Source organism: Anomaloglossus baeobatrachus, chromosome 2 (genome assembly GCF_048569485.1).
Source record: "Anomaloglossus baeobatrachus isolate aAnoBae1 chromosome 2, aAnoBae1.hap1, whole genome shotgun sequence".
Lineage (NCBI taxonomy): Eukaryota > Metazoa > Chordata > Amphibia > Anura > Aromobatidae > Anomaloglossus > Anomaloglossus baeobatrachus.
The window spans coordinates 620,421,651-620,493,739 of NC_134354.1; positions in this window are offsets into that span (position 1 = coordinate 620,421,651).

The window sequence follows — 72,089 nt, forward strand, 5'->3', positions numbered from 1 at the left end:
AGCTGTGTTCGTCGTTCCCGGGGTGTCACATGGAGCGATGTGTGCTGCCTCGGGAACGACGAACAACCGGCACACAGAATGAGGACCGACTTTTTGAAAATGAACGACGTGTCAACGAGCAGCGATAAGGTGAGTATTTTTGCTCGTTCACAGTCGTTCGTAGCTGTCACACGCTACGATATCTCTAACGATGTTGGATGTGCATCACGGAATCCATAACCCCGACGACATATCTCCCGATATATCGTAGCGTGTGACGCCGCCCTTATAACTGTGTAGTATGTGGAGGCTACTTTTTTAAGGTAATTTGACAATTATCTCAAAAGCTCTTTAATGGGCTGCAATGGGCTATTCCCTCATTAATTCCTAATCAATTAAGCAGATAAATAGGTCTGGAGCTGATTCCAGGTGTGGCATTAGAAACTGGAAGCTGTTCTTGTGAACCCACAACATGTGATCAAAGGAGGTCTCAATAGAAGAGAAACAGACCATTGTGAGGCTGAAAAAAATAAAAGAAATCAGTCAGAGAGATAGTATAAATGTTAGGAGTGGCCAAATCTACAGTTTGGTACATTCTGCAAAAAGACACTGGTGAGCTTGGGAACTCAAAAATGTAGTTTTTCCATGGTGAAGAAATATCCCTTCACTACATCCACTAAAGTGAGGAACACTCTCCATGAAGTAGATGTTTCAGTGTCTAAGTCTACCATAAAGTGAAGACTTCATGAGAGCAAATTCAGAGTGTTCACCACAAGATGCAAATCATTATTCACCCTAAAAATAGAAAGGCCAGGCTAGACTTTGCCCAAAAACATATAAAGTAGCCAGCCCAATTCTCAGAAAGCATTCTCTGTACAATTGAAACTAAGATCAACCTGTAACAGAATGATGGCAAGAAAAAAAAGTATGGAGGAGGCTTGAATCGACTCATAATCCAAAGCACACAACATCCTCTGTAAAAAATGGTGGTAGCATTGTAATGGCATGTGCATGCATTGTTTCCAAAGGCACCGGGTCACTAGTGTTTATTGATGATGTGACTGAAGACAGAAGCAGCTGGATGAATTCAGACTCAACCAAATGCAGCAAGGTTGATTAGACGTCACTTCACAGTACAGATGGACAATGATGGAAAACATACTGCAAAAGTAACTTGGGAATTTTTTTTGGCGGAGAAGTGGAATATTCTGCATTGGCCGAGTCAATCATCATATCTCAACCCAAATGAGCTGCATTTCACAAGCTGTAAACAAACTTAACAGGAACCTGTCAGCTCCCATATGCGGTCTAACCTACAAGCAGGGTGATGTGTGGCCTAGAAACCCCTTCCTACCCATCCCTGTGTTGTATTGTGTAATATGAATTTATAAAGAAAACAAAAAAACGTTGTATAACTTACGTGTTCCCTATGTAAATGAGCAGAGGCTCTAGTCTCCTGGATCTAGTGATGATCTCCTGCTGATAAAAAGTAATTTTATCAAAACTACAGCCAGCAGCCCTGTAAGTGACACATCACTGGAATCAGGGTCTCTGTCTTTAGATTATGCTGCTCTCAGTTTGGTGACAATAACCTGGTGATAGATTCCCTTTACAGGATATATATGGTATACTACAAAGATATAACAGGAAGAATTTACCCAATAATAATGTATCTAATGGGATATGTCATGATTTTTTCTGATTACTGAGATCACCAAGGTTATATGTGGCTGTAATATGTTGAGTTCATGAGCCCAAAACCAGTTTATGTGGACCAGAATGGTAAAGCTCATTAAAGAGTGTTTTAGATATCTGTCACTGTCGCAAGTGTGTCGTGTCCGCGTGTTACCTCTGGGATCTGGGATCAGGAGTTCTCAACGCTTTATTGAGGTGCTCTGTAAAGTCTACATAGTATTGAAGTGGATTTACTTTCATTTGATGCTGAAGGGGTTCAGGACCTTTCCCTTGCTGGCTGAGATTACTCAGCCTTAAGGCCCCGTCACACTAAGCAACATCGCTAGCAACATCGCTGCTAACGAACAACTTTTGTGACGTTGCTAGCGATGTTGCTGTGTGTGACATCCAGCAACAACCTGGCCCCTGCTGTGAGGTCGTTGGTTGTTGCTGAATGTCCTGGGCCATTTTTTAGTTGTTGCTGTCCTGCTGTGAAGCACAGATCGCTTTGTGTGACAGCGAGACAGCAACAACTAAATGTGCAGGCAGCAGGAGCCGGCTTCTGCGGAGGCTGGTAACCACAGTAAACATCGGGTAACCAAGAAGCCCTGTCCCTGGTTACCCGATATTTACCTTTGTTACCAGCCTCCGCCGCTCTCACTGTCAGTGCCGGCTCCTGCTCTGTGCACATGTAGCTGCAGGACACATCGGGTTAATTAACCCGATGTGTGCTGTAGCTAGGAGAGCAGGGAGCCAGCGCTAAGCATTGTGCGCTGCTCCCTGCTCTGTGCACATTTAGCTGCAGCACATGTGAAGCCCCACCAGCATTGTGTCGGTGCATTACCTTCAGGGACTCCACGCAGCTGGGTCTTGTCACAGGTAGGAAACCTTCTTTTAGGATTGTCGTGACGCCACTCTCAGAATTGCGGTCAGTGGGGACCGCCACTGCAGATTAAGGGATGCCTGGGGCTGATGGTGGGTGCAGTCAGTTGTAATAGCCTCCTGAGAGTGAGGCATGCCCCAGGGTCCCGTGTGGGTGTGTGGAACTACAAGTCGCAGAATAACTCAACACAAGCAGCATGTCTTTCAGGGGTTTTACTCACTGTTGATGGCAGGGTGAGTAACCCGGGCGTAGCTGGGATGAACCAGGCTGGAACCAGGTATCCTTCAGGCTGACTGATGAGGGTGGCTACCGACTCGCCTTCCTTAGCCCTTCTGTGGTTTGTGGTAACCCCGACTTTTAGTCCCTATGGGGGTCACCCAGGGAAGTAACTGCTCCCCTCGTTTCGGCCCGTTTGCTTGTAGCCTGGACCAGATCACTCCAGCTGCTTGCCTCCTGTGACCTATGGGCCCTAACTGTGGCTACGTGGCTGCAGACTCTGTGGTGTTGTCTTGGGGGTTTGAAGTGCCCCCTCAAGCAGGTTTGGCAGAAGAAAGCTGGATCTATCTCCGCACTGGGACCTGTTACCCGTTTGGGCCTGGTAACTCCCTGACAGTCTCCTTACTTTCCACTCCGTTGCTCTCTCTTTAGCTGTGTGTGGATTTCGGGCAGCACCACCAGGTGACCGTTCTCCCCCGTCGGTAGTCACTGCGCGGACGCTGTTAGACTGCAACAGCTCCAGGGTCTGCTCCTCACGTCTGCTTTCCCTGAGCTGCACACTAAACCGGCTCACTCGTGGGACCTGCACTGCTGCTCCTGCCTGAGCTCCACTTCCATACTCCTCACTCCTCCACACTCTGCTTCAGACTTCTGTCCTGTCTTTCCCTTTTCCCTTTGTGCCTGCCTACGTCACCTAGCAACCAGGCTCTCTACCACACCCCTTGAGTGGAGATGGAGGCTTCGCACCGGCTTCGCCCCCTCCTGGGATCCCCAGGGGTCCTCCCAAAGGTACATGTGTGAGACCTGATCACTATGCGCCTGTGTAGTCACACCTCGGTCAGCCTTCTGGATTACCTGTGTTGTACTGTCCCCAGCATGGGTGCAGCACTCAGTGGTGCCTGACCAGGTCAGGGGCGCCACATTCCCCCTTAGTTATCACCAGCACGTCCTCGGGCTGCAAGACAACATTTTAAAATGCATAAAACATTAAAACATGGTAAAACATTTTAAAACCACCAGGTACCATACATCACCACCCTCCACCCACAAGTCCGTTAACCCACCCAAAACCCTCTCACGTTGGCCGCGCCTTCAGCCACTTCTGGCAGGATGTAGAGGCGGCTTTCATGGTCTGGTGGTTTCAGGGTATACCTGGCCTGGTGGAGCCGCGCCTTCAGCCTCTTCTAGCAGGATGTAGAGGCGGCCTCCACAGTTGGTGCCGACCAGGTACCCTCTTTGTGGTGGAGAGCCAGGCCCCATAAACAGGCGTGCTCCCTGGTTGCAGGTGAGCCAGGCCCCTAAACAGGCTGGCTCTGGTGGTGGTACCTCTGTGGTAACTATGTACACTGCGAGAGTTTGTGGCTATAGCCAGTTCATAGCCTTAAGGTTCATGGGTTTCTCACACTAGTTCATGTGGGCACATTTCTTAAACATTAACGTTGCAAAACTTGTCAAACTTTAACTTGCTGTACTTTACTTTACATGCTTACACAGATTCCTCCTCACCAGGGCTTGGGCCTGTAGGGCTGTGGCACCTGTTGCTTTCTCCATCTCTGTCATCATCTGTAGTGGTCTCCTCAATGGGTTCTTTGTCTTTTCTTTCCTCTTCTTCTTTGTTTCTGTAGGGATTTCTGGGACATGGTGTAACATCTAGGGCATACCATCCTCTTTCTCCTTGGTGCTTGGTAAACTCCACTGAATCTCCCATCTGCAAGTTTCTTCCTGGATGTCCTCTAGGCAAATGGGCTCTAACATCCCTTCTGTTCACAAAGATGCCTTCTTTCATGCCAGGTGCAACTATGAAACCGTATCCAGATTTTAAACTAAATTCCTCTACAATTCCACGACAAAGTGGGCCTCTGACCTGGGATTTAGCTCTCCTTAAAGACCGTTTCTCTTCCAAGTCTCTGGCTGTTACTTCATCTTTTCTATCCGGAGATTGCGGTGCAGGGGAAAACTTTGTTCTGCTGCGGCGCCGTGTCTTGCGGGCTGGATTCTGCTGGGCTGCTACTTCACTGCTTGCAGGCTCCCAGGTGAGGTTTCTGGACAAATCTTCCTCTTCATCCCAGCGGGAGTATGGCAACATCTCTGGCTCTGGGCATAGATCCACTGCTGATGGCTCTGGGGTCAGCTCCTCAGCCTTCTGTCCTCCTCTCCCCCTTAGTTCTTCTGAGCACTCCTGTTGTGGCAGCGCTGGGGATGGGTGTTCATCAGCTGGCCAGGGCGGTGGACTCTTTGGCGTGGATATTGCAGGAGTCTTCCTGTGGGTGTGCGGAGGGAGCAGATACCGGTCCACCATCTCCTGTGGGAACTGGGCCTCTAGGTCAGCCTTCAGCTTCCAGTATTCGGGGTCCTCTCCCAGCAGGGACTTCCTAGCAGGGACTTCCTTGGACTGGGGAGCGGTGTCTGCTCTGGCCTTGCAGGGCGGGGTAAATGATTGCGCAGTCTTGTCTTTGTAGGCCGTGCCCTGCATGGCGGCGGCCTGGTCTTGGCGGGCCGCGCCTGGCATGGCGGCGGCCTGGATCAGCGTCGCTGTTGCAGCCTCAATCAGGGTCGCAGCTGGAGTCTTAGCGGGCATCGCTACTGTGGCCGGTTCTTGGCGGGCCGGGCAGGGCATCGCTGCGGCGGCCTGGATTGGCGTCGCAGCTGCGATGGGATCTGTGCAGGCTGGGCTGGACGTCGCTGCAGCGATCTGGGCTTGGCGGGCCGGACCTAGCATGGCGGCGGCCTGGGTCAGCGTCACACCTGCGGCGTGGAGGAGGGTCGCGGCTGCGGAGGGATCTTGGCGGGCCAGGCTGGGCGCTTCTGCGGCCTGGACTTGGCGGGCCGCACCTGGCGTGGCTGCGGCCTGGTTCAGCGTCGCCGTGCCGGGCGCCTCTTCAGGGACCGCGGGCGTGGCAGCAGGGGTCGGGGCACTCGCGCTGGCAAGGGCAACACTGGACTCACCCATCGGTGGCACCATCGGGGTCTGAGTCGTCGCCGCTCGGTCTGGCACTCGTCGTGCGGTTCCCCTCTCATAGGCCTGAACCGCTGCAGCCATCTCCAGAAGCTCCGTGCGTCCCTCTCTGATCTGCTCTACGACCCTGGCCTCCAGTCGGTCGCAGAACTGGGCAAGTTCCCGATACCACCAGGCAGCGGAGCCTGGCTCTGGGTCTCTGCGTCAAGACGCCATTTCCTCTGCGCCTCCTTCTTCTAGTAGCAGGCTTCTGGCTCCCTTTCTGTCCCGACGTCTCTGAACGCCTCCGCTCTCATCACTTGCGAGGTCAGGACTCTGCAGGGGATCTCTGGGTAGCCACACCTCTTCGTGGGCGGTAACTTCTCCCAGCGCGGGCTGCTGTTGTTTTTCAGCGCGCTTTTCATGGTGGCAATATGGCGGCGCTTCCAATTTTTCAAGCGGACCGCCCAGGCACATGGTCACCTGTCTGAACAGGTCTAGTCCTTATCCTGTTCGTGACGCCAGATGTGAAGCCCCACCAGCATTGTGTCGGTGCATTACCTTCAGGGACTCCATGCAGCTGGGTCTTGTCACAGGTAGGAAACCTTCTTTTAGGATTGTCGTGACGCCACTCTCAGAATTGCGGTCAGTGGGGACCGCCACTGCAGATTAAGGGATGCCTGGGGCTGATGGTAAGTGCAGTCAGTTGTAATAGCCTCCTGAGAGTGAGGCATGCCCCAGGGTCCCGTGTGGGTGTGTGGAACTACAAGTTGCAGAATAACTCAACACAAGCAGCATGTCTTTCAGGGGTTTTACTCACTGTTGATGGCAGGGTGAGTAACCCGGGCGTAGCTGGGATGAACCAGGCTGGAACCAGGTATCCTTCAGGCTGACTGATGAGGGTGGCTACCGACTCGCCTTCCTTAGCCCTTCTGTGGTTTGTGGTAACCCCGACTTTTAGTCCCTATGGGGGTCACCCAGGGAAGTAACTGCTCCCCTCGTTTCGGCCCGTTTGCTTGTAGCCTGGACCAGATCACTCCAGCTGCTTGCCTCCTGTGACCTATGGGCCCTAACTGTGGCTACGTGGCTGCAGACTCTGTGGTGTTGTCTTGGGGGTTTGAAGTGCCCCCTCAAGCAGGTTTGGCAGAAGAAAGCTGGATCTATCTCCGCACTGGGACCTGTTACCCGTTTGGGCCTGGTAACTCCCTGACAGTCTCCTTACTTTCCACTCCGTTGCTCTCTCTTTAGCTGTGTGTGGATTTCGGGCAGCACCACCAGGTGACCGTTCTCCCCCGTCGGTAGTCACTGCGCGGACGCTGTTAGACTGCAACAGCTCCAGGGTCTGCTCCTCACGTCTGCTTTCCCTGAGCTGCACACTAAACCGGCTCACTCGTGGGACCTGCACTGCTGCTCCTGCCTGAGCTCCACTTCCATACTCCTCACTCCTCCACACTCTGCTTCAGACTTCTGTCCTGTCTTTCCCTTTTCCCTTTGTGCCTGCCTACGTCACCTAGCAACCAGGCTCTCTACCACACCCCTTGAGTGGAGATGGAGGCTTCGCACCGGCTTCGCCCCCTCCTGGGATCCCCAGGGGTCCTCCCAAAGGTACATGTGTGAGACCTGATCACTATGCGCCTGTGTAGTCACACCTCGGTCAGCCTTCTGGATTACCTGTGTTGTACTGTCCCCAGCATGGGTGCAGCACTCAGTGGTGCCTGACCAGGTCAGGGGCGCCACACACACATTAGGTAATTAACCCGATGTGTGCTGTAACTAGGAGAGCAGGGAGCCAGCGCTCAGTGTGCGCTGCTCCCTGCTCTCTGCACATGTAGCTCCGTGCTCTGGTAACCAAGGTAAATATCGGGTTGGTTACCCGATATTTACCTTAGTTACCAAGCGCAGCATCTTCCACGCGGCGCTGGGGGCTGGTCACTGGTTGCTGGTGAGCTCACCAGCAACTCGTGTAGCGACGCTCCAGCGATCCCTGCCAGGTCAGGTTGCTGGTGGGATCGCTGGAGCGTCGCAGTGTGACATCTCACCAGCAACCTCCTAGCAACTTACCAGCGATCCCTATCGTTGTTTGGATCGCTGGTAAGTTGCTTAGTGTGACTGGACCTTTAATCACAGCTGTATCATCTTATCATAAATCTCTTCACCTCTGGAGAAGCTGAGGTGTTCAATTCAGTTGCAGCTGTGAAGTTTCCTGCTGGAGAAACTCAGAAGAGCTGTTTGTTTTCTCTTTCCCCACCCATTTGTCTTACCTTCCTCTTGTTGTTTTATGGCAGTAGCAAGACTAGTGTCTTGCTGACCTACACACTAGGGTCAGTGTGAGTTGTGTGCCAGTGAGGACCTAGGCACATGATGTCACACAGGGGGAAAAGAACCCTTACAGGCATGGTAGAGAGTGCAGTGATCAGACTCAAGTGAGTGTTAGGAGGTGACTCCGCTTTCCTCTCCCTCACCGGGGCCTTATTTTACATCTTCCCTGAATTTCCCTGTGTGTTGCGCCGCTCACTGAGTATCCTCTTACACCCGGCATGACAGTCACACTTTGTTTTGTCTTTTACACTTTTATATTTGCAATTTTCCTATTCTTTCAATGTGTAATTCACCGTCAGTGATAACATTCACTCTCTTATTGATGTATCTTTTATTGGATACTCCAAACCATCATGTCCTAACATTTCTCACAAGTCTATGGGGGTTTTTTCATACTCTAATTCTCCACATATTTTACTGACATTGTTCCAATCATTTTCCAGCAAATCATTAATCTTTCTCATAACAGCTGTATTTAGCAAATTAATAAGATGTTTTAATCAAATGTTAGCTGCTTCCAATGTTCTCATGCGATTCTCTCTGTACATATTCCCAGATATAGGGGCAGGATGAGTACCAAGGAAATCCAGCCAACAGTGGGCTTATGCAGAGGCCTGACAGATATGCTCCTGGCGTCCTCATCTGGCTTCTTGGCACTCACCACTGGCAGCTGTACCAACAGCCTGGCTCTTGCCCTGGAGCATGTCATGTGGTCATGTGCTCCACGGCTGCCGGCTTTTCACCCCCACTCCTCCTGGATATAGTTTCCCTTTGATTCACCTTGAATGCTAGGAGCATGTGTCTGATCTTTAACGGAAAGTAATTTACTGATCCAGCCACTGCCCAGATACCTGATTTAATCTTTTTATATGCTTGTTACCTTTTTATTGAAAACAACACTAACACTTTTCACATTACATTAATAGTCACTCTTTATGGGGACATAAATTCTGTACGGATTTGCAGATGCACTTTAATGTGCATGAGTAATGCTGCTTTTTATATAAATTATTCATTCTGTCATTCTCTTTTCCATTTGTAGTGATTCTCCTGTAACAGACACTATATTTTGCATTACATCCTTTCAGAATGTGCATATAATGAGCCGACATCCTATATTATTATGCTCCACGTAACATACAGCATTTGCGAAAATCAGTATCATCAAACCTAATATCAGCATGACAGTAAATATATATGGGATCGTAATAATCATTGCATTGGAAGGACACAGTTGCAATGCATCAAACTGTGATAAGGAAATTCGTGATGCACCAAATGAAATGTTAATAGAGGAAATCCTTCCTAATAAAATAAAAGAACGCAAGTGTTTAAATTTTCCTTCTTTATGGCTGCTCAATTACCTCGTTTGTCTATATATTACTGTTATAGCTTTTGTTTTTACAACGTGTGCAGATCATTACCAAGTGTTTGTATTAGAATTATAGGTTATTCTCCCAGGAAGTATGGTCTGGATACTAAGAACATCTTGAATTAAGCAGTCATAGGCTTTGGAATATAAATACGACACGGGAAGATTGGAGGGACCAAATTGGTATGAACCAGGAGCGTCTATTGCTACCCTATGTAAATGATATGAAATACATTCTGTGACATCCAATTACGCTTTGTAGCAGCTCAGGTAGTTAATATTGCAGTGGCTGAGCAGTTCCTCATAGACAAAGTATAGAGCTTGATCTACAAGCCGGCTGGATGGTTTAATGCAGGGGTATGAAATAAAGTAGCAGCTTATGATACATTTTTCAAGGCAGGGGCCCTAATAGATCTCAAATTATATTATGTAACTTTGTTCCCATACATAAAACCTCAGTAGATAGTTGGCTAATGCCAAAATTTAATGTGCCAATTAAAACATAAATTAGTCCAATATGGAACTTGTAGTCTATCCAACCTTTAAAACAGACCAAGTCTAGATCAATGCCCTTATCGTTAATATACTATTAAAGAAAACGGGTCAGGTCTAGAGATGAGCTCAGAAAGTGTCGGGGCACGCAATGTAGGAAACATTGTGTGCCACAAATTGGCATTTCATCATCTAGTGATTGATAATTGTGTGGTTCTTCCACAAATTGCTATTTCATCATCTAAATAGTGCAAAATCTGTGGTCCAGCCAAAAATTGGTATTTCATCCTCTAAATAGTGCAAAATCTGTGGTCCAGCTAAAAAATTGCCATTTAATAATCTAAATAGTGGTAACTGTGTGGTCTGGCAAAAAATTGCTATTTCATCATTAGTTATGTATGAGACAGGGTCTGGGCCAGCAATTATAGCTTTCAAATTAATTTAATATGAAGAGTTGGACAATTGACAGCTGTATGCCTGGTGCTCTGAGACCCCTGTCACTGCAGGCAACACACAACAGGGAGACCAACATTGCAAAACATTAGGGGCAGACACCACTAAAGTGGCATTAATTTACCTAAAGTACAAATAGTAGAATGATACACCATGGATGCATGGGACAGTGCCTGAGCCCGGGAAAGGGCCTAGCCCACCATTTCTATCTTAAACATTGATTAGTAAGAGGTACATCAGTTTGAGGTGTAGACCTTGTGCTCTGAGACCCCTTCCACTATTGGCAACACACAAAAATAAAACCCAGCTGTGACCTGTGCATGCCCAGCTGTGACCTACACATGCCCAGCTGTCCAGGTCACCCCACGCCAGCCATGTACCTAATCCAGAATATGTGATACATTTCTCACACATTGCACTGCTGCTTGCACAGGGGTTATATTACACCAGTGCTCCCATTGAAATATATGGCACAGAGTCACACATTACACCACTGCCTCCACTGAAGTGTATGGAGCAGGGCCACACATCTTGTGGGATACGATACACTGATACATGTATCTAACCCAAGTGTGTGAAAGCATGCATATGTGAACAGCACCAACTAACAATCAGCTCTGCCAGCCGTCCGACGTGTCGCTGTCCACATGTCAGTATCACTTTGCAGTCACCAGTAATGTTTCTGTACTGTGCAAAAGGATAAGGGAGGGTAAAAATTAGGATTAAAAATGTAGAAGGGAGGAGACATCAGACAAGAGAGCAGATCCTGCACACATTAACTGCAGATGTAATGTAACCTAGCAGTACACTAGGGTTTCATAGCAAATTTCAGCAGGTTCTCAATGCTCACCCTGTACATAGTTTTAATTATATATCATTAAAAAGTTTCACTCATTTTTAAATTAAAACATCTTTGTAATTTTCAAGTGATTGTTTTCGTATAAGGGTCCTTTAAAGGAGTTGTCAGCAGGTACAGATCATGCACAATACTTCTGGATTCGATGACTGACAGGAGATACCAATTTACCTGCTGATCGTTCCTGGTACCTGTCAGATATGACGATGCAATGTTGTTAGTAAGATCAGCAGCAACAACAGCCACAGAAGCCACAACAAAGGTGTCACAGACAGCACTAGTGCAACATCAATACAGCACACTGAAAACCACATCATCGTCTAGTCTGCACAATCTGCAACTGGGGTGGAAAGTCATTAGAGATCCATGACTTGTTCATCTTGATAAAAGTAAGGAGATCTACATTTTCAGGTGACAGACGGATGTCCTTATCCATCAGGACAGCACCAGCAGCACTGAAGAGAACGCTGGGAGACTGCTTGCTGCCAGGTATAACAAAACCTCCAAGGCGTGACTGGCAACCTCAGGCCATTCTTCCATTTTTGAAGACCAAAATGCTAAAGGGTCCAACCCCTTCCTAATGGCATAGATTCTGAGCTCTAGATACTCCTGCACCATCCTCTCCAGTTGTTCACTATGTGTCAGTCTTGTATTCTGTTCTGCTCGTGCACGGGATGGTCTATTCTGCCAGTTAAACTGCTCTGTTGCTAGTTTTTCTGCAATGTCAACTCAGTTTTCCAGGATTGGCAGTCTAGAAATGTGATGCACACTGGGTGCCTCGCTGCTGTCTTGGGGAAAAGCACTCTTAAGATTGTGTACAAGCTTGTTTCGATACTCCGGCATGCTTGTGCCCCTTTTCAGGGAATAGCATCTGGTGAAATTTACTATTATACCATGTGTCTAACAGAGTGGCAACCCAGTAGTCAGCACAATTTCTAATCATAACAATACAAGCATCATATTGCAAATAGTGCAACAAGAAGGCGCTCATGTGTTGGATGCTTCCGTGAGGTCCAAGTCAATGGTGTGTTGGTGATGGGGTAACACTCAAGCTTGCTTCCACCTTCCCCTCCCACTAACCACGAACAACAGAGAGGGGACCAATATCTTCATCTCCTGACTATTGCATGCCCATCACCTCTTCCTCCTTATCCTTCTCCATTTTTTAATCAGCTCCAGCACCTTCACTAACAGTTTATCTGGTACCAGGAGCCCCTCTCGATCGGTGTACGCCACCCACCCATGCCACCCACCTGTGCGATGACAGCCTGGTGCTTAGCTATATTGATATCCCTTCCGCATCCTCCTCTGCTTACTTCTCTTCCTCTGAGACCACCACCTCCTCCCACAGACTATTCAGCGTATGCTCCAGCTACCAGAATGACCAGAATAGTGATGTGCATGATGGCATCATCAACGCTTACCATCTTAGTAGCAGTTTCGAAACTGTGCAGAAGGGTGCAGAGGACCTTCATCTGTGCCCACTCCACGTGATTTTCTCTACCACCAAATTGCATAGGACCAGCTATCTGTCATGACATAAAGAAGCAGGGCTTATCTCTGCTGACACAGTTGCGACAACATGTGCATAGTGGAATTCCACCATGTCGACACATCGCATATCAAATGTTTAACCGGTAGGCCAAAAGACCTCTGTAGTGATGCTAGTCGATGAGCACGCAGTGTTCAAACAGTTGAATTGAGCAAACAGCTACCGTGCCATCTGCAGCAGGGCATCCAGGACGGGATAGTGTTCAGTTTCGTACCGTTATCACAAGGCCTTCCGTGACTCCAGGTTGAGTGGTGACAGCCATTGCTCAAACTCAGCCTGTATAGCTTTTCACAACTGTACAGCCATGTAACTGCGTTCTCCAATGCATTTGAAGTGCAATGCTGCCTGACTGCGGTGAACCCTGGCTATGCAATACTGAGGTGTGGGGAGTCTGTTTGCACTGTTGGAATGCGGGTCACATTAAAGGAGAGGTTGAAGGTGTAGGTGGAGGCCCTAGAGGAGTTGGAGGAGGCAGAAGTAGTGGAGGAAGTGGTGGATACAGAGGTTTGTCTCGCAAGCCTTGGGGATTTCAAGACTTGTGGAGCACCCCCTCAACCGTCTTCCTCTGAAGCCACCAGAGTAACCCATTGCCCAGTCAGTGACATGTAACACCCCTGGTCATGCTTGCTTTTCCAGGTGTCTGGGGTGAATTGCACCCTGTCAGACACATATTAATTCCAGGACTGGGTGATGTTGTCTGTGACATGCTGGTGTAGCACAGGCATAACTTTATTAGACAAGTAATGGCGACTGGACAACTGGTACTGGGGGACTGTGATGTGCATCAGCATTCGGAAACCTGCTATATCCACCAGACAGAACGGCAGCATTTCCGTGACCAACAGATTGGATATGGTGACATTCAAGCTCTTAGCTTAGGTATAGGAGGAAATAATCTTTTACATGACCGACCACAACTGCAGCACCAAGGGCTGGATGCTGTGCTGAGAGAGGGTGGAGTAGGGTGTACATGATAAACTGATGGACTGTGAAAGAGGTGCAGGAGGAGATGTCATGGTGGATTGATAAAGATATGGCTTAAGGATTTTGTAGGCACATAAATTGGTAAATGAGCATGTTATTGTCTTCTTTATTAATTTTCTCTTTTTAAGTGTTTCTGGTTTGTTTTTTGGGAAAGTCGTAGGACACCGCTATGGATTATGGCGGACCTTTTTTTTTTAAAAAAAAAAAAAAGAAAAAACGTGAATGAAGGCAATAGTTGGAGTGGATTGTTCTACAACCTTATTGTCATCCACCCTGTTGTTGACATTCCTTGCCCTGAGAGTTAGGGGTGCTTCACACACAGCGAGATCGCTGCTGAGATCGCTGCTGAGTCACGGTTTTTGTGACGCAGTAGTGACCTCATTAACGATCTCGCTGTGTGTGACACTGAGCAGCGATCTGGCCCCTGCTGTGAGATCGCTGCTCATTACACACAGCCCTGGTTCGTTTTTTTATTGTTGCTCTCCCGCTGTGACAGCGAGAGAGCGACGAAATGAAGCGAGCAGAGAGCAGGAGCCAGCATCTGGCAGCTGCGGTAAGCTGTAACCAGGGTAAACATCGGGTAACTAAGGTGGATACCCGATATTTACCTTCGTTACCAGCCTCCGACGCTCTCACGCTGCCAGTGCTGGCTCCTGCTCTCTGCACATGTAGCTGCAGTACACATCGGGTTAATTAACCCGATGTGTACTGTAGCTAGGAGTGCAGGGAGCCAGCGCTAAGCAGTGTGCGCGGCTCCCTGCTCTCTGCACATGTAGCGACGTTATGATCGCTGCTGCGTCTGCTGTGTTTGACAGCTAAGCAGCGATCATAACAGCGACATACAAGGTCGCTGTTACGTCACAGAAAATGGTGACATAACAGCGACGCCGTTGTCGCAGTCGCTATGTGTGAACCCAGCTTAACCCTTCTCCTCTTCCTGCCCTTACAGCACAGTACAGTATGCTTGTGCCTTAGATATCTGAGTCTCATCATAATCACCTCCACCCCCGATGCTTAAGTCTGTTGATGAGGGTCTGGATTCTGCTTGGACCCACTTCGGTCTGACGCAGATCCAACTGACAAAGATTTTGACCATTGGTGAAGATACTTTCCTCCTTTTGAAACTGTGAAACTGTGAATCTTTGAAACAGACCTCTGATGCCCATGGAATAGAATGTGTGAACAGCTTTGCAGACTCTCCCATCTATAGTTCCTCATTTGGGTGGTCGGAGAGCAAATATGGGTAATTGGGGTGCCATCATCTATACTGTGAGTGATGTTGAGGTGGAGGAAGAGGAGGAGAGGATACTTGATGCAGTTTATTTATATAATGAAGACAAATATTTGGAAAAATCTTTTTCTTTTGGTCTTTCAGGATACATTGCCGATTTGTCTGGTTTTTATGCAAAAGATACAACTTAAAGTTACGTTATCTATTTTATCTACCAGGACAGTTACCACTCGTTTACCCTGAATTCAATGGGGTTTTGATATGCATGGCGAACTGTTCAGCAAACACAGGTAAAGTCAGGCAACATTGATCGCATCAAACCTTGAGAGGTTTTCTCATCTCTGGTCAGGTCCACTCTGCCCCCAGAACCACCAGCAGTTGAATCTAACCATCTAAATTCACTTCCTAACAGTCCCTTTTTTGCATTGGACACATAAACAGATCTTTCTAAAGTCCAGTAATGATATGCAAATTTACCCTTTGACTAGTCGATGGGGCATTAGTTTCACAGACTAGTCAGCCCTCTCCACATATTATCATGGCCCTGTGGACATGATAACATGATTTACAAGAGCCAGCATCTTTGCTAGCTCTCTTCAAATCAGCTTTATTCGCTCACATTATTGAGCCTCTGAAGCTTGGTGTACACATCCCAGCTTCAGAAAGGCGCACTTCTCATGCCCGGAAGTGCAGCAGATGGTTGTTTTTCACCGCTTATGTATACATGAGCCTTTTTCTGCACATATGGTCATGCGCAGTACATCTCCCTGAAGCCAGGAGGCATACACCCAGCTTTGAGGCTCAATAATTATAATAATAATAATTTTATTCATTTATATAGCGCTATTAATTCCACAGCACTTTACATACATCAGGAACACTGTCCCCATTGGGGCTCACAATCTAGAGTCCCTATCTGTATGTCTTTGGAGTGTGGGAGGAAACTGGAGTACCTGAGGAAAACCACGCAAACACAGGGAGAACATACAGACTCCTTGCAGATGGTGTACTTGGTGGGACTTGAACCCAGGACCCCAACACTGCAAGGGTGCAGTGCTAACCACTGAGCCACCGTGCCGCCCAGGCTCAATGTAATAAAGGGACTGTTAAGGCCACTTTACACGCAGAGATAAATCTTTGGCAGATGTGTGGTTGCAGTGAAATCATGGACATATTGTTCCATTTATACACAGCCACAAACCTGGCACTGATTGTCCACAATTTCACTGCAACCACAGATCTGCCACAGATTTATCTCTGTGTGTAAAGTGGCCTTTAGGCAGAGAATTTAGAAACAACTGCAGATGAGTCTGAGGTCAAGGGGGTCCTTTCAGGATCACTTTAAGCCAAAACAGTTTATCCCAGCATGAGGATATGAGGTTCACTGAGGGCGCTGGGGTTAACTTACAACCATTAAGTGTGGTGGAGAAATGTGGGGCCCCGAGGTGCGGTGTCGGTGCAGCTGTGCATTACCTTCAGGGACTCCACACGGCTGGATCTTGTCACAGGTAGGAAATCCTCTATTTTGATTGTCGTGACGCCACTCTCAGAATTGCGGTCAGTGGAGACCGCCACTGCAGGTTAGGGGTGCCTGGGGCCGATAGTGGGTGCAGTCAGTTGTAATAGCCTCCTGAGAGTGAGGCATGCCCCAGGGCCCCGTGTAGATGTGTGGAACTACAAGTCGCAGAATGACTCACACGCACAAGCAGAATGTCTTTCAAGGGTTTTACTCACTGAGGGTGGCAGGGTGAGTAACCCGGGCGTAGCTGGGATGAACCAGGCTGGAACCAGGTGTCCTTCAGGCTGACTGATGAGGGTGGCTACCGACTCGCCTTCCTTAGCCCTTTGTGTTTTGGGGTAACCCCTGCTTGAAGCCCTGCTGGGGTCGCCCAGGGAAGTTGCTGGTGCCTCTCTCCCCTTCCTTTTTGGCCCGTTTGCTTGTAGCCTGGACCAGGTCACTCCGGCTGCTTGCCTCCTGTGAGCTATGGGCCCTCACTTTGCTACGTGGCTGCGGACTCTGTGGTGTTGTCTTGGGGGTGTAAAGTGCCCCCTCATGCAGGTTTGGCAAAGGACAGGTGAATCTATCCCTGCACTGGGACCTGTTACCCGGTTGGGCCTGGTAACTCCCTGACAGTCTCCTTACTCCCCACTCCGTTGCTCTCTCTTTAGCCGTGGGTGGATTTCGGGCAGCACTACCAGGTGACCGTTCTCCCCCGTCGGTAGTCACTGCGCGTACGTTGTCAGAATTGTGTCGAACTCCAGGGTCAGCTTCTGCTCTCCCTGAACTTCACTACCCAACTCCTCTCGGCTCACTCCTCACTCCTGTTTTCGCCTACGTCACCTAGCAACCAGGCTCTCTACCACACCCCTTGAGTGGAGATGGAGGCCTCGCCCCCTCCTGGGATCCCCAGGGGTCCTCCCAAAGGTACATGTGTGATACCTGATCATTATGCGCCTGTGTAGTCACACCTCGGTCAGCCTTCTGGATTACCTGTTTTGTACTGTCCCCAGCATGGGTGCAGTACTCAGTGGTGCCTGACCAGGTCAGGGGCGCCACATTCCCCCTTAGTTATCACCAGCACGTCCTCGGGCTGCAAGACAACATTTTAAAATGCGTAAAACAGTAAAACATTTTAAAAACCACCAGGTACCATACATCACCACCCTCCACCCACAAGTCCGTTAACCCACCCAAAACCCTCTCAGGAGGCAGGTCACCGGTTTCTTTTGGTAACCAGGTCTGGGCCATCCGTTTCCCCAGACCTTTCCTCCAATCTGCCTCTCCCGTTGGCCGCGCCTTCAGCCACTTCTGGCAGGATGTGGAGGCGGCTTTCATGGTCTGGTGGTTTCAGGGTATACCTGGCCTGGTGGAGCCGCGCCTTCAGCCTCTTCTAGCAGGATGTAGAGGCGGCCTCCACAGTTGGTGCCGACCAGGTACCCTCTTTGTGGTGGAGAGCCAGGCCCCGTCAACAGGCGTGCTCCCTGGTAGTGGTTGTACCTCTGGGGTAACTATGTACACTGCGAGAGTTTGTGGCTATAGCCAGTTCATAGCCTTAAGGTTCATGGGTTAAAGTGCAAAAAGAGGTTTCTCACATTAGTTCATGTGGGCACATTTCTTGAACATGTAAACGTTGCAAAACTTTTCAAACTGCTGTACTTTTCTTTACTTTTCTCTACTCCGTTCCACCAGGGCTTTTGCCTATTGGGCTTTGGCACCTGACATTTTCTGTGTTTCTGTCGTCTGTTTCTTTCTCTTGTTCTGTATCTCTATCTTCATCTTCTGTTGTTGAGATAGCAGGTTTACTGTAGAGACTTCTGGGGCATGGTGTGACATCTAGTGCGTACCATCCGCGTTCTCCTTGGTGTTTGGTGAATTCTACCGGGTCTCCTATCTGTAGGTTTCTTCCTGGATGTCCTCTAGGTAAATGTGCTCTTACATCCCTTTTGTTCACAAAGATGCCCTCCTTTACACCAGGTGCTACTATAAAGCCATATCCAGACCTTAGACTGAAGTCTTCTACAACTCCTCGACAAAGTGGGCCTCTGACCTGGGATTTGGCTCTTCTCAAGGACCGCTTTTCCTCTAAGTCTCTGGCCGTGACCTCGTCCTTCTCCTCAGGAGACTGCTGTGCAGGTGGATCCCTTGTCCTACTGCGGCGCCGTGTCCTGCGGGCTGGGTCCTGCCTGACTGCCACCTCACCGCTTGCAGGCTCCCAGGTGATGTATTTGGACAGATCTTCTTCAGCGGAGGATGTCGGGCCCTCTTCATCCCAGCGGGAGTACGGCAGCATCTCTGGCTCCTGGACTGGTGCTGCATCCGCTGCTGACGGCTCTGGGGTCAGCTTCTCAGCTTTCTGGCCTCCCCTCCCCCTTAGTTCTTCTGAGCACTCCTCTTGTGGCAGCGCTAGGGATGGATGTTCATCAGCAGGCCAGGGCGGTGGACTCTTTGGCGTGGATGTTGCAGGAGTCTTCCTGTGGGTGTGCGGGGGAAGCAGATACCGGTCCACCATCTCCATTGGGAAGTGGGCCTCTAGATCAGCCTTCAGCTTCCAGTATTCGGGGTCCTCCCCCAGCATGGACTTCCCAGCAGGGACTTCCTTGGGCTGGGGAGTGATGTCTGCTCTGGCCTTGCAGGCCGGGGTAGATAATTGTACAGTCTTGCCTTGGCGGGCCGCGACGGGCAGGGCGGCGGCCTGAATCAGCGTCGCTGTTATGGCCGGTTCTTGGCGGGCCGGGCTGGGCGTCGCTGCAGCGGTCTGGGCTTGGCGGACCGCACCTGACTTGGCGGCGGCCTGGGTCAGTGCCGCCGCGCCGGGCATCTCTCCAGGGAGCGCAGGCATGGCAGCAGGGGTCGGGGCACTCGCGCTGGCAGGGGCAACACAGGACTCACCCATCGGTAGCATCATCGGGGCCTGAGTCGTCGCCGCTCGGTCTGGCACCCGTCGTGCGGTTCCCCTCTCGTAGGCCTGAACCGCCGCAGCCATCTCCTGCAGCTCCGCACGTCCCTCTCGGATCTGCTGCACGATCCTCGCTTCCAGTCGGTTACTGAACTGGGCAAGCTCCCAGGACCACCAGGCAGCGGAACCCGGCTCTGGGCTACTATCTTCAGACGCCATCTTCACCACGTCGTCGCTGCTCTGCAGATCTTTTCTCAGCAGCAGGCCTCCGACTCTTCCTTGCAGCCTCAGTGCCAGTTCCTTCACTGCCTTGAACTCTTCTCCCAACAGCAGGCTTATCAGTTTCTGCTCTGCCTTTTCCAGCAGCAGGCTTCTGGTTCCCTTTCCTTCCCGACGTCCCTGAACGCCTCCGCTCTCATCACTTGCGAGACCAGGACCCTGCAGGGGATCTCTGGGTAGCCACACCTCTTCGTGGGCGGTAACTTCTCCCAGTGCGGGCTGCTGTTGTTTTTCAGCGCGCTTTTCATGGTGGCAATATGGCGGCGCTTCCAATTTTTCAAGCGGACCGCCCAGGCACATGGTCACCTGTCTGAACAGGTCTAGTCCTTATCCTGTTCGTGACGCCAGGGATGTGGGGCCCCGAGGTGCGGTGTCGGTGCAGCTGTGCATTACCTTCAGGGACTCCACGCGGCTGGATCTTGTCACAGGTAGGAAATCCTCTATTTTGATTGTCGTGACGCCACTCTCAGAATTGCGGTCAGTGGAGACCGCCACTGCAGGTTAGGGGTGCCTGGGGCCGATAGTGGGTGCAGTCAGTTGTAATAGCCTCCTGAGAGTGAGGCATGCCCCAGGGCCCCGTGTAGATGTGTGGAACTACAAGTCGCAGAATGACTCACACGCACAAGCAGAATGTCTTTCAAGGGTTTTACTCACTGAGGGTGGCAGGGTGAGTAACCCGGGCGTAGCTGGGATGAACCAGGCTGGAACCAGGTGTCCTTCAGGCTGACTGATGAGGGTGGCTACCGACTCGCCTTCCTTAGCCCTTTGTGTTTTGGGGTAACCCCTGCTTGAAGCCCTGCTGGGGTCGCCCAGGGAAGTTGCTGGTGCCTCTCTCCCCTTCCTTTTTGGCCCGTTTGCTTGTAGCCTGGACCAGGTCACTCCGGCTGCTTGCCTCCTGTGAGCTATGGGCCCTCACTTTGCTCCGTGGCTGCGGACTCTGTGGTGTTGTCTTGGGGGTGTAAAGTGCCCCCTCATGCAGGTTTGGCAAAGGACAGGTGAATCTATCCCTGCACTGGGACCTGTTACCCGGTTGGGCCTGGTAACTCCCTGACAGTCTCCTTACTCCCCACTCCGTTGCTCTCTCTTTAGCCGTGGGTGGATTTCGGGCAGCACTACCAGGTGACCGTTCTCCCCCGTCGGTAGTCACTGCGCGTACGTTGTCAGAATTGTGTCGAGCTCCAGGGTCAGCTTCTGCTCTCCCTGAACTTCACTACCCAACTCCTCTCGGCTCACTCCTCACTCCTGTTTTCGCCTACGTCACCTAGCAACCAGGCTCTCTACCACACCCCTTGAGGCCTCGCCCCCTCCTGGGATCCCCAGGGGTCCTCCCAAAGGTACATGTGTGAGACCTGATCACTATGCGCCTGTGTAGTCACACCTCGGTCAGCCTTCTGGATTACCTGTTTTGTACTGTCCCCAGCATGGGTGCAGTACTCAGTGGTGCCTGACCAGGTCAGGGGCGCCACAGAAACACATCACCAACTAGTGCAGGCAACATGCAATTTTACTTGGTATCACTGGTTCTCAACAGAGGTATGACACTCATAGCTGTTCACAATTTAGATTGTGAGCCCCAATGGGGACAGTGTTGCCAATGTATGTAAAGCGCTTTGGAATTAATAGCGCTATATAAATGAATAAATATTATTATTATTATTATTACATAGACCCAAAATGATAAATGTCCGATCAACAGGTCGTAGCTGCTTGGCCAAGATGATTTTACTGTTTTGGATTTACTGTTTTGCACAGACTGCACCTTTGAAGTAGAGTACAATACCAGGAGTACTCCCAGGAAGAACTCAGTTTAGCTTCTCTTCAATCTAAGAATCAGCCCTTAATTCAGTCAGGAGTATCAGCTTCAAATAAGCCCCAGTAGGTTACAGCCAACACGACATGAGGACTACAAACCTGGACTGACTCTTTAAAGAGTCAGTGTGTGTCCTACTTCCACATGGTTGATGTTCACAGACTATACCTCTCTCGTGGCCCCTTGCTGAGACATGTATATGTGGCGCCCTGGACTAGCCAGGTCGTCACAGGTACTATAACACAACACCCCCACCCCGAGATAGGCACATCAGTCAGACACCAAATCCTTGCTGCCTCCCTCCAGGGGCTGATGTCCACACCAGGTGGGGTGGAGCCAGGTGGTTGTCCCCACCCACTGAGGAGTTCACAGTCCTGGAGGCGGGAAAAGGAAGTCAGTTGAGAAGGAGAGATGAGTTATGGAGGTCAAAGAGTGAGGAGTAAAGGAGTAGTAGAGGAGCAAACTGACCGTGTCCGGGTACGTGGCCCGGGCACCGAGAGCAAGGTTGGCAGACGGTGGTGGCCGTCTGCAGGAGAGGCAGATCAACGCGGAACCGTAGGACCGGGGACGGGCGGTGGCCTGCCGGTACCGAACCGGGGAGCGAAGTGAAGCCAGCACAAACCGGCAGGGCCTGTGGACCCCGACCAGGCTTGGAGTCACCGTTAAACAGGTCAAATCCGTTAGTGACCGGAACCCCAGGGGTTTCCAAACAGCCAAGACCCGATTGAAGGCAACTGTCCAAACAGCACAAGGCAAATACAGCTACCGCCACAGCTAGAGTTCCCAGGGCCAGAGCCTGCGGGCAAAAGGGCTCCTTCGGCACATATCCACGCTGGGGAGCGGGTTACCGGTGGGAAGCCATCGGGACCGAAGATACACAAAAGATGCAGGGAAAGGCAGCCACCACCAACCGTCCGGGAGAAACCACAGCAGCCGGCTGCGGGACCCATCCATCCAGCCGTTTGTTTTACCAGAGACTTGCATCCATTTGTGGCTGAGTGAGTACTACCGTGCCGTCCGGCACCGCGCTGCGCAGTTCAAGCGCCCCCTGCACCTTGTCCGACCCTGCCTCCCCGTCACCTCACCGGGCCCCGGGACCACCAACCCCTACCCACGGAGGGGGAAACAACATCCCAGCTGCTCCCTGCCATCGCTCCCGGGATCCCCGTCAACAGCAGCGGTGGTGTCCAACCTCACCACAAGCCGTGGGTGGCGTCATGGATCAAATCCCCAAACCAAACTTCCCCCTTTCACTCACGGGCGAGGAGCGCCGCTCGAGTCCCCGGATCCGGCCCACCGCTCGAGCCACCGAGCAGCAGCAGCGCCGGACTTGAGCGTGGTGAGTGCAGCGCCCTCCCCGCCCGCGACATATAGAAAGTCATCTGTTCTACAGCACCACTCAAAGCTGAATTCTCCCTGGTGCCATGACAGATGAGACATGACAACTATGTATTAACTGGTCTAAGCATTACAATACACACTACGTATACATAGAACAAATGTGTTTACAGCTAGACATCCATCAAACCAACAAAACATGCTGCAATATATCTAGCAAACAAACACTATTACTCAATAGAATGCAGGCAAAAAAAGAGGCGACAACTGTCTAAAGGAGAAAGGAAATGTCCACAACCCTGTGGAGTTGTGGAGAGTATAAATGAAGCTGCGGAGGTTACACCAACAAGAACCCTCTTAGATTGCCTTGTAGATAATGCTGTGGCCCACAGATGAACAAAAATGAGAGAGGTTAGTGAGCAGGAATAAATAGTGTCTCCACTAGAGATGAGCGAACCGGTCGCGGTTCGGCTCGAGGTTGGTTCGCCAAACGGGGGTCCCGTTCGAGTTCGGTTCGTCGAACGTTCGACGAACCAAACTCGAACCTATAGGCTATAATGGGAGGCAATCACAAACACATAAAAATGCATTATAAATGTACACAAACAGTTAATAAACATTGCTATAACACTTACCGGTCCTCGCGATCCCTTTTGCACTCTGTCTCCTGCCGCTATTCCATCCGATGATCGCTGAATCCTCCCGGTGATGGCACTGCCAGCAGAGATGCAGGACCTATCGTGACGTCAAAATAGCCATGTGACCAGTCACGTGGCTATTATCTCATTGGCTACAGACTGGTCACATGACTATGACGCGTCATGTAGGACCTGCGAGTGCATCTCTCCGGTACACGGTGCACATATGTGTATCGCCGTGTACCGGCGACATGCTCTAGCACACGGTCGACTCCCCGTTCCGTTAGGGACCGGCTGACACAGCCGGTCATTAACGGAGATCACCGTTGCCATAGCAACGCAGTTAGCGGTGACGTCACCGCTAACCGCGGCTCCGAGAGCACCGTTGCTATGGTAACGCGTCTGTCAGCATTACCGCTGTTACCGCTGACAGCCAGCACTGATCACTCACGGAGTGAAGGCTGCACGCTGCTTCCCAATTGTAGTGAGGATTGTAGTGAGGATGAGGTTCCCCAGCCCCAAGTGATGAGCTGGTGAACCTCATCCTCACTACAATCGTCACTACTACTACACTAGTGAGGATTGTAGTGAGGATGAGGTTCCCCAGCCCCAAGTGATGAGCTGGTGAACCTCATCCTCACTACAATCGTCACTACTACTACACTAGAAAGAAAGAAGACAGAAGAGCAGGATCGTGGAGGGCTGACAGGGGGTAATAAAGATGGAGTCTCTAATGTGTCTGTGTATTTATTTCTATTAAAGTATTTTTTCTCTGTGTGGTGTTTTTTTTAACCCTTTATTGGAGATTCTTAATGGCCAGGTCAAACGTGCCTGACATTAAGAATCTCTGGCTTAATACTGGCTAGTAAAACAAAGCCAGTATTAACTCATGATTACCCAACAAGCCACCCGGCTCCAGGGCTGTTGGAAGAGTTGGATACAGCGCCAGATGATGGCGCTTCTATGAGAGCGCCATTTTCTGGGACGACTGCGGACTGAAATCCGCAGCAGAGGTGCCCAGAAACCTCAGGCTAACCTGTGCTGCGGATTCCAATCCCCAGCTGCCTAGTTGTACCCGGCTGGACACAAAAATGGGACGAAGCCCACGTCATTTGTTTTTTAATTATTTCATGAAATAAGTGAAATAATTAAAAAAAAACGGGCTTCCCTATATTTTTGGTTCCCAGCCGGGTACAAATAGGCAACTGGGGGTTGGAGGCAGCCCGTGGCTGCCTGCTGTACCTGGCTAGCATACAAAAATATGGCGAAGCCCACGTAATTTTTTTGGTGGGCAAAAAAATTCTGCATACAGTCCTGGATGGAGTATGCTGAGCCTTGTAGTTCTGCAGCTGCTGTTTGCTCTTCTCCATACAGACAGACAGCAGCTGCAAAACTACAAGGCTCAGCATACTCCATCCAGGACTGTATGCAGAAGTTTTTTGCCCCCTGAAAAAATTATGTGGACTTCGCCATATTTTTGTATGCTAGCCAGGTACAGCAGGCAGGTACGGCTGCCCCCAACCCCCAGTTGCCTATTTGTACCCGGCTGGGAACCAAAAATAAAGGGAAGCCCTTTTTTTATTATTTCATGAATTTCATGAAATAATTAGAAAACAAATGACGTAGGCTTTGCCCCATTTTTGTGTCCAGCCAGGTACAACTAGGCAGCTGGGGATTGGAATCCGCAGCACAGGTTGGCCTGAGCTTTCTGGGCCCCACTGCTGCGAAATGCAGTCTGCAGCCGCCTCAGAAAATGGCATTTTCATAGAAACGCCATCTTCTGGCACTGTATCCAACTCTTCCAGCACCTGCCTGCTATACCTGGCTAGCATACAAAAATATGGCGAAGCTCACGTCCTTTTTTTGTAGTTTTTTGGCAAAAAAAATAAAAAATGCTTCCCTGGATTTTCCATTGCCAGTGAAGGTAACACCAAGCAGTGGGGGTTAGCAGCCAGTAGCTGCTTGGATTACCCTTAGCTAGCAATACAGAAAATGCAGCGGGAGCCCATATATATTTTTTTTAATTATTTATTTAAATAACTAAAAATAAAATGGGCTTCCCTGTATTTTGATTGCTGGACATCACAGTGCTGTAAAAATAAATCTTTAAAAAAATGACGTAGCGCTCCGCGGTATTTTTGATTCTCAGCGCAGATAAAGCAGACAGCTATGGGTTGCCACCCCCATCTGCCTGCCGTTACCTTGGTTGGCAATCAAAATACAGGGAAGCCCATTAATTTTTTCTATTTCAAAAATAGTTAAAAAAAAAATGACGTTGGGTCCCCCCATTTTTGATAGCCAGCTAGGGTAAAGCAGACGGCTGTAGCCTGAAAACCACAGCTGGCAGCTTTACCGTGGTTGGGGATCCAATGTGGAGGTCCCCTCACGCTCTTTTTTTATAATTATTTTATAAATATTAATAATTACACAATAAAAGTAGGGTCCCCCCCAAATTGGATCACCAGCCAAGGTAAAGCGGACAGCTGTGGTCTGGTATTCTCAGGGTGGGAAGGTCCATAGTTATTGGGCCTTCACAGCCTAAAAATAGCAGGCCGCAGGCACCCCAGACGTGGCGCATCCACTAGATGCGCCAATCCTGGCGCTTCACCCCAGCTCATCCCGTGCCCTGGTGCAGTGGCAAACGGGGTAATAAATCGGGTTGATACTAGCTGTAAAGTAACCTGAGATCAAGCCCAGCAGTTTGTGATGTCATGGCGTCTATTAGATACCCAACATCATAAACTGTCAGTACTAACAAAAAAAAAAAAAATTGACAAAAGAAATTTATTTGAAAAAACAGTCCCCAAAACATTTCCTCTTTCACCAATTTATTGTAAGAAAAAAAATAAAGGGGTCCCACGACGACTCTGGACCGTCTAGAATATGGGGGGAGACACTCAGGGAACGTATCCCCCATTTTCTAGGAGTGCGGACCCTTCATGTGAGGAGTGTGGGTGCAATGAATCTGCACTCACTCTTCTCGGGTCCAGAGCAGCAGAGTCCATGTCGAAATGGTTGCTACCAAAGCTGCAATGCTCTGCTCATGAGGTAAGGGCATGCCTAATCAGGAGAACTACTGTAGAGGAAGCTCTGCTCACTGGTATATAGGTGCTCAGAGGTAATAATAGATAAAATTAGTGAGTAACCTCGGCACTCTAAATCTCCCAGACTAAGTCAGTAAGTCACAACGGATAGTAATGCAAAATCACTCTTTATTGGTCCGTATTAAGAAAAAAAAAATTTTCATAAGCATATATGTTTTTGTCCAAAACAAGTTACAAATGACGTTTCGGCCTCAGCCTTCGTCAGATTGGACTTATCTGCTTGTAATCATGAAAAATGACAATAATTAGTATCACATAAGAGTGAGAGAACAATAACATAAACTCGAACAATGTAGAGGTACAATTGGGATGCAGCAAAAAAATTGCAAGAAATGAAACACATGATACAAATGTCATAATACAGTACAAGGACAATATAGTAATGACAAATATGGGGTCAGAGTAGGCTTAGACAGCTCTGGTACGAAAGAGATGTCAATCATAAAGTAACATGTGCAGTAGGTGTAGAGCTAATGGGTAGACCGACCATAGAAAAAGAACGGAGAAAAAGTGGAGAAAAAGTGGAGAAAAAATGGAGAAAAAAATGGAGAAAAAGTGGAGAAAAAGTGAAGAAAAAGTGGAGAAAAAAATGGAGAAAAAAATGGAGAAAAAGTGGAGAAAAAGTGGAGAATAAGTGGAGAAAAAGTGGAGAAAAAATGGAGAAAAGGTGGAGAAAAAGTGGAGAAAAAAGTGTAGAAAAAATGGAAAAAGAAATGGAGAAAAAGTGGAGAAAAAGTGGAGGAAAAAGTGGAGAAAAAGTGGAGAAAAAAATGGAGAAAAAAATGGAGAAAAAGTGGAGAAAAAGTGGAGAAAAAGTGGAGAATAAGTGGAGAAAAAGTGGAGAAAAAGTGGAGAAAAAGTGGAGAAAAAAATGGAGAAAAAGTGGAGAAAAAATGGAGTAAAAGTGGAGAAAAAGTGGAGAAAAAGTGGAGAAAAAGTGGAGAAAAAATGGAGAAAAAAATGGAGAAAAAGTGGAGAAAAAGTGAAGAAAAAGTGGAGAAAAAAATGGAGAAAAAAATGGAGAAAAAGTGGAGAAAAAGTGGAGAATAAGTGGAGAAAAAGTGGAGAAAAAATGGAGAAAAGGTGGAGAAAAAGTGGAGAAAAAAGTGTAGAAAAAATGGAAAAAGAAATGGAGAAAAAGTGGAGAAAAAGTGGAGGAAAAAGTGGAGAAAAAGTGGAGAAAAAAATGGAGAAAAAAATGGAGAAAAAGTGGAGAAAAAGTGGAGAAAAAGTGGAGAATAAGTGGAGAAAAAGTGGAGAAAAAGTGGAGAAAAAGTGGAGAAAAAAATGGAGAAAAAGTGGAGAAAAAATGGAGTAAAAGTGGAGAAAAAGTGGAGAAAAAGTGGAGAAAAAGTGGAGAAAAAGTGGAGAAAAAAATGGAGAAAAAAATGGAGAAAAAGTGGAGAAGAAGTGGAGAAAAAGTGGAGAAAAAGTGGAGAAAAAGTGGAGAAAAAGTGGAGAAAAAGTGGAGAAAAAGTGGAGAAAAAATGGAGAAAAAATGGAGAAAAAGTGGAGAAAAAATGGAGAAAAAAATGGAGAAAAAGTGGAGAAAAAGTGGAGAAAAAGTGGAGAATAAGTGGAGAAAAAGTGGAGAAAAAAATGGAGAAAAAAAATGGAGAAAAAGTGGAGAAAAATTGGAGAAAAAGCGGAGAAAAAGCGGAGAAAAAGCGGAGAAAAAATGGAGAAAAAGTGGAGAAAAAGTGGAGAAAAAGTGGAGAAAAAATGGAGAAAAGGTGGAGAAAAAGTGGAGAAAAAAGTGTAGAAAAAATGGAAAAAGAAATGGAGAAAAAGTGGAGAAAAAGTGGAGGAAAAAGTGGAGAAAAAGTGGAGAAAAAAATGGAGAAAAAAATGGAGAAAAAGTGGAGAAAAAGTGGAGAAAAAGTGGAGAATAAGTGGAGAAAAAGTGGAGAAAGAGTGGAGAAAAAGTGGAGAAAAAAATGGAGAAAAAGTGGAGAAAAAGTGGAGAAAAAGTGGAGAGAAAAATGGAGAAAAAGTGGAGAAAAAGTGGAGAAAAAATGGAGAAAAAAATGGAGAAAAAGTGGAGAAAAAGTGGAGAAAAAATGGAGAAAAAAATGGAGAAAAAGTGGAGAAAAAAATGGAGAAAAAGTGGAGAAAAAGTGGAGAAAAAAATGGAGAAAAAGTGGAGAAAAAGTGGAGAAAAAGTGGAGAAAAAGTGGAGAAATAAATGGAGAAAAAGTGGAGAAAAAGTGGAGAAAAAGTGGAGAAAAAATGGAGAAAAAAATGTAGAAAAAGTGGAGAAAAAATGTAGAAAAAGTGGAGAAAAAATGGAGAAAAAGTGGAGAAAAAGTGGAGCACCCTTTGGTGCCTTTCATGTGGCACTAAGGGGTGCTTAGCTTTGTATTTAGCCAAAAAAATGAAAAAAAAATGACGTACGGTTCCCCCTAGTTTTGTAGCCAGCTAGGGTAAAGCAGACGGCTGCAGCCTGCAGACCACAGCTGGCAACCTCACCTTGGCTGGTAATCCAAAACTGAGGGCACTCCACGCTGTTATTTTAAATTAAATAAATAATTTAAAAAAAAAACACGTAGGGGTCCCCCAAAATTGGATCACCAGCCAAGGTAAAGTAGACAGCTGGGGCCTGATATTCTCAGACTAGGGAGGTCCATGGTTATTGGACTCTCCCCAGCCTAAAAATAGCAGGCTGCAGCCGTTCCAGAAGTGGCGCATCCATTAGATGCGCCAATCCTGGTGCTTCGCCCCAGCTCATCCCATGCCCTGGTGCGGTGGCAAACGGGGTAATATACCGGGTTAATACCAGATGCGTAATGTCACCTGGCATCAAGCCCTGGGGTTGGTGAGGTCAGGCGTCTATCAGATACCCGACTTCACCAACCCAGTCAGTAATAAAAAAAATAGACGACAAACACATTTTTATTTGAAAAAACACTCCCCAAAACATTCCCTCTTTAACCAATTTATTAGAATGAAAAACAAATCCAGGTCTGGTGTAATCCAAGGGGTTGCCATGACGATCCACACTGTCCCAGTCAATGAAGAGCAGGATGTTCCCCATTGGCTGGGAGAGCAGTGCAGTGACCTGAGCTAACATCAATGGGTCAGCCCAGGTCACTGCAGGGGATGACAAGTGCTGCTGTCAGTGAGGTACATTACCTGCGTTGATCTCCAGCACACTGACAGCACCTGTCACTGAGTTCAATGACCGGCGCCTTCACACCAAGTATCGCGAGAGGCCCGTGACGTCACCGCTAGTCAGTCTCGGGTCGGAAGCGAGAGAAGGTGATGTGACAAGCGGCGGCCATGGAGGACAGTGACAGCGCTGAGGTCGGGATGGCGGGACTTCATCACCACAGGTAAGCCGAGCGGGACCATGTGTGTGTGTGTGTGTGTGTGTGTGTGTGTGTGTGTGTATGTGTGTGTGTGTGTGTGTGTACAATACATGCCGCGGGCAGGAGGGGGCGGAGCGAGCTGAGCAGGGAAGTGTGGGCTTCCTGCACGTAACTAGGATTAACATCGGGTTACTAACCAAAGCGCTTTGGTTGGATACCCGATGTTTATCTTGGTTACCAGCTTCTGGCAGGCTGCCAGCGATGGCTCCTGCACACTGTAGCTGTAAAAAGCCCTGCTTTTTGCTGCTAGAACCGTTCTCGAACGCATCTAGAACTATCGAGCTTTTGCAAAAAGCTCGAGTTCTAGTTCGATCTCGAACAGCCCCCAAAATCACTTGAGCCTAGAACTGGAGAACCTCGAACCTAGAACCGCGCTCAACTCTAGTCTCCACAACCTGTTATTTGTCAGTGTATGCTGGGCAGAAAGGATGGACTTATATTATGATTTCCAATGGTCTTTTTTAAAGTGCTGCCAGATATTATTTTAACAAATGCATCAAAACATGGAAAAATGACATAAATAGTGGTTTTATTTTTCCCATTTCTGTTACATTTATTTATTTACTTATTTATTTTACTCTGTTCTGCAGTGTCATTCATTCCAGAGAGCTTTATAGATCATCATCCCTGTCACCACTGGCGCTCATATACTAAATTCCCTATCTGCATAGGGGGCTTTACACGCTAGCGATATCGGTACCGATATCACTAGCGTGCGTACCCGCCCCCATCGTTTGTGTGACACGGGCATATCGCTGCCCGTCGTGCACAAAATCGCGCTCCCCCATCACACGACTTACCTGCCCTGCAACTTCACTCTGGCCGGCGATCCGCCTCCTTTCTAAGGGGGCTGGTCTTTTCGGCATCACAGCGACGTCACACGGCAGGCGTCCAATAGAAGCGGAGGGGCGGAGATGAGCGGGACGTAACATCCCGCCCACCTCCTTCCTTCCGCATTGCCGGTGGAGGCAGGTAAGGAGATGTTCCTCGCTCCTGCGGTGTCACACACAGCGATGTGTGCTGCCGCAGGAACGAGGAACAACATCGCTAATGAGAGGTAAACAATTTTTTGTTTTAGGACGACCTCTCCGCGGCAAATGATTTTGGCCGCTTTTGCAATCGTTTTAGGTCACACATAAGTGTCACACACTGCGATATCGTTAATGACGCCAGATGTCATCAGTAACGACGTGACCCCGACTATAAAACATTAACGATATCGTAGCGTGTAAAGCCCCCTTATGTCCTTGGAGTGTGGGAGGAAACTGAAGAACCCGGAGGAAACTCACGCAAACACAGAGAGAACATATAAACTCGTTGCAGATTTCGTCCTCGGTGGGATTTGAACCCAGGACCCCAGCAAGACAAAACAATAGTGTTATTTTTAAAAACAAAGCTCACTCTAGGAAAATGTGTGCAAAATGTTATATATTTAAATCAAGGGGTCTTTGGCACCTGTGATTCTATCTGAGGTTCACAAGTTGTCCTTTCTTGGAGCATTTTGTTACGTACTGACGATAACATACCAGGAATGTCTCCCAAGATCTGCCATCTTGGAGATGCTCTAAACCAGTCATTTAGCGTTGACAATTTTTCAAGATGATATAAAAGTCTCTCAGCTCTTTATGATTACGTATTTTTCGAATTGTAGAATGTCAACATCAAGAGTTGACTGTTCTCTTGCTGTGAAGAATATCCTCCATCCCACCAGGTGTCATGCATGGAAATGAGATAATCAGTTATTCACATCACTTGTCAGTGGTTGTAATGTTGTAGTTGATTAGTGTATATATTACTAGAGATCGTGGTTTGGATTCATGTCTTTATGACAACATTGCACCTGACAGAATATAAAGTATGCACTAAAGAGTTTTTGTACATTTCTTGTGGTGACTTAAGTTCTTTATTTATGGTTTTATCAAATAGAATTATTTCTAATATATATTTGTATGCACAGAATAAGAGCATTGTTCTCTGAAACATTCACCCAAGACATGTGGATGCACTTCTTGAAAAAGAAAAATTACAGATCTTTTCCTTAGTAAATGACACGACCTCCTTCAACATGCCTTGATGATGAATGAATTAATTAATTTTATGCTTATTGGGCATTTCTCAGTTCAGTCTTGTAGAACTCTAAGATTGCAAACACTTAAAGTATGTCTGTAATTAGTGTAGACTCATAGGTATGCATTCTGTCACTGCGTGAAACCCACTACCCACACATGTGACTACACACACATGCACACACATGAGTACAGATGCACACACTAACACACACATCCACACGCATAAACCCATACACATATATGCACATACACATACATGCACATGCATATATGCACACACATGAGCACAGATGCACACATTAACACACACATGCACACAATGACCCACACACGTATATATGCACACACATCCACACACATACATACACACACACATATATAAACACACACATGCAAACTCATATATACACACATGCACATACACATATGCACCCATAACCATGCACACACACATGCACACTTGCACGCACACACATGCAAAGACACACATGCACACACATATACACACACGCACAGACACACACACATGCACATTACACGCACATATGCACACACACAAACATGTACATGCATATATGCACGCACATATGCACACACATGCACTCACAGACAAGCGCACACACATGCATACATGCATATATGCAAACACACACATGCATGCGCACACACACACACATGCATACCCATATATGCACACACATGCACATACACACACATCAGTTAAATAGAAATATTAAATAGAAGGATTTTGTGACAAAAAATTATTTCTAACGAGTTTTCACAGAAATCTGATATGTTGAAAATTCGGCTTTCTTAATGCAGATCGTCTGATTGTAAAACATTTGATATTAAAGGATTGTGAGATTCTATATTAATCCAGAAACATTTACAGAAAGTCATTTTAACCCCTTAGTGACGGAGCTAATTTTCACCTTAATGACCAGACCAAATTTTGCAATTCTGACCAGTGTCACTTCATGAGGTTATAACTCTGGAACGCTTCAACGGATCCCGGTGATTCTGAGATTGTTTTTTTGTCACATATTAGACTTCATGATAGTACCAAATTTAGGACAATATTTTTTGCGTTTATTTATGAAAAAAATTGAATTTTGACAAAAATTTAGAAAAATTAGTAATTTTCAACTTTTGAATTTTTATACCATTAAACCAGAGATTTCTGTGACACAAAATAGTTAATAAATAACATTTCCCACATGTCTACTTTACATCAGCACAATTTTGGAAACAAAATTTTTTTTTGTTAGGAAGTTAGAGGGGTTCAATGTTTATCAGCGATTTCTCATTTTTACATCAAAATTTACAAAACCATTTTTTTAGGGACCACATCACATTTGAAGTGACGTTGAGGGGCCTAGATGACAGAAAATACCCAAAAGTGACACCATTCTAAAAACTGCATCCCCCAAAGTACTCAAAACCACATCCAAGAAGTTTATTAACCCTTCAGGTGCTTCACATGAACAAAAGCAATGTGGAATGAAAAAAAGCAAAAGTTAAATTTTACCTAAAAATGTTGCTCTAACCCAAATTTATTCACTTTTAGAAGAAATAACACAACAAAATGGACCCCAAAACTTGTTCCCCACTTTCTTATGAACGCACCAATACCTCACATGGGGTCAGAAACCTCTGTTTGGACAAATGGGAGGGCTCGGAACAGAAGGAGCAATATTTGAATTTTGGAAAGCAAATTTGGCTGAAATAGATTGCGGGCACCATGTTGCATTTACAGGTCCGCTAAGGTACCTAAACAGAATAAACCCCTCACAAGTGATGCCATTTTGGAAACTAGACCCCTCAAGGCTTCTATCTAGGGGTATAGTGAGCATTTTGGATCCACAGGTACTTCAAAGATTTTGTTAACGTTACGCTGTCATATTGAAAATTTTAATAATTTTCTCAAAAATGTTGCTTTAGCATCAATTTTCTCACTTTTTCAAGAGGTAATTCCAAAAATTTGACCTCATGGTTTGCTACCCACTTTTTATGAGCGCGGTGATACCTCACATGTGGTCTGAAACCTTTGTTTGAACAAATGGGAGGGCTTGGAACGGAAGGAACAATATTTGAATTTTGGAAAGGAAATTTGGCTGAAAAAGATTGCGGGCACCATGTCGCATTTGGAGGTCCCCTAAGGTACCTAAATAGCAGAAACCCCGCACAAGTGACCCCATTTTGGAAACTAGGCCCCTCAAGGAATTTATCTAGAACTTTGGTGAGTACCCTGAACCCCCAGGTGCTTCACAGAATTTTATAACGTTGAGCCATGAAAATAAAAAAATAAAATTTTACCACAAAATTGTTATTTCAACCAGGTAGCTTTTTTTTTTACAAGAGTAAAAGGAAAAAATTCAGCATAACATTCATTGTGCAATTTCTCCTGAGTTTGGCGATACCTTAAATGTGGTGGAAATCAACTGTTTGGGCGCATGACAGGGATCGGAAGGGAAGGAGTGCCATTTGACTGCAAAATTGGCTGGAATCAATAGCGGACGCCATGTTGCATTTGGAGAGCCCCTGAGGTGCCTATATAATGAAGCTCCCCAACATGTGGCCCCATTTTGGAAAATAGACCCCTGAAGGAATTTATCTAGATGTTTGGTGAGTACCCTGAACCCTCAGGTGCTTCACAGAAGTTTAGAATGTTGAGCTGTGAAAATAAAAAAAATACATTTTTACCACAAAATTGTTATTCAACCAGGTAGCTTTTTTTTACAAGTGTAAAAGGAAAAAAAATCAGCATAAGATTTATTGTGCAACTTCTCCTGAGTATGCTGATACCTTATGTGTGATGAAAATCAACTGTTTGGGTGCACAGCAGGGCTCGGAAGGGAAGGAGCGCCATTTGACTGCACAATTAGCTGGAATCATTAGCGGATGCTAAGTTGCATTTGGAAAGCCCCTAAGGTGCCTAAACAGTGGAGGTCCCCCATAAGTGACCCCATCCTGGAAACAAGACACCTCAAGACTTTTATCTAGGTGTATAGTGAGCAGTTTGAATCCAAGAGTACTTCACAGAATTTAATAAGCTTAGGTTGCCATATTGAAAATTTTCATTTTTTTCACAAAAATGTTGCTTCAGCATCATATTTCTTACTTTTTGAAGAGGCACCAACAAACCGTGGACCCAACAGGTTATCCAATGTCTTATGAGCACAGGGATACCCCACATGTGGCCAAAAACCTCTGTTTGGATAAATGGGAGGGCTTGGAATGGAAGGCGCACCATTTGAATTCTGGAAAAGTTGAAATAAATTGTGGGCACCATGTCACATTTGCAGGGCCCCTTGGGTACCTATACAGCAGAAACCCCCCACAAGTGACCCCATTTTGGAAACTGGATATTATTCAGGAGTATAGTAAGCATTTTGAATCCACAGGTACTTCACAAAAATGTTGCTGTAGCAACAAATTTCTCCCTTTTAGGCTATGTGGCCATGATACAGCGACACGGCGTCTAGTATACAGTGTCAGCCTTCCTGCAGAGATGTGAGTGTTGTCCACGGGAGAACGCAACTGCCCATGCCCACGATTTGGGTTTAGGCTGCTGTGGAGCTCTAAGCTACCTGCAGAGAACACTCTCCGCAGCATAAATTGACATGCTGAGGCTCAGGAAGCTGCACCACAGGTCAGTGTATGCTGAGGAGAAGAGAAGCACAGTGGGCACGGGATTTCTTAAAATCCTTTCACTGTGCTTCTACTGCACAACACAGCGTTATGGACGCAGGGAAAACACTCTGCGCCCAAAACGCTGCAAACCCCGATTGTTGGCGCACAGCCTAAAATGCTACAATGGATGAATAAATAGATGTCAAACAATTATAACGTCCCACCCTCTGCATATTCTAAGCTGGCGCTGACTCGCCCACCCCAGGGCTATGGGACACCCGGTGCCGGGCCGGACTAGTCCGGGGGTAGTCAGTGGTGGCGGGGCCCGACTCCGTGGCCCTGGTGGATGTCAGTTAAATATGGCTGGTGACTTGGGGATTGTGTTCGTGACGCCACCTGTGGTATGCGGCTATTAAGCCGCCGCTGCTGTGTGAGGCCTCCGGGGTGATGATATGGCAGCAATGGTGGTACTGCTCCCCACGGGTGGTGTGGTGCCCCGGGGACACTGTTGGTGCTCGTGAGAGTCTATGGTGTTGTGTGGATAACACGGTGCAGGGCCGACAGGCAATGAAAGAAACAGGCACAAACAACAGTCTCTTTTACTTCACAAACGTTTAGTCCTGGGAGACCGTTACAGGTGGTAGAGGGCTCCAGCCGGCCTGGAAGTAACTGAGATGTCGTTTTGGCCAGATGAGTATGAGGCCTACTCCTGTTCTTTTCCTTACTGTGATAGGACCCTGCTCTCTGAATTTAGCAATGGCCCTCTTGCTGCTGGGACCGGTGGTACGTCCCTTTCCCTCTGTGGTAGGCCACACAGGCCCTCTCTGGTGCTTCTCTGCTGGAGTCCACACCGGGCCCTGATGATGCAGCTGTACCTACGGGCTGTTTATGGGCCAGGTGCTTGCAGCTCTCCTGCCCTTCGGATTCGGCTACCAGGGAGTATTTTAGGCCCTGGTGGCCACAGACTCCGATGTCCGAGTCTCTTCTGTGCCTCTCTGCTCCTCCTGCTTCACTGGGCCAAGCTGCTCCAGCTCTAGGCCCCAGTTCCACAGGACAGCACACTCGGCGTCTGCACTCTCTGCTTTCTCCTACAGACTGAACACTAACTCCTCCCTCAGGTCAGACTTAAGGATTGCTCCCTGGAACTCCAGGTTCAGAGCTCCCCCTGCTGGCCTGAGGGAGAACTGCGTTGGATGTTAAACTTACTGGCCAATAGACCCCCCCAATTACCTCCAGGCTCAGCATCAACCCTTTGGAGGGGCAATGCTGTTGTGGCGACCAGGTCCTGGGGCGCCACACTCCCCCTTAGTTAAACTCAGTACTCCCGGACTGAAGAAAACAAAACAAGACAAAACATGTTACAACCTTAAACAACTATAAGAGTCCAGTGTGGCTCCCTGCCGGGTGTCCATTACACTGCTCCATGGGGGACCCGCCGCGATAAAACCCCCAACGTAGGCTCCGGGCATGCGTCAGAGCATTGATGACCCCACTCTATGCACGCCGGACGGGTTTTTCTTCAGGGGTGTTGAGCACACTGGTGCTAACTATGTACAATTAGAGTGTTGGCCACCCATAGTCCAGTGGCCCAATTGTCCATTTACTTAATCACCTAAACCAAAACATTACATACAAGACATTTTCACATAACTATTTACACTCTGTTAGGTATTTTACTTTCTATGTTCTATACCTTGGAGGGGGCTGTCCCCGAGTGCTACGTTGGGACCGGCGTAGCTCTGGGGTTTGTCCCTGACTACTTGGAGTGTCTTCCCCCTCCGTGTTACTGGTAGGCCTAACCCTGACAGGTATGCGTGATGGTTGCCTACGGGGTCTCAGATTCGCCAAGGGCACGACAGGTTCACCACTGGCAGGGGGTTAATTCTCCTGTTCTACTGCTGGCATGTCATCTTGTGTTGGGACGGACAGTTCCTTAGGTGGATCTGGAACCTCTTCTGTCTCCGGCTCGACCAACTGCGGGAATGTCAAGACTGGTACCACTATGGCGTTATTGATTCGGGTCCAAGTTTTGGGGAATTTTCCGAGGATTGTTTGGATCATCTCTTCCTCCTTTTCTTGAATTTGGGGACTTTCTTGTACTTCTTCTACTTCTTTTTGGATTTTGCACCGCTCAGGGCACGCTTTCAGGCGGTCTCTAGAAACTGTTTGATAGGTCTTGCCTTCATCCTTGCTTATGAGGCATACCTTACTATTGTCAAAGTTGGAGGGAATAATGGTGTAGGGTTCATTCTCCCACTGATCATCTAATTTATGCGCCCTCCGCTTTTTCTTGAGGACCTGTTCTCCAGGTGCTAAGGGAGTTGCTGGGGCCATTTGATTGTAGTTCTGTTCTTGTCTCGTTCTTGCTTGGGACAGGCTCTTTTCTACGCATTCCTGAACTTTGCGGTACTGCTGTTGTCGCTCTGTATCCCAATCTTCTATCTCTTGAACTGCTTCAGGTGACACAGTTCCCATCTCCAAGTCTACAGGTAACTTGCCAGGTCTTGCTCGCATCAGGTAAGCAGGGCTGCAGTTGGTCGAATTTACTGGGATATGGTTATACAGGTCTACCAGATCTGGTAACTTCTCTGGCCATTGGTTTCTTTCTTCCAGAGGTAGAGTCTTGAGCATATCAATAACCACGTGATTCATCTTCTCGCACAATCCATTGGTTTGGGGGTGGTACGGTGTTGTTCTGATTTTCTTACAGCCGTACATGTTACAGAACTCTTGAAACACTTCTGCCTCGAATGCAGGACCTTGATCAGTCAGTACCCTTTCAGGGTAACCGTGAGGTCGACAAAAGTATGCCTGAAACGCTCTAGCTGCTGTTCTGGCTGTGTGTCTTTCACAGGCACTACTACCAGGAAACGAGAGTAATAGTCCACAATGGTGAGGGCGTAAACATAGCCTGACCGGCTCGGTGTTAACTTCACGTGGTCCAGGGCCACCAACTCTAGGGGCTGCTTCGTGACAATTGGCTGTAGGGGAGACCTCTGGCTGGCACCATCTTTCCGCCTCAGGTTACACGGACCACAGTCTCGGCACCACTTCTCGACTGTCTTTCTCATGTGCACCCAGTAGAACCGATCACGGAGTAGGGTCTCCAACTTCTTCCACCCAAAGTGTCCTGCTTTATCATGGTAAGCTGCTAGGACCATTGGAGCATCCCTCTGTGGGACCACTATCTGCCAGACGAGTTCATTTGTTCGCCAGTTGACATATCTCTTGCATAGCTTGTCTTAGTAGGTGAACAGTCGTCCCCTCTCCTTTCACAGCTGCTGGGCTTCTTCTGGAGCATCTGGGCCAAGATGGGTCTCAGCTTGTGCTAGCTTTTCTTTGACCAATCGCACGGCCGGGTCACCATTCTGGGTCTCTTCCCAATTATGGTGGAGTAATGGGTTGACCGAGACCTCGTGCTGGCTCGAGCGCTTCTCTCCTACAGCATGCTCACACTGGGAAACACCTTGGTGATGGAAAGCCGGTAACTCTATCTCTTCGAGTTCATCCAGGTCTTCTCCAGACTCGGGTAAGTGAGGCATTCTGGACAGCGCATCAGCATTGTTATTCTTCTTGCCAGCCCAGTACTTGATGGTAAAGTCAAAGTTAGACAGCCGGGCCATCCATCGCTGTTCCAACGCACCTAGCTTGGCTGTTGCCAGATGTGTCAACGGATTGTTGTCCGTGAAGATGGTGAACTTGGCCAACGCCAGATAGTGCTTGAAGCGTTCAGTCACTGCCCAAACAATAGCGAGGAACTCCAGCTTGAAGGAACTGTAGTTTTCTGGATTCCTTTCTGTGGGCCGAAGCTTCCTGCTGGCGTAAGCTATCACCTTCTCTCTGCCTCCCTGCACCTGGGACAGCACTGCTCCCAGGCCCACGTTGCTGGCGTCTGTGTACAGTACAAACGGCTGGCTGTAGTCAGGGTAGGCCAGAATTTCTTCTCCCGTGAGAGCCCCTTTCAGCCGGACAAAAGACGTTTCTATTTGGCTGTTCCATTCAAATGGAGGGCTTTGCTTCTTAGCCTTCTTTGGCTGGCCCACCAGAAGATCTTGGAGAGGCGCTGCTATCTTTGTGAAACCATCAATGAACCTTCGGTAGTAGCCCACCAGCCCAAGGAACTGCTGCACCTCCTTTACCGTGGTGGGTCTTGGCCAGTCCTTGATTACTGTGACTTTCTCCAGATCAGGTGCCACACCTTCTGCGCTGACCACATGACCCAGGTACTGTACCTTTGGCTTCAAGAGGTGAGATTTGGACGGCTTTATCTTCAGGCCATACTCAAACACTTCTGCTAAGTGCCTCAGGTGGTCTTCGTAGGTCTTGGAGTAGACTATGACGTCATCCAGGTACAATAGCACAGTTTCAAAGTTGTAATGGCTCAAGCAGCACTCCATCAATCTCTGAAATGTCCCTGGTGCATTGCAGAGCCCGAACGACATACAATTGAACTCGCAGAGACCCATTGGTGTCGTGAATGCAGTCTTCTCCTTGTCAGGGGCAATGCTGTTGTGGCGACCAGGTCCTGGGGCGCCACAGCACCTTTTAATGCCTTTCATGTGGCATTAATGGGTGCCTAGCCTTGTATTTAGCCCCCCCAAAAAATTAATAATTAAAATAAACGACGTGGGGTCCCCCCTATTTTTGATAGCCAGCTAGGGTAAAGCAGACAGCTGTAGCCTGCAAACCACAGCTGACAGCTTCACCTTGGCTGGTGATAAATTTGGAGGGCTCCCCAGGCGTTTTTTTAAAAAAAAAACAAAAAAAAAAAACAAACGTGGGGCCACCCCCAAATTGGATAACCAGCCAAGGTGAAGCGGACAGCTGGGGTCTGGTATGCTCAGGGTGGGAAGAGCCATGGTTATTGGACTCTTCCCAGCCTAAAAATAGAAGGCCGCAGCTGCCCCAGAAGTGGCAAATCCATTATATGCGCCAATGCTGGCGCTTCGCCCCAGCTCATCCCGCACCCTGGTGCGGTAGCAAACGGGGTAATATACGGGGTTGATACCAGCTGTAATGTCACCTGGCATCAAGCCCTGGGTTTAGTGATGTCACGGCATCTAAACAGATACCCGACATCACTAACCCAGTCAGTTAATAGAAAAAAATAAAGACAAAAAAAATTTATTTGAAAAAACACTCCCCGAAACATTCCTCTTTTAACAATTTATTGAAAATAAACAAATTCCAGTCGCTGTAATCCATTTTGGAGGTCCCACGTCGACTCTGGACCTTCTAGAATATGGGGGGCACGTTCAGGGAACGTATCCCCCATTTTCTGGAAGAGCAATCTCTCCATGAGCAGTGTGGGTGCAGTAATCTGAGAATACTGCACTCACACTGCCCCGGTCCAACCTAGGGCAGAGTGACCTGCAGTAAGCAAATTCCAGAATATGAGGGGCACTCTCACAGAACGTACCCCCCATTTTCTAGAACAGCAGGCTCTCCATGTGTGGAGTGTGGCTGCAGATTACTGCACTCACTCTCCCCCGGTCCACAGTACAGCAGCATGTGCAGCAGCGAGGTCAGCATCCCTGCTTGCAAGGATCCAGCTGACAGCCGCTGTGTGCACATGCGCCGCCAGCTTTCCAGAAGGAGGCGGCATGATCGCGGGGACGGAGCAGAAGCCAGGTAACGGGGAAGACCGGGGGCTGACGGCGGGAGACCTAGCGGGACGTGGGGACAACTTTTCTGTCGCATGTGACGTGTCACATGAGGCAGAAAGAGCAGGATGAATGCGGCCGCGTGCTACTGTGCGCTGCGCGCCGCTATCTGGTATGCTCCGGAGGAGGGAAGGGGGGCGGCTCTGGAGAACCGAAGGGGCTCCGGGGGACCAGAGGGCTCTGGTGTACAGGAGGAGGGGTCAGGGGGAGGACATTTCCCTGCGTTCTGAAATGTTTGATCATTTTAGATCGGGGGGAAATGAATGCAGAGCCGGCGGCGGCAGTTTTCGGCGCCAACCTGAATGCTCCGGAGGGGGGCTCCGGGGGACCAAGAGAGCTCCGGTGTCCCTGTGGAGGGCTCAGGGGTAAGACATTTCCCTCCGATCTGAAATGTTTGATTATTTCAGATCGGAGGGAAATGAATGCAGAGCCGGCGGCGGCGGCAGTTTTTGGCGCACATCGGCGCCATTTTGGACGTTCCGGAGGGGGTGGGGTGGTGGGGGTTGATTTCTCCGGTACCGGGGGATTTGCGGGCACTAGGGGCTTATATTTCTTTCTCATCTGACATGTTTGATCATGTCAGATGAGAAAGAAATCAGTATTATTTGCCATTTTTTTTTTTTTTTATGTGTACGTCGGTATACGGTGTATACCGGCAATCACATTATCGGGGTCCAAAAAAAACACCCCAAAAAAAACACTACCTCCGGTAGCTGAAACCCCCAAGATTTTCTGTCACTGGGGGGCGCTACAAGCTTTTTCCGGCCTGACGTCTCAAGACGTCGGAACAGAATAAGTACCCTGTTTTTCCGACGTCTTGAGACGTTAGGCCGTTGCTATGGGGTTAAAGGGTTTTTACCACTATGGCAAGTGATGGATTTTATCTCCAAATTAAGTGATGATTACTGATCAGGGTGACTCCAACTGCCAGGACAGTGCAGATCAATACAATTATGGAGTTATTTCATTGTTCATAGATGGCTATTATTGGATAATGACTTTTGCATTTTCCTAGATAATGACTTTTGCATTTTCCTACTTATTACAGCTTTCAGGCGTTCTTGAGAATTTACACTTTTCTTTCTTTTGCATATGTAGCGTACCACGGGACCTTAAGGTAGTCGTCACCGGGCCAGTGTTTCCTTGGGGTAGCTGTGACTGGCCTGACCTGGTTCCATGACCCCGTCGGCTACATGTAAAACAGCAAACGGACAAGTGTCTAATACAGATGGGGATGGAATGAGGGTGACGGGCCCCTGGGAAGCATGTCCTCGGTTGCAGTGGTGACTGGGGTCTCGGCCATCTCCACCACCGACCCTTCCTGTGACTAGTCCTTCCCTAAAGGGCAGTACTGGATGGGGAGTGGGGATGCTTTGCAGCGCCACCCGCGGTATGCGGCCAGGAATTAGCCGCCGCTACACAGTCTCTCTCCGGGGCAGGTGTTAGGTGCAGCCGGGATGGTGTCACTCCCAACGGGCGGAGCGAGGAACCCTGGGAGGTTGGTGAGAATGGGGGCAGCAGTCCACGGGAGCGTCGGAGCGCAGGGCGGTGGCAGTTATTCACAGAGTCACCAGATGCAGCCTCCAGTCACTTTATTTACTGGCTCAGGTGGTATCACACCCCAGGTGCTGGTCCTCACCATCAGAGACTCTGGTCGCTTCCTGGGCAGGTCATAGGCTGGATCCGGTTTGGTAATCTGTGGCCTTTCTCCTCCATGCACAACTCTGTACTCTCCCCTGGTCCTGGCCCATACAGGCCGGCAGCCTGGGCCTCTCGTGGGTCGGACATCTGTTCCATCTCCCTAGGCTCCCTCTCTGCTGCCGCGCCACGGCCACCTGAATTGGTGCTCTGTACCACTCCTGTGCTCAGTCCGGTGCTCTGATGACTCCTCCCTGTTTAGTCCACGATTACAAGTGCCAGGTCCCGTCTCTCTAGGTGTTACTGGCCCCAGCTTGGTTGTGCTGTCTGTTCGGTGTTACATCTAGACAGCTCTGTTCTGCCTCCCTGAAGGCCTGACAGCCTCTCTTCAGGGAGCTACACACCATGCTTCTGCTCTGTCTCGTGTCCAAGCTTGTTCTGTCTGGCTAAAGTGAAACTTCAACGTTCTCTACTCCTAACTAAAGATGAGCGAACCATTCGCGGTTCGGCTCGAGCTTGGTTCGCCGAACGGAGGTCTCGTTCGAGTTCGGTTCGGCGATCCGGTTTGGCGAACCACTCAAACCCATAGGAAACAATGGGAGGCAATCACAAACACATAAAAACACATTATAAATGTACACATACAGTTAATAAACATTGCCATAAAACTTACCGGTCCCCGCGACGCGTCCTGCACTCTGTCTCCTATCGCTATTCCATCCGATGATTGCTGAATCCTCCCAGTAACCAGCACTGCCAGCAGTGATGCAGGACCTATCGTGACATCAAAATAGCCATGTGACCACTCACGTGTCTGTTATCTCATTGGCTACAGACTGGTCACATGACTATGACGCGTCATGTAGGACCTGCGAGTGCATCTCTCCAGTACGCGGTGATCGTTTGTGTATCGCCGTGTACCGGGGACATGCTCTGGCACGCAGTCGGGTTCCTGGTCTGCTTCTCCGTTCCGTTATAAACCGGCTGCCACAGCCGGTCGATAACGGAGATCACCGTTGCTATAGCAACGTGCTTGTCAGTGGTGACGTCACCGCTCATAATCTGCAACTCGGGGAATAGCACCGCCTTCTTCCTATGCAGCACTGATGTAGCAGAGCTGCATGTGTTGAAGGAGAAAGAAGACAGAAGAGCCGGATCGTGGAGGGATAAGAGGGAGTAATACACATGGAGTCTCTAATGTGTCTGTGTATTTATTTCTATTAAAGTATTTTTTCTCTGTGTGGTGTCTTTTTTTAACCCTTTATTGGAGATTCTTAATGGCTGGGTCAAACTTGCCTGACATTAAGAATCTCTGGCTTAATACTAGCTAGTAAAACAAAGCCAGTATTAACCCTTATTACCCAGCAAGCCACCGTCACCAGGGCTGTTGAAGAGTTGGATACAGCGCCAGATGATGGCGCTTCTATGAATGCGCCATTTTCTGGGGCGGCTGCGGATTACAATTCGCAGCAGAGGCGCCCAGAAACCTCGGGCTAACCTGTGCTGCAGATTCCAATCCCCAGCTGCCTAGAAACACAGAAAAATATTTTTATTATAAATAAAACACAACACAATTAGTGACTCCATCTTTATTGAAATAAAGAACACCCCTCCGCAGTAATCCTGGGTCAAGGGTCCCGCGCCGTCATATCCGGATCTAATATCATCTGATAGGTTTTCTGGAAGGCAAAGTGATCAGATGATGTGTCAGGTTCAAGGGCCTGATTCACATGACACAGCAGCTGATTGTATAAACGGCTTTTATACAATCAGCTGATGCATCAGTGCAAAAAAAACCAAAAAACAAACTACACACTTCAGTGCAGACTCCTGTCCGACAGCATCAGCTGATAGTTTAGCCGGCAGGGCGGTAAAAAGCCGGCCTCACCGCTCGACTTATAGTGTCAGCTGATTCCGTCAGGTGACCGCATCAGCTGATCATCGCCAGGTCTGAGAAAGAGAGAGAAAGCAGATAGAGAGAGAAAAAAAAGAAGAGAGAGAAAGAAGCAAAAGAGGAGAAAGAAGAGAAAGAGAGAAGAATGAGAGAGAAAGAAGAGAGAGAAGAAAAAGAGGAGAAAGAAGAGAAAGTAGAGAAAGAAGAGAAAGTAGAGAAAGAAGAGAAAGAAAGGAGAGAGGGAAAGGAGAGAAAGAGAGAAGAAAGAGAGAGAAAGAAGAGAAAGAAGAAAAAGAGGAGAAAGAAGAAGACAAAGTAGAGAAAGAAGAGAAAGACGAGAAAGTAGAGAAAGAAGAGAAAGAAAGGAGAGAGGGAAAAGAGAGAAAGAGAGAAGGAAGAGAGAGATAAAGAGAGAAAGAAAAGAGAGAGAGAAAGAGAGAGAGAGAAAGGAGAGAAAGAAATTAGAGAGAGATAGGTGAGAGGGAATGGAGAGAGAAAGGAGAGAAAGAAAGGAGAGAAAGGAGAGAGAGAGAGAAAGAGGAGAAAGAAGAGAAAGTAGAGAAAGAAGAGAAAGTAGAGAAAGAAGAGAAAGAAAGGAGAGAGAAAGAGAGAGAGAAAGGAGAGAAAGAAAGGAGAGAGAGAAAGGAGAGAAAGAAAGGAGAGAGAAAGGAGAGAAAGAAAGGAGAGAGAGATAGGAGAGAGAGAAAGGAGAGAGAAAGGAGAGAGAGAAAGAAGAGAAAGAGAGAAGGAAGAGAGAGAGAGAAAGAGAGAAAGAAGAGAGAGAGAAGAGAAAGAGCAGAAAAAAGAGAAAGAAGAGAAAGTAGAGAAAGAAGAGAAAGTAGAGAAAGAAGAGAAAGAAAAAATAGAGGGAAAGGAGAGAAAGAAAGGAGAGAGAGAGAGAGAAAGGAGAGAAAGAAAGGAGAGAAAGAAAGGAGAGAGAGAAAGGAGAGAAAGAAAGGAGAGAGAGAAAGGAGAGAGAGAAAGAAGAGAGAAAGAAAGGAGAGAGCGAAAGAAGAGAAAGAGAGAAGGAAGAGAGAGAGAGAAAGAAGAGAGAGAAGAGAAAGAGGAGAAAGAAGAGAAAGTAGAGTAAGAAGAGAAAGAAAGGAGAGAGAAAAAGGAGAGAGAGAAAGAGAGAGAGAAAGGAGAGAAAGAAAGGAGAGAAAGAAAGAAGAGAAAGGAGAGAGAGAGAAAGGAGAGAGATAGCGAGAGAGAGCGCTCACAGCTGATGTCCGACTCCTCCCCTCAGAGCATAATTAAATTATATTTATAAATATATTAGAAATATAATTTATTAAAGATAAAAAAAAAAAAATTACCAGGTCTAGAACTCGTGACCTTATGCTCCCTAGGTGAGCTCTCTATCCACTCAGCTATTGCTTCTAATTTGGATGATTGGCACATTTAGTAATCTTGAAGTCTGGATTGCTGAGGTTTCAGCTGACCACGTGATTCATTTAAAGCTGTGTGAAGCTCACGCAGAGCACTCGTGTTTTGTAGCAGAGATGACAGTGTTGTGTGGGTTACGTCGGACCTGGAGGGGTATTGGAGGATTTTAATAAAATGGTGAAACTGTGTTTTTTGTCTTTTATTCCAAATAAAGGATTTTTCGCGGTGTGTGTTTATTTACTTTCACTTTATAAATAGATAATAATTATAATTTGAAATTATAAATAAAACAAAAAAAATTTTCACCGGGACTAGAACTCCCAATGTTATGCTTCTCAGGCAGGCGCTTTATCCACTAGTCTATTGCGTGAAGCCTGCTCTGCTTTGTTGCTACAGAGCCACTACATTCCGAGAGAGCAGAGCTGACAGTGTCGTGTGGATTACTTCGGACCTGGAGGGGTATTTTTGGGATTAATAAAGGGGTGAACCAGGGTTGTTTTTTTGTCTTTTATTCCAAATAAAGGATTTTTCGCGGTGTGTTTCTTTACTTTCACTTACAGTGTAATCATGGAAGGTATCTCGGGGAGACACCTGCCATGATTAAACTCATTATTACCCCAATTGCCACCGCACCAGGGCAATTCAGGATGAGCTGGGCAGAGTCCCAGGACTGTCACACCTAATGGATGCGGCAATTCTGGGCGGCTGCAGGGTGATATTGATAGGGTGGTGGGCTCCCCATACTGTGGCGCTCTCCATCCTGACAATACCAGCCTCCAGCCGTGCGGCTTTATCCTGGCTGGTATCAAATATGGGGGAAACCGCATTTTTATTTATTTATTTATTTTAATGCACGATATAGACCCGCCCACCGGTGGCTGTGATTGGTTGCAGTGAGACAGCTGTCACTCAGCTTGGGGACGTGTCTGACTGCAACCAATCATAAGCGCCGGTGGGCGGAGAAAGCACGGAATAACTAATTGAATAATGAAGCAGCAGCCATTTTCTAAAGAGGAAAAGACGCCGCAGATTTGTGACAGCCAGGGAGCGAGACGCCCGTCATCGGTGAGTAGGAAAGGGAGAGGGATTATGCTGGGGACGCAGGACACATGCAGATAGCAACATGTGCACATAGCCTTACTGTGAAAAGCCACATTTATATTGATAGAACCGTTCTCGAACGTAACTCGAGCTACCGAACTTTTAGCAAAATGCTCGAGTTCGAGTTCTAACTAGAACACCCCCCAAAATCACTCGAACCGCGGACTGGAGAACCACAAACCACGAACCGCACTCAACTCTACTCCTAACTGCTCATGCCCCCACTTTTGCAAGGTGCTATGGCAACCACTCTTGACCTAATTAGTGGAGGTCACCTGGAACTGCGTGTGTGTGTGTGTGTGTGTGTGTAGAAACATTGTTAACCCTTTCCTAGTGACTGCTTCTCCCTGCTCTATGGTGGTGTGAGGTGTGTGTAGAACTTACCAGATTAACATCTTCCTGCCTGGGTAGGATATAATGATATACCCTGTAGCGACCAGTCTCAGGGGCGCTACACATACAGCTGGTTGCCTTGGTAACCAGCCACCACTTGTGTTTAGCAGTGGTAGACAAACATGCACAATCCTTACATGCTTTTTTCTATTCAGCACTACATTGAACCTGGCGAGGATAGTTGGAACACTTTGTTATCTCCTAATCCAAGTCAGCTTTGGTGCAGTGTTTACAAGCTAGACAGCAGTAGTAGTCGTCTCCTAGGCAACGCGCTATAAACAAAGGAATGGAAATGTGTTAATATATGAAGAATGGCTACAGTTTTAGGCCCACGTCACATGCATGTGCCTCCGATATGTGTTAGGTCCGTTCCTGCACGTACCGGAGACACGGGCACACGTACTCCATTGTTAATCAATGTATTGAGTTACACGTTCGTTTTTCAATAAGGTGCATGTATCCGTGTGCGTGATACGTTTGTTGGTGCATTAAAAACGGAAGCATGTCCGTTTTTCTCCGCCATCACAGTTGTCACACGGAAACGCAAATGGACCACACGGAGGTGTTCCATGTGATACACGCCGGAGAAAACACACGTGTCTGAGGGAAAAAAAATAAAACTTTACTCACCTTCTCCAGCCCTGCTGTCTCTGCCGCTGCTGTCACTTGCTGCCGACCACCACTCATTATGCTCATTGAATATTCACTTCACTGCGGCCGGAAGCAGCAGCAGCGGGGAGTCGGCACGGCTGGAGACTGAAGATCAGAACCATGGACAGCGACGCCAGGGACAGGTGAGTAGAAAGTTCCCGTTCTCCGTGTGTTATCACGGATAACACACGGAGAACACACATAGCCCATAAACACGGATCATGGAGGGCAAAACGCACCTCTAACACGTCCGTGAAACACGTGCATGATTTTTCACGGACGTGTGAAGGGGGCCTTAAACAGTAAGCCACAAATTGCAAATTTGCTTGTTTTTACAATCACTATCCAAGAACACTTATCTATTTAGATGGGAATAAACCTTCAAGGGACCTGACTACTTTCCGAGGCTTCTCATTAGTGCTTCTTGACATAAGTAATCCACAGAAGAAAAAAAAGTGGCTCCACTCCAAGGTCCATAAAATGGATTTATTGGTACAAAAAAGTGTGCATTAAAAAGGAAGTGGCAGAGCTGGGTGCAAGCTCCCGCAGGACTACGGCCGGTTTGCGCTAACTATGTGCTTCTACTGGTACATGAACCTGTAGAAGTGCATGGTTAGTGCGAAACAACCGTTGTCCTGGGGGAGCTCGCTCCCAGCTCTGCTACTGCCTTTTTTATGTACACTTTTTGTACCAATAAATCCTTTTTATGGACCTTGGAGTGGAGCCACCTTTTCTTCTTCTGTGGATTACTTGCTGGATATCTGCCTCCTTTGAAGTGTGCCCCTCTGAGCATGTTTGATTTTCGGACCTGGAGTAGCTTTCCTCTGGCCACCCAACTATGAAAGGTAAACCCTGATAATGCAGGATCAATTCTTTGTTTCACTGAACCTCTGGACATGAGTGTATTATGCAGATATGTGTTAAACAAAGAGGACAAAGAAGGAAATGGCACTTAAATGATTGCAAACAAGAATAAAGTTTATTGAAAAATATTATCAAAATATTTAATCATTAGTATCAAAACAGTTAATAAATTTGCAAGGAGAATAAAATCGAGTTCAAAGAAATGTAGGTGGATAACAGTGATGAGTACAATAGAGAACACAATTGTAATAAAACCAAAACACCACCTCTATTAACCCTGCCAAGATGAAAAGGGGTTTGTAAAAGAACCAGGTAAGTGGCTCTTGTAAAAGGCTGCAGTAAAACAAACACCACAACGATGGCCGAAGGCCAACAGGGGCCCCTGTAGTCGTGTGGAGGTAACCAGGGGAGTAGGTGTATGAAAGTCGTGGGTCACAGAGGTAAGGCTGCAAAGGTTAAAGGAATGGGGTTAACGTGGACAGAATAATATTCAAAGTGGCTAGAAAATAGTCATGGGTCACGAGGGTAAGGCAAAAGATCCCTAAATATGCAGCCCACCAATTGTTAAAAACATATACCCAGAGGTTATAGTACGTGAAAATAGTCGTAGGTCACTGAGGTAAGGCTGCAAAGATTAGGAGATAAAGGCTACCTCAGATGGAAAGTCAATCAGTATGGTTAGAAATCAACCGTAGAACACCGGGGTAGAGCCAAAAAGTACCTACATAAATTATGCAGCCCCCTTATTATCAAAACCAAACCATATGGGGTATATGAAAAAACAGTATTATGTGTGTATGGGGTGGGAAAGAAAGAAAAAGGGGGAGGGATTTTGCGGTAAACAGATGTGTCAATGTCAACCAGAGCAGCAAAATAGTAAATTAAATATGTATAGCCCAGATACATAAACCTGTATAAAACAGGGAATGCCAAAGGGTAGACAAAAGTAAAAATCTGTTCCTGTGGTGGACAGTGGCACATCCGCAAATAGGACCATCCAGTAGTAAAAGTGGGGGAGAAGGGACCAGAAGGTAAAGAAGTATGGAAGGATAAGGATACTGCAAGCAAAGTATAAGGAGAGAGACCGTGTCAGCAAAACACAGTGTAAATAGATACCCAAAGTATCGCTGGCACGTGCAATCAAAGAGCCAGAAATTACCTGGTGGGGTGGCAGAGCGAGGTGGTGGAGGGATGGCTCCAACGTCCGTTTCACTTAGGCGCTTTTTCAAGAAGATATGTGCAGTATGAATAAAAATCGGACCGTACACTGACCCATATTATTCAGTACAGCCCTTTAAATGACATTTTACGTAGTTCAGATGTCTATGTAAAAAAAATCACAGCATGCTCTATTCTGATCTGTATAACAGATAAGACTGGCTAACTCAAGTGTTGGGGTGCGCAAAAACATTCAGATCCCATATGGAACATGCATATAACAAACGTTTTTGACAAATACATTGCCATTATTAAAGGGGTGGTCTGAAGGCTGAATAAATTTTCATCTAAATCGCTATTTATTGCCCCAATCTAAACTAGATTCTAATATATCTGTATTAAAAGTTTCCTACCCTTCCCTGGCTACACTTCTCCAACTAGTATTGATTTTTTTTCCCTACTTCTGGTCGGCTGATGCTTCCTTTATGAATTCAAGTGCATGTTGGGATAATCAAAGCGTCATCAGGGGGCAGAGGCTGCATTCCCGAGCCCCCTCCTTGAAATGAAGCGTCTTCAGTGTCACTCGTTTCAGGGGCTACCCTGTCCCTGCTGGGTCTCTGCTCTGTCTTTCCCTTCTCGCTGTCTACTGGGTAATCTGCACAATTACAGCATCCAGTCTATTGCTGGCTTAGATCAGTATTCCCAGCAACACAGAGCAGTGCACACTGTCAGTGTACTCAGAGTACCCAGCAGTGGGCAGAGATCAGTGGTGTGCAGTGACATCACTTATGGGGGCAGCACTGGTCTCTGTATGCCACTGTGTACTCTAACACCAAGCACTAATATTGTGCACTGCTCTGTGCAATCTCTGGTAATCCTCCGGACCACAATCAAATCCATTATCATCAAATGGAAAGAACATTGTAACACAATAAACTTGCCAAGAGAAGGCTACCCACCAAAACTCTCAGCCCCGAAGGTATTAATCAAAGAGGCAGCACAAAGACCAAAGGTAAACCTGAAGGAGCTGAAGAGTTTCCAAGCAGAGACTGGAGAATCTTACACAAATTTGAAGGCTCATTTTGATTTTACCAAAATACATGAGGGACACTCCCCAAATGTAAGGAGGAAGGTGCTGTGGTCAGATGAGACCAAAATGTAACTTTTGGCCACTCAAGTGAATGCTATGTCTGGTGCAAACAAACACAGCTCATCACCCCAAGAACACCATCCCCACAGTGAAACATGGTGGCAGCAGCATCATGCTGTGAAGATAATTTTTGGCATCAGGGACAGGGAAAATGGTCAGAGTCAAGGAGAAGAAGGATGTTGTGAAATGAAGGGCTATTTTTGAGCAAAACATGTTTTAGTCTGTTAGTGATTTGAGACTGAGATGGAGGTTCTTCTTCCAACTAGACAACGACCCAAAGCATACTGCTAAAGCAACACTAGAGTGGTTTAAGAGAAAACATATAAAAGTATTGGAGTGGCCCAGTTAAAGTCCAGACCTTAATTCAATTGAGAATTTTTGGTCAGACTTGAAGATTGCTGTTCACCAGAGGAAACCATCTAACTTGAAAGAGCTGGAGCTGTTTTGTCTTGAGGAATGGGCAAAAAATCCCATTGTCAAGATGATGAAGGCTCATAGAGTTTAATCTTGCAGATGTCATTGCTGCAAAAGGAGGCTCTACAAAGTACTGACAATATGGGGGATGAATAGTTAGGCACACTGAAGTTTTCAGTTATTTTGTCCTATTTGTTGCCAAATGTTCACAGTTGTAGACACGTTCTTTATATAAAGACCTGTGATTCCAGGTTGTGAGGTAGCAAAACATGAAAAATGCCAAAGGGGGTTAATACTTTCACAAGGTACTGTATGTAATATTCGCACATACTTATACATTAAAAGCATATTATGCATATACAAGCATATATACATATGGACCAGAGATGAGAGGACTGTCCTTGTTCTCTTTTTTTTAAAATTCAGTTCCAGTCCAGAATCTTGTTCCCATATAAGTCTATGGGGTCCAGAATCCAGAGACTAAAAAATGTTGGTAGATGGGATAGGGAGATAGGAGTGCAGGCGCTGTACTTACCGAGGATCCATCACGGCAGTACACCGCTTCCAGGTGACACATTCACTTCCGGAGCTGATAATTAACCCTCATTGAATATTTACTGCTTTCCTCGCTCAACGGAACCTGTGATTGGTTGCAGTCAGACGCACCCCCGACCAGTGTGACAGTGTGTCTGACCAATCACAGACATCACTTAGGTTATTTGTGGTCACAGCTGGATGTTGCCACAGTTCTCCACCTGTGACAGCAGGTAACCTCAGGTCACCTCAGTAAAGTCAGTAAACCGCATTTTTTTGCCAATGCAGATTCAGTGCTGAAATTTTCCCACCATATTCATGCACCCTCTTTACACCTCCTGGCAGAAAACTGCATCAAAACCGCGTCAAAAACTGTGTCAAACAAACGCGTTAAAAAAATGTGGCTCTTTGCCAGGAGGGGTAGATTGGGTGCAGGAATATAGTATAAAACTGTCATCACCCAATTTGCATCTCTTGGCCCAAAAATGAAAAAAAAAAAAAAAACTTTTATTCTGCAAGGAGGTGAAAATTTGTTGCTGAAATCTGGTGCAGACATTTCATTTCAGCACTTAATTTGCACCTCCTTGCAGAAAACTGCATCAAAGTTGAGGAATTGTCATTCCCATATGTCCTGAGAGTGCTATGCAAGTGCGCTTTCTCTTTCGCATAGTCACTGTGTGACATACATGTGGCATCCGTGTGTTGTCCATTTGTCATCTGTGTGTCGTCCGTGTGACATGTATGTGACATTAGTGTGGCATGTGTGTGACATTGGTGTGATATGATCATCCGTGTAACTTCCGTGTGACATCCATTTTTAACATGATATTTACATACTGTAAAAAGCTAGACAGACAAATAGCTAGGTAGATAAAAGGATAGATTGATAGATAGATAATAGATAGATAGATAGATACATACATAGAGGTCAAACACATATATAATGTCCCATCCCCTACATATTGTAAGCTTGTACCCTTTAGTGTCTGCCATGTCTCACAAAGTGGTTTTAGCATTGTTTTTAGCCCCAAATTCAATAATTTAAAAAATAAACAGAAACAAAAAAAAAACAAAACAAAGCTATGGTCTGGTATTTTTAGGCTGGGGAGGCCCGTGGTTTTTGAGCTCTACCCAGCCTAAAAATATCACACAGAAGAAAAGTAGGCGATCATATGGTTCAAAAAAATGCTTTTTATTAATTAGTGCAGAGAGGTGAAAAGGGTAAGGCAAAACGGATTACATCACCATAGTCGTGGGGTAAAGAGCATATTTAGATGTACATACAGTAGCTGGCAGAATCCAGAAAAACAGTGCATTATCAATGTAAAAAGTTACACATGCATTACTATATGAAATATTCAAAGCAGTGTAAAAAATGGCCACAGACACAGATATTTAATGCCACATGTGATAACACTGTAAACCTACCCATAGACTGCACATCATAGATGATCCATTCCCCTTTGGGCAAGGGAATTTTACATACAGTGTACTATGACATGTGCCTATGTCGGTAACAAGGATCAGCACAATCGCAAAAAGAGCACATTAATAAAAACATAGATACATAACAATGGAGACTGGACCGTCAAAAGAATTCCCACTGAAAGGATAGACTAAATCCAATAAGTGCTCCAGCTAATTAATGCGATCAAAAAAACCGACAGAGGCACCTGTCCCCATATACCCGTCCAAAGGGATAAGGCAATCAGAGTGCAACACATAGGGTACCAATGTATCATAAATAGACCGCTTCCACAGAGAACTGTTTGGAAGTAGTACAAATACAAAAAGCCACTGTTAGTCAAGATAGGCCAGCAACAATGGACATTACCTAGACAAATATCGCTGCGGTGGTAATGCGCCCGATGCGCATTTCGGAGTGTACCATATGATCGCCTACTTTTCTTCTGTGTGATATGTCAGTTTTTAGCGATTTGGTTCATATATTGTAGTCCTCTTTGCATATTATATGGTATATATATATATGTATTATTTTTCTTTTTAATATGCTGATGTTTATGCCGTTATTTATCCAGCCTAAAAATAGCAGGCTGCAGAAGCCCCAGAAGTAGCGCATCTATTAGATGCACCAATCATCAGCTCCTCCCTTTGCCCTGGTGCGGTGGCAAATGGGGTAATATATAAGGTTAATGCCAGTTGTGAATTGCCAACTGGCATCAAGCCGTGGTATAAGCAATGGTGGGCATCTATCAGATACCCCAATTACTAAGCCACTAGTTGTAAATGTCAAAAAATATTTTACTTATAATAACACCGCCCCCAACTCTCGTTGACAAATTTATTTTTAAAAACCCTTTAAGTTCTGCCGTAACCCATAAGGAGGTGACACAACCTCCAAAGCGAACCCAAAAGACATATAAAGAGAAAATTATTAAAGAAAAAAGACAAGAAGACAATCTCATTCATCACTTTATTACCCATCAAAACCCTAATTTAATCCACCTTAATCCATATGGAGGTCCCACGTCATTCCCAGATTCACTGTCCCATGATATGAAGAACAAAATGTTCCCTATAGGATGGGACAGCAGCCACTGCCAGCTCGCACATTGTGTGGTGTGAAAACCAAGGCAGTGAACTGTGGTGACCTCATGAGGTGACAGCATATGGCCCACAAAGTAGCATGTGACCCGCCGCGGGCAGTGACGAGTGGTCATGAGTTCACCACAGTTCACTGCCAGTGGCGGTTCTCACACAAAGTAGCAGGATAGCGGATGGCTGTGACATGCGGTGATGTCATGAGTTCACCGCAGTTCAGTGCCGACAGGTTAACTCGACATCTGCAGACTCATAGTGTTTGGGTTCCCGTTAATATCACTCCAACCCCACAAAGAGCATTATAGTAATACTGTCATAATGTGAAATTAATATTTAAGCAATTTTCTATTGCTTGAGCTTAATAATTTCGAAGTAAGGGCACATTTTCAGAATATTTATCATCTATATGTAATTTTGTGACAAAGAATGCCTTGGTTTATATGTCCCAGGCTTTATAGCCAATAAAATGTAACCTTTTCACCAGATGGTGGGATTTCTGTCTATTGTCATGTGAATAATGAAGGGAATTTTGTTACTTACCGTAAATTCCTTTTCTTCTAGCTCTTATTGGGAGACCCAGACGATTGGGGTATAGCTACTGCCCTCCGGAGGCCACACAAAGCACTACACTAAAAAGTGCAAGGCCCCTCCCCTTCTGGCTATACCCCCCCGTGGTATCACGGGTTCTCCAGTTTTAGTGCCAAAGCAAGAAGGAGGAAGCCAATAACTGGTTTAAACAAATTAACTCCGAATAACGTCGGAGAACTGAAAAACCGTTCAACATGAACAACATGTGTACCCGCAAACAACCAAGAAATCCCGAAGGACAACAGGGCGGGTGCTGGGTCTCCCAATAAGAGCTAGAAGAAAAGGAATTTACGGTAAGTAACAAAATTCCCTTCTTCTTCAGCGCTCTATTGGGAGACCCAGACGATTGGGACGTCCAAAAGCTGTCCCTGGGTGGGTAAAGAGATACCTCATGTTAGAGCTGCAAAACAGCCCTCCCCTACGGGGATGTCACTGCCGCCTGCAGGACTCTTCTACCTAAGCTGGCATCCGCCGAAGCGTAGGTATGCACCTGATAATGTTTGGTGAAAGTGTGCAGACTCGACCAGGTAGCTGCCTGGCACACCTGTTGAGCCGAAGCCTGGTGTCGTAGCGCCCAGGACGCACCCACGGCTCTGGTTGAATGGGCTTTCAGCCCTGAAAGAACCGGAAGCCCTGAGAACGGTAGGCTTCCAGAATTGGTTCTTTGATCCATCGAGCCAGGGTGGCTTTAGAAGCCTGCAACCTCTTGCGCGTACCAGCGACAAGGGCATCGGAACGGCGTATGGGCGCCGTGCGGGAAATGTAGATTCTGAGTGCTCTCACCAGATCTAGCAAACGTAAACATTCTCATACCGGTGAACCGGATGAGTGCAAAAGGACGGTAAGGAGATATCCTGATTAAGATGAAACGAGGATACGACCTTAGGGAGAAACTCCGGAATGATGCGCAGCACTACCTTGTCCTGGTGAAAACACCAGGAAGGGAGCCTTGGATGACAGAGCTGCCAGCTCAGACACTCGCCGAAGCGATGTGATCGCAACGAGAAACGCCACCTTCTGTGACAGGCGAGAAAAGGAAACTTCCTTCAGAGGCTCGAAAGGCGGCTTCTGGAGAGCAACTAGAACCCTGTTCAGATCCCATGGATCTAACGGCCGCTTGTACGGGGGTACGATATGACAAACCCCCTGCGGGAACGTGCGCACCTTAGAAAGACGTGCTAGACGTTTCTGAAAAAAACACGGATAGTGCCGAGACTTGCCCTTTGAGGGAGTCTAGCGACAAGCCCTTTTCTAACTCCTATTGTAGGAAGGAAAGAAAAGTAGGCAATGCAAATGGCCAGGGAGACACTCCCTGAGTAGAGCACCAGATTAAGAAAATCTTCCACGTTCTGTGGTAGATCTTAGCAGACGTGGGCTTCCTAGCCTGTCTCATGGTGGCAACGACCCCTTGGGATAATCCTGAAGACGCTAGGATCCAGGACACAAAGGCCACACAGTCAGGTTCAGGGCCGCAGAATTCCGATGGAGAAAACGGCCCTTGAGACAGTAAGTCTGGTCGGTCTGGTAGTGACCCCGGTCGGCCGACCGTGAGATGCCACAGATCCGGGTACCACGATCTCCTCGGCCAGTCTGGTGCGACGAGTATGACGCGGCTGCAATCGGATCTGATTTTTTGCGCAGTACTCTGGGCAAGAGTGCCAGAGGTGGAAACACATATGTGAGCCGGAACTGCGACCAATCTTGCACTAAGGCGTCTGCCGCCAGAGCTCTGTGATCGCGCGATCGTGCCATAAATGCCGGGACCTTGTTGGTGTGCCGAGACGCCATTAGGTCGACGTCCGGCACCCCCCAGCGGCAACAGATTTCCTGAAACACGTCCGGGTGAAGGGACCATTCCCCCGCGTCCATGCCCTGGCGACTGAGGAAGTCTGCTTCCCAGTTTTCTACGCCCGGGATGTGAACTGCGGATATGGTGGATGCTGTGTCCTCCACCCACATGAGGATTCGCCGGACTTCCTGGAAGGCTGCTGACTGCGTGTCCCTCCTTGGTGGTTGATGTATGCCACCGCTGTGGAGATGTCCGACTGGATTCGGATCTGCTCTCTTTCTAGCCACTTCTGGAAAGCTAATAGGGTAAGATACCCTGCCCCGATTTCCAGAACATCGATCTGAAGGGTGGACTCCTGCTGAGTCCACGTCCCCTGAGCCATGTGGCGGAGACAAACTGCTCCCCACCCCGACAGACTCGTATCTGTCGTGACCACTGCCCAGGATGGGGGCTATGACAATGAGGTGGGAATAAGCCACTATTGCAGAGAGTCCTCGGCCGTCAGGGAAAGGGAGACTTCCCGTCCAGGGAGGTTGACTGCCCATCCCATTGGCGGAGAATGTCCCATTGCCGTTGGCGCAGATGAAACTGCGCAAAGAGAACTGCCTCGATGGCTGCCACCATCTTCCTTAGGAAGTGCATGAGGCGCCTTAAGGGGTGCGACTGGCCTTGAAGGAGAGACTGCACCTCTGTCTGCAGTGAACGCTGCTGGTTCAGCGGAAGCTTCACTATGGCTGATAGAGTATGAAACTCCATGCCGAGATACGTTAGTGATTGAGTCGGAGACAGATTTGACCTTGCCAAATTGATGATCCACCCGAAAGTCTGGAGAGTCTCCAGCGTAACATTCAGGCTGCGTTGGCATGCCTCGAGGGAGGGTGCTTTGACGAGTAGATCGTCCAAGTACGGGATCACCGGGTGTCCCTGAGAGTGCAAGACTGCTACCACTGCTGCCATGACCTTGGTGAACACCCGTGGGGCTGTCGCCAGACTGAATGGCAGAGCTACGAACTGAAGATGTTCGTCTCCTATCACAAAACGTAGAAAACGTTGGTGCTCCGTAGCAATTGGCACGTGGCGATAGGCATCTTTGATGTCTGTTGAGGCAAGGAAGTCTCCTCGAGACATTGAGGCAATGACGGATCGGAGGGATCCCATCCGGAACCGCCTGGCGTTCGCATGCTCGTTGAGCAGTTTCAGGACCAGAACAGGACGGAAGGAACCGTCCATTTTTGGAGCCACAAAGAGATTGGAGTACACACCCTCGCCCTCGTTCCTGAGGGGGGACAGGGATCACCACTCCTTCTGCTCTTAGAGCGTCCACCGCCTGCAGCAGGGCATCTGCTCGGTGGAGAGGTGGGGCCGTTCTGACGAATGGAGTCGGAGGACGAGAACAGAACACTGTCCTGTGCACGTGAGCACAATGTCCGTCACCCACCGGTCTGTGACCTGTGGCAGCTAAATGTCGCCAAAGGCGGGGGAGTCTGCCATCAACCGCGGATGCGGAGAGAGAGAGAGAGAGCTGAGAGTCCTGAGGAGACCGCCTTGGTAGCGGTTCCTCCGACTGCCTTCCTTGGGCGAGATTGAGCCCGGCCGGAATCTGAGCCCGTCTGAGGTTTTGTAGCCCTTTTGCACGAGGACAATTGGGACCTGCCGGAGCTTGGGAAGGACCGAAACCTCGACTGTACTTTTAGGACAGTATTAACAGGGTAAGTCGCAGTGCAGACATTGCGGGGTTACGGACGCCTCTGCGGTACAGATGTCCCTGCTCAAGGTCAGCTGCGCAAGAACAGCTGAAAAGGTTAGGTTGCCAATACGGCTGTGGATGCCGGAGCAACCGACACGCCGATAGCCTCCTAGACAGATTTCAACCAGAGTCCATCTGTCTGTGAATGGCATCTTTAAGTGAAGCCCCATCTCCAGTGCAACTATGGCTCTATATGCAAGCCTGGAGATTGGAGAATCCACCTTTGGACCCTGGGTCCAGCGCTGACCACGTCAGGGGAAAAGGGATAACGTGTATCCTAAAAACGTTTGGAGAAGACGCTTATCTGGTAAGCGTGGTGTTCCTGGACTGCTTCTCTGAAGTCAGCGTGGCCAGAAAAATACTCAATATCTGCGTGAGATACTGAAAAGGAACTTCTCCTGTTCGTCTCCTATCTCCACTGGGGGAGCTGAGGGAGAAAGATCCAACCTTCCATTGATGGACGGTATAGGATCATTCCGTATGGCGTTACCACCCGGTGTATCCGGATTGAGAGCGATGTCAGTAACAAAGCCCTGAAGAGCTGCCTTTTGGTCAAGTAGATTGCCCATGGGTGCAAGTCTCTATATTATGACTACTCTGTCCCTGTCCATGGACAGGGTTGACAGGAGGTTTCTTTGGCCACAACTAGTAGAGCCCCGGCAGACGAAGTGCTAGAGACCCCGGCAGACGACGTGCTACAGGGGAGCATGCACACAATGGGACGGTGTCATGAACAGCATCCCATGTAGTAAAAACAGCACTGAAATCTGTGTTGCTTTTTTGCCGCTGCCGACTAGCTATCTAGAAGTATATAGCCAAGATTGGTGACCGTACATTGCAATGTATAGCATACAGGCATAAAGTACAAAAGACCACTGCAGCACAAGCAATACAAGCAGCATAGAAACCTGTGCCCTGGCACCCCTGCTCTTCTGCTGCTGTATACTAGTCATCTAGGGGAATATAGCCCAGAAGAGTGACCCTACAGTGCAATGTATAGCATACAAGCACAAGTACAAATGAACACTGCAGCACATGCAATACAAGCAGCATAGAAGCCTGTGCCCTGGCACCCCAGCTCTTCTGCTGCTGTAGACTAGTCATCTCGGGGAATATGGCCCAGAAGAGTGACCATACAGTGCTATGTATAGCATACAAGCACAAGTACAAATGCACACTGCAGCCCATGCAATACAAGCAGTATAGAAAAAAAAACCTGTGCCCCAGCACCCTTGGTTTTCTGCTGCTGTAGTCTAGCCATTCCAGGAGAATATAGCTAAGACTAGCGACTGTACAGTGCAATGTATAGCATATAAGCATAAACACAAATGAACACCTCAGTCGTGCAATACAAGCAGCCTGGAAAGCCTGTGCCTTAGCACACCTGCTTTCCTGCTGCTGATGTGTCGCTCCCCAAGCGGGCATATAGCGACCTATGCAGTAAAAAACAACACATGTACACACTGCAGTTATATCGTGGTCAGCACTATGTGCCGCTTACCGCCCGCCTATAAGCGGGCGTATGATCGCCACCGTCCTGCCTGGTTGCTGAAAGTCCGAGCTCGGACTGCAGTAATGGCTGCCGGCTTCTTCCCCAGCTCGTGTGAGGAGGGGCGGGCCGTGGGCGTGCCCCCAAGGCAGAGCGGGAATCCGGCGTCCGACAGTGTGCAGTGAGAGGGCTGGAGCATGTAAAAAGGCTCCAGCCCTCGGCGCTGCTGATTGCTCAGCGCCTGTCCCCTTCCCTGAGTGACAGGGAGGGGGCGGGAACGAAGCGGCACTAGGCCGCAGAAGCCGGGGACTGGATTTATAAGCGCCGCCGCCGTAAAAGCGCGGTCGGCGCCCAGTCCCCGGCGAACTACAAGTCCCAGCCGCGCCGCCGCTCCCGGAGCGTCCGGCGCGGTAGTTCCCAAAACACAAAGTCACTCAGCAAAGCTGCAGTGACTGTAACCCTTTACTGTCCCCGGCGCACTAGCACACCCAGCAAGTCTGGAGTGTGCTGTGCCTGTGTGTACGGGGACACAGAGTACCTGTAATGGTGCAGGGCCATGTCCCTGAACGGTACTCCAGCTCCGAATCCAGCAGGTTCAAATGGGTCTGTGGATGGAGCCCGGCGTCAGAGCTTTGAGGCCGGCAGGATCCCACTTCCTCAGAGCCCCTCAGGGGGATGTGGAAGGAAAGCAGCATGTGGGCTCCAGCCTCCGTACCAGCAATAGGTACCTCAACCTTACAACACCATCCACAGGTGAGAAGGGAGCATGCTGGGGGCCCTATATGGGCCCTCTTTTCTTCCATCCGAAATAGTCAGCAGCTACTGCTGACTAAAATCTGTGGAGCTATGCGTGGATGTCTGACCTCCTTCGCACAAAGCTTGAAAACTGGAGAACCCGTGATACCACGGGGGGGTATAGCCAGAAGGGGAGGGGCCTTGCACTTTTTAGTGTAGTGCTTTGTGTGGCCTCCGGAGGGCAGTAGCTATACCCCAATCGTCTGGGTCTCCCAATAGAGCGCTGAAGAAAAAAAACATCCTTCCTTGTTAAGATACAGCTATTATCTTTTTTTTTGCAAAGTAATAGCAGCTTTTCCCTCTCATCATCCCTTATGTATGTGATCAAGTGCTGCTCTATTCTAAACATTTATTTTCTTAACCAAGTAAAAAATTAGAAAGATAAATCATTCTTTTGTTCTTCCAGATCTCTGGTCCCGTAATGCATTCTGTTAGTCACTTGTCAGGTTTTTCAATTAATGTTGCTGCTTCCAAGTTGTACCAATCAGGCTTCTGCGCTAAATGAAAACACAATAAGCATCTCTGAATAACACATTACACTAATCTGCCTAGTGGGCTTTATGTGACGACTATAGCCTAAAGTTCCTAACTATAGCTTGCTTATATTTCCCAACTGTCGTCTAGTGAGAGTGATCTAAATCGACACATACTTTCATTACTAGTTTTGGAGAAACTTTTAGATAACTCCATTTAAAGCACCACTCCAGTGGGGTGTGGAGGGTTTTCAGCAATGGAGAGGCACTTTAAATGAAAGTCCCCTGCCCCGTCAGGTACTCACCTTATGGCGTCTTCACCGTTCCACCAGCGCCATCTTGTCACTATACCTTATGATTGGCCGGGAGTCAGAATTTACGTCAGAAACTCTCAATGCATCTCTATGAGAGCCAGAAGAAGGACAGAATGAGGCTCTTATAGAGTTGTATTGATTTGTGATCTGCGGCATAAGCTCCATGTTAGGCGCCTTTCACACATCAGTTTTTTGCCATCAGTCACAATCCGCTTTCTCCACGGATCGGTCCCAGATTGTGGCTAAACTGATGCGATGGATCCGTTTCTCGACGGATCCGACTAGCTGGGGGCTAAATAATAGTTGGAGCATACTCAGTTAAAAAAGAACGGAATTCGTCACTGGATTACGTCATTTGACGGATGACGACGGATCTTGCGCCCATAGGCTTCCATTCTACCAAACGACGGATGGCGACGGATCCGTTGCTGTCCATTTTTTTCAAAGTACACAAAAAACAATACTTTGGCCGTCGTCTCCGTCCACCGGACAAACATTTTTCGATGGATCCGTCGAGCGATGGATGAAACGTGAGGCCTTCCGTCGCTAATACAAGTCGATGAGAAAAAAAACGGATCCAGCGGCATCAGTCGCCGGATCCGTTTTTTTCAACATTCAACGGATTGTGACTGATGGCAAAAAACTGATGTGTGAAGGGGGCCTTACACTGGAGAGCACTGGAAAGCCCCAGTTGCAGCAGCGATTGCAGGTGAAGCTGCCGGAAGGTGACTGGTGCAATAAAAAAAGGCTGGAGTGTTGCTTTGATAAGGGATTATTAATAAGGTTATTGCTTTAGTAGTGTCAAAATTAGTTTCAAAGAAAGCATAGCCCACTTTAGCTATATACAAGCTGTGCGGGTGTAGAGGATTCAAGTCGGAAATGGGGCAACAGCAATTCAGTTTCAAACCTGCTGCACCCATTGCAATTAGGGTGCATATACTGTAACAAAAAGATGCGTCTCCCCAGTTGCTGATAAGAAGCATGAGGAAAACAACAATTAAGCTTGTGAGTAAAGCCCCCATTACACATAGCGATGTCGTTAGGTTTTGCGACGCAACAGCGACCTCGCTAGTGATTTCGCTACGTGTGACATATAGCAATGACCGGCCCCCCGCTGCGATATCGCCAATCATACCTGAACGTCCTGGTTCATTTTTTGATCATTGGTATCCCGCTTGGCAGCATGCATCGCTGTGTTTGACGCCATAACAACGATGAGCGACCTCGTTGGCAACTCAGAACTCAGCGCCTGGGTGGAAACATAACGCCTCTATCGAGGTCTGAGTCGTCAGAATAACTGCTGTGTGACAGGGTCTTAATGACCGCCGAGGACGTTATACGGATCGCCGTATTATTGCTGCGTCGTTAATTAGGTCTGCCTGTTTGCCAGCTCACAAGCGACCAGTTGCGACGTACCAGCGATCCTGACCAGGTCATATTGTTGTCGGGATCGCTGGAACGTCGCTACGTGTAACGGGACTCTTAGGCTGGAGTCACACTTGCGTGTGATTCGCACGAGGATCACATTGTATCACATTGTATCCCAGAATGGCCGTTGGCTCTCCTGACAGGATTGTGTCAGCTGCATACAAATACATGAAGCTGACCCACTCCTGTCAGGAGAGCCAGCAGCCAGTACAGGTGATGCGATCCTAGAGCGAGTAACACATAAATGTGACTCCAGGATAATGCAGAGAGAAGTAGGTAAGCAGAACAGAGATCCATAGTTGTGTGGCGTTGGTGTGCTCAAGCATAGCTCTCAACCCTCTTGGATTTAGCAGGACTGTCCATATTTGAGGGCTCAGTTCTACTGCCCCAGCAGTCAAAGACTTTTCCCAACTTCCTCTCACCTCTCCTCGCAGGCTTTGTAACTCCTCCTGCAAACAGATAAACTAAATAAAAAAAATCTCTGATCTCAGCAAGACTCAAACTCACAAACCTCTTAACCATAGGTAGCAGCTTTACCAGTGAGCAACAGTCCATATTGAGGGAGGTAGGAGGATTTGGTATACTTGACCTGTAGTGCAGAGAACCCAGAAGCAAGTTATACAAATACTTAGAGCAACATGTGTACACAGGAGTATATTTCTATGAGAAGAATCAGATTGTTTTGTTCCTATAAAATTATCAAAAAAAAATATTTTAAGCAAACAATTGCAAAAATGTAAATTTATTTCTAAGTACAGGCTCTGACACACAGGCATATTATACTGGTACATAGAGATACATTGTACATAGCAGTGTATTTCTATGTCTCAATATTCTTGCCATGGGTGTGTCACGTGTGACAGACAGTCATGTGGTTTCTGGCCATAGAAGGTCAGAAGGTTTAATTTTCCAAGGCTGATGCAACATAATTTTTTCAGCATTTTTTATGCCTTTTCCCCTTATTTAATGTGTTTGGTGCATTACAGAAATTAACATCCTTATCTACATGAGTAGACGCATAACACATTTCCTGCCTGAGGAAACACATCTTGTTTTATCACAGTGGTGTTGCTCCCTCATCTGCAGCCCTCTAAGCTCATCAGTTATTGAATATCAGATATAGACGTCGGTCATATAGGAAGGAGCTCCAGCGAAGCTCAGATTATTCGTCACTGACCTGTTTATGATGAGCTCACAGGACTTATGACTGAAACATTCACTCATATGTTACCTCAGGGAGCGAAATGTGTTACCTCCAGCCGAGCTGTAGTTTCCATTGAAAACATTTTAGGGTACATATGACATAGCGATCACTTTTTTTGCATTTTAGGGAGAGGAGTTTGGGAATATGAATTGAAGTGACTTAAAAACCGTAAACTGGCATTTTGATTTTTTTTTTTTTGCTTTCAGCATTCATTGTATGTTTAAAATAATTCTATGTGTTGACTTTTCTGGCTGCAATGATACCAATTATGTTTTTTTATTAGTATTATTATTATTATTATTTCTTTAAAACTGGGAAAAGGGAGTCGATTTATACTGTTTTATATATATATATACTATAAGGTGGCCCGATTCTAACGCATCGGGTATTCTAGAATTTATTGTGTAGTTAATGTATGTTTTTTGTTATATATATTGATGTTGTTGGGTGTAGTTGCCAGTGTTTGTGTAGGGCACTGTAAATGTTCTGGGTGTTGTCTGGGTGGGGGTGTGTGAGAGCGGTGTTGTATGTGTGTTGCGTTGTGTGTGTTGCGTTGTTTGTGGAGCACTGTGTGTCTACAGCATTCTGTGTGTGTGGTGCTGTGTGTGTTGCGCGGTTTGTGTGGGTGGGGAGTGCGTGTGTGTGTTTTGGGGGAGGTATGTTTTGTGCAGAGTGTGTGTTGCACGGTATGTGCGTATATTTGTGTATGCCACGGTGTTTGTGTGTTGGGTGTTGTGTTTGTGCGGCGTTGTCTGTGTAGGGCGGTGTTTGTGGTTCCCAGTGTGTGTGTGGTGTGTTGTGCGGTGCGCATGTGGCGCTGTGTGTGTGTTTTGGGGGGAGGTGTGCACCCCCATCGTGCTCCATCCCCCATGCTGCGCACCCCCCATCGTGCTCCATCCCCCATGCTGCGCACCCCCATCGTGCTCCATCCCCCATGCTGTGCACCCCCCATAGTGCTCCATCCCCAATGCTGCGCACCCCCATCGTGCTCCATCCCCCATCGTGCTCCATCCCCCATGCTGCGCACTCCCATCGTGCTCCATCCCCCATGCTGCGCACTCCCCATCATGCTCCATCCCCCATGCTGCGCTCACTCCCCATCGTGCTCCATCCCCCATGCTGCGCACCCCCCATCATGCTCCATCCCCCATGCTGTGCACCCCCCATCATGCTCCATCCCCCATGCTGCACACTCCCCATCGTGCTCCATCCCCCATGCTGCGCACCCCCATCGTGCTCCATCCCCCATGCTGTGCACCCCCCATAGTGCTCCATCCCCCATGCTGCGCACCCCCATCGTGCTCCATCCCCCATCGTGCTCCATCCCCCATGCTGCGCACTCCCATCGTGCTCCATCCCCCATGCTGCGCACTCCCCATCATGCTCCATCCCCCATGCTGCGCACACTCCCCATCGTGCTCCATCCCCCATGCTGCGCACCCCCCATCATGCTCCATCCCCCATGCTGTGCACCCCCCATCGTGCTCCATCCCCCATGCTGCACACTCCCCATCGTGCTCCATCCCCCATGCTGCGCACTCCCCATCGTGCTCCATCCCCCATGCTGCGCACTCCCCATCGTGCTCCATCCCCCATGCTGCGCACCCCCCATCGTGCTCCATCTCCCATGCTGCGCACCCCCCATCATGCTCCATCCCCCATGCTGCGCACCCCTCATCGTGCTCCATCCCCCATGCTGCGCACTCCCCATTGTGCTCCACAGTCACACATCAGACAGTATACATGCACACATCTGATCGCATTACACTCACACCCCACTTATCCCTGTGCCCTCCGGTGGGCGGTCCCAGCAGCTGTGCTGCACGCCATGCTCCTCTGCCGACACTCACAGATCCGATCGCATACACTCACACATCAGAACACACGCACACACCCGATCGCATACACACACACACCAGATCGCATACACGCACACACACACTGACGATATCGCACATACGCGCTCACACACTCACAACATCCGGAGATACCACATGCTTCCGGCCATGTGATCCTCCGGCAGGTCCTGGAAGGTCACTGCACACACAGTATCGCCGCCGAGAAGTAAGCGATATCACTAGATGTTGTTGTGTGTGGATGTGATCTGATGTGTGTGTGTGAGGTGTGTGTGAGAATGAGTGAGTGTGATCTGATGTGTGTGTGTCTGTTCTTATGTGTGTGTGTGCGTGTGTGTGTGTTCCGCCGCTGCAGGACCTTGATGCGCTCACCTGCTCCCGGTCGGCGTCTGGTGAGTATGACTGCGGGGTCTTCTTTCTTCTGTCTTCTCTCTTCTGGGGGTGCCCGCTGCCTATAATGAAGTGTCTTGCAGTGTCTTTAACTCTTTCACCGCTGTATGACACTTCATAATTGACCGCAGCATATGCCGGCTCCCTGCACATGTGTACCGGGAGCCGGTGAACGCTGGAGCGGGGCTGAGCGGGCGAGGTGTCAGCGTATGCCGGCTCCCTGCACATGTGTACCGGGAGCCGGTGTACGCTAGAGCGGGCGATGCGTGCGGAGGTCCGGGGCGAGCGGTTAATCCATGTGGGGGGCGGGGCCAGGCCGAGGCAAGCGGCCAATCCATGGGGGCGGAGCCAGGCCGAGCCCAGAGCGGCTAATCCATGCGGGGGCGGGGCCAGACCGAGGCAAGCGGCCAATCCGTGGGGGGGCAGGGCCAGGCCGAGCCTAGTGGCCAATCCAACAGTTGTCACTTTTATGACACTTACGGTGACTCTGTCACGTGACACAATTTTGGAGCAAGACAGACAGAATAAGGCAATTATATATATAGATATATATATATGTACAGGGTGGTCCAAAAGTAGGTGGACAGTATGTGTAATAGGGTTATGAAGGGGGACATTTATCAAACATGGTGTAAAGTGAACCTGACACAGTTGCCCTTAGCAACCAATCAGATTCCACTTTCCATTCTTCACAGACTGTTTGGAAAATGAAAGGTGCAATCTGATTGGTTGCTAAGGGCAACTGAGTCAGTTTCATAGATACAGTTTTCACAGAAAAATCTCCCCCAAATCTGTTTTCTTTTCAAATATTTCAGATAACCCATAATGGCAAATAATTTAAATACAGATCAAGGAAAATGGGTTTTAAAAGAGTATTGGAAATCTCAAAATGTTGAAACCGTTAGAGCAAATTGGGTTGAAACATTTGGTACTCAAGCCCCAAAGAGACAAACCGTTTACCGTATGCGTACCATACGGTCAAGCTGCTTCCACAACATCTCAATAGGTTTGAGATCTGGTGACTGGGCTGGCCACTCCATTACACATAGAATACCAGCTGCCTGCTTCTTCCTTAAATTCTTCATACATAATTTGGAGGTGTGCTTTGGGTCATTGTCCTGTTGTAGGATGAAATTTGTTCAAATCAAGCGCTCTCCACAGGGTATGGCATGGTGTTGCAAAATGGAGTGATAGCCTTCCTTATTCAAAATCCCTTTTAATTTATACAAATCTCCCACTTTGCCAGCATCAAAGCTACCCCATACCATCACATTATCTCCACCATGCTTGACAGATGGCGTCAAGCACTCTTCTATTATCTTTTCAGTTGTTCTGCGTCTCACAAATGTTCTTCTCTGTGATCCATACACCTCAAACTTTGATTCATCTGTCCATAACACTTTTTTCCAATCTCCCTCTGTCCAATGTCTGTGTTCTTTTCCCCATATTAATCTTTTCCTTTTATTAGCCTGTCTCAGATATGTTTTTTTTCTTTGCCACTCTGCCCTGAAGGCCAGCATCTTGGAGTCGCCTCTTCACTGTAGACGTTGACACTGGCATTTTGTGGGTACTATTTAATGAAGCTGCCAGTTGAGGACCTGTGAAGCATTGATTTCTCAAACTAGAGACTCTAATGTACTTGTCTTGTTGCTCAGTTGTGCAGCGGGGCCTCCCACTTCTCTTTCTACTCTGGTTAGAGCCTGTTTGTGCTCTCCTCTGAAGGGAGTAGTACACACTGCTGTAGGAAATCTTCAGTTTCTTGACAATTTCTCGCATGGAATATCCTTTATTTCTAAGAACAAGAATAGACTGTCGAGTTTCACATGAAAGTTATCTTTTTCTGGCCATTTTGTGAGTTTAATGGAACTAACAAATGTAATGCTCCAGATTCTATTTCAAAGAAAGGTCAGTTTTATAGCTTCTCTAACCAGCAAAACTGTTTTCAGCTGTGCTAACATACTTACATAAGGGTTTTGAAGGGAATTCTATACATTCATTAGCCTTCTAACACAGTTAGCAAACACAATGTACCATTAGAACACTGGAGTGGTGGTTGTTGCAAATGGGCCTCTATAGACCTATGTAGATATTGCATTAAAAACAGACGTTTGCAGCTGGAATAGTCATTTACCACATTAACAATGTATAGAGTGTATTTCTGTTTAATTTAATGTTAGTTTCATTGAAAAAAAATGTGCTTTTCATTCAAAAATAAGGAAATATCTAAGTGACCCTAAACTTTTGAACTGTAGTTACGATACGATACACTTTATTGATCCCGTGTACATGCAGTTACATATGCATTAAAAGGTTACAGCTAAACCTACACATTAAAGCAGTATGAAAGTAGTGCAGTGGAAAAGTGAAGCCATAGCATCTCATCATCACACAAGTACAGATCACATATCAGCTCCATATCTTCTTCTGTATTGGAAGTGATAAAGCCACACGGCATTCAGAGAAGTCACTCAATGACAATGAAGGCTGTAGAAAGGGAATGGCCAGAGAAGAGGACTCTGAAGGACACTTCTTCTGCTTGGTTAATGCTCTGTCTGTTACCACGCTGGAGAGAAAAGTCACTTTGGAAGCGACCACGGAGAGAATTAGGAATGCAGACTGGCGGATAATGAGAGAACAATCTGCCTGACAACACCATGTCTCCACGTCCATGGTTTTGGGGTGCCGGTGTTTACACAGAGTGAGCGCAGAAGGTGGAGACATTCATCAGACTGACAGAAATTAGGAGGCTGATTGCTTTCATGGGGGAAATAATGTGTCTTGCATTCTCCTTGAGTAGTAAAGTTATCCTTACTGTAAATCAGTTTTATTGTGCTAAAGTGGAAGCGTTAGACAGTAACTTACATTTTCACAAGGAGGAGAACATGATTAGCAATGATAATTAAACAATATTTTAGAACATTCATTGTCAATAAAATAAAAAAGAAAAAATGTTTCCATTCTTCTCAGGAAGCAATTATATGAAGACATACAGGATTTTACAGCGCTCTGCTTTAATAATACAAGATAATCAAATACTTGTTTGTTCTCGGCTGTGTCTGCCCATTTAGATGAGGATGTTAATTTCTGTAATGCACTTTTTATGTCAATGTGATTTCTAGTAATCATTCTGGGAGGCAATCAGTGTATATTGAGGGGTTAAAAATGTGTTTTATTTTCTTTTATTGAGTTAATACATCATTTATGATAAGTGTGCAGACCCTGGTTTTCATATAGACCAGCCACCAAAATTCGGGATTTGGGACAGTTCTCACCCGGAAACATAGCTACATGTTTTGTATTAAGAAATAGAAGCAGGGCCTACCTAAAGGAACGGTTTTGGCCTAAAATATTTGTCACTATATGGTGACTATATGCTTGGTTTACAATGTGACAAACAATTCACAAGTCCGGCAGGTTTGGGTTTATTGCAAAAGTGCGTCATGATGAGAGAATCTTGTGGGAAACAATGAAATCAGATTCACTTTCATTCACATTACATTATTGCGATAATTACCACATGATGTATCTCCATTTAAATGGTTGGCATGTGCCCAATCCCTATGTGGCTTGTAGAGTTGGTGTGTATCGGGACTTGTAGAATCCAGTCCAATATCCACATCAGTAATCTGTGGCCTCTGGATGGCAACACATAGAACCAACTTTTACATCCCGACATCCACAGATCCTCATTTGATTAGCTGACCTGGTGGCATCGTTGTGGTGTGACATGCATGGGATGATGTGCCAGGCCAGCTAATCAAATGAAGAGCCATGGATGCTGGGATGTAATCGTTGGTTCTCTCAGCTCCCATCCAGCGGCCACATATTACTGTTGTGGATGATGAACTGGCTCCCGCAAATCAACTCTAATGTCGTCAAATTGGTATGGTAACACTATCAAAGTTGAAAGTTCAATACTTAAAAAATATCTTTGGAAAACTAATTTTCTATAGAAGCATACTAAGGGGTTTTTTTATGGATTTTATTTATTTTACTCATTTATATACTGATCATCACTGTCCCCACTGGGGTTCACAATCTACAGTGGCATGCAAAAATGTAGGCACCCTACATTAAAATTGCTGTTATTGTGAACAATTAAGCAAGTTGAAGATTAAATGATCTCTGAAAGGCAAAAAGTAAAACAACACATTTTCATTGTATTTTAGGCAAAAGAAAAACATTATATTTTCTTCTTTTACATTTTTAAATTAGCAAAAAAGAAAAATGGTTCAATGCTAAATTTTGAGCAGCCTGTACCTACTAACACTCTCTTTGGTAAGTATCACAGCTTGTAAAAGGTTTTAGTAGCCAGCCAAGAGTCTTTCAATTCTTGTTTGAGGGATTGTCATCCATTCTTCCTTGGAAGTGTCTTCCAGTTCTGTGAGATTCCTGGGTCGTCTTGCATGCTCTGCTCTTTTGAGGTCTAGTCACAGATTTTAAATGATGTTCAGATCAGGGGACTGTGAGGGCCATTGTAAAACCTTCACCTTGCGCCTTTTCAGGTCGTCTATTGTGGAATTTGACGTGTGTTTAAGATCATTATCCATTTGTAGAAGCCATCCTCTTTCCACCTTCAGCTTTTTTACAACAAAATTTCTGTGAGAGCTGCTTGTAGGATTGCTAGAGAGGCAAATCAATCACTTGTCTGAAAAAGACCTTCAGGAAGATTTAGCAGACTCTGGAGTTGTGGTACATTGTTCCACTTTCAAAGACAACTGCACAAATATCGTCTTCATGTAAGTCATCAGAAGAAAACCTCTCCTGCGTCCTCACCATAAAATTCAGAGTCAGAAGTTTGCAAAAGAACATCTAAACAAGCCTGATACATTTTGGAAACAAGTCCTATGGACCGATGAAGTTAAAATAGACCTCTATGGCCATAACAATCAAAGGTATGTGTGTAGAAAAAAAAGCACAAAATTTCAGGGCAAAAAACATAACCCCAATCATTAAAGGCAAACTGTCAGCAGATTTTTGCTACTTCATCTGAGAGCAGTATGTTGTAGGCAAAGAGATTCTGAAA